The 72,089-nt window shown below is 38.6% G+C and overlaps 1 protein-coding gene and 2 pseudogenes across 1 annotated transcript; 1 reads left to right on the top strand and 2 right to left on the bottom strand.

Moving 5' to 3' along the window:
* Phb1-ps20 (prohibitin 1, pseudogene 20) overlaps positions 1–516 on the bottom strand; it is a 910-nt pseudogene extending 394 nt beyond the window's left edge.
* Positions 517–1,999: 1,483 nt separating this feature from the next.
* Positions 2,000–2,643, bottom strand: LOC134483997 (large ribosomal subunit protein eL24-like; annotated as a pseudogene).
* Positions 2,644–22,936: 20,293 nt separating this feature from the next.
* Positions 22,937–23,573, top strand: Rps9l1 (ribosomal protein S9 like 1). The gene has a single exon (XM_039100139.2). The coding sequence runs from the start codon at positions 22,983–22,985 to the stop codon at positions 23,565–23,567; it is 585 nt and encodes a 194-aa protein (XP_038956067.1). The 5' UTR covers positions 22,937–22,982; the 3' UTR covers positions 23,568–23,573.
* The last annotated feature ends 48,516 nt before the right edge of the window (positions 23,574–72,089 follow it).

The raw sequence follows: 72,089 nt of genomic DNA, 5'->3' as shown, positions 1-72,089 counted from the left end.
CCAGCTCTCGCTGGGTAATCAATTCTCCAGCATCGAATCAAGCCACAACCGACTTGAAGATCTCGTGGTGATAGATGGCAGCACCCGCTCATCATAGTCATCGCCAATGCTGGCATAGATACAAGGAAGCTGGCTGGCCACCGGCCGGAAGAGGATGCGTAGTGTGATGTTGACATTCTGCAAGTCTTTGCTACCGGTGATGACCGGCACATTCCGTGGTCGAGAGCAGCAGTCAAAGATGATTGGCTTCTGTACCTAAGGGATGAGAAAGCGAGTCCCTTCCCCTACCACAATGTCCTGTATGCCACAGAATCGGTCGAAGATGACAGCTGTGTGTCCAGCATCCACGTTATATAAAGCAGAGTTCACCTCGACTCCTGTAACCGCTAACGCCAGGCCGAACTTTCCGATGGACTCACTTTGGCAGCCATGACTCCTTCTGCTGCTTCCACTCACACCTGTTTCCACTCTGACCTCCACATCCAAAAACGTTTTAAAGTTAAAATTAAGATTCATCTATGAGATTCCCATACATGACACTACTCAGGTGGCCAACAAACCGAGACTAGATAGATCATGGGCTTATAAGAAAACCTAATATTACTACTTTGCTAAAAGGACATAGGAATAAAATGACTCCTAATGACATATTGCTGTATCCATCTATCAGGGTCTCACTCAATCCTCATTACAGAAGTTTTGTCTTGCTGTAGATATTAACTAACATCAGTTTGGGAAAGAATGACATCTTCACGTCCAGATTTCTGATCTTCTGAGAAAAGCATAATTCTTGATTTATTTAAATCCTTACTGTCAGCCATGTTTTAGATTTAAGTGTGAAGTCTAATGAATATTGTATCAGCTTTGTCACAAAGAAAGTACTTAATAGTTTATCTTATTGTTAAACATACTTTTATATTTTAAGTTACTACATATGATTGATAACATGTAGACAATCAAGTTTAAAGTATTGGCCGTATATTTTGCATTCTACATGAACTTATTTATGAGCCAGTAGTTTTTCTGTTTGGTGTCATAGAATCTGTGAACAAAAAGAAATTTATTTTGGTCTGGATAGCTTTTTTATAATTTTATTCTTTTTCCATTGCATTGATCAGAATTTCTTGTCTATGTTATCTAATGATGATAACACATTTTCATTTATTTTTCCTTGTCTTAGGGGAAAAATTATTGCCTTCACCATTAATGATAGTATATTTAATGGCTTTTTTTCCATACAACATATTTTGATCACATTCTCTCTTTTTCCACAACAGCTCCAAGATCCTTCCCACATCCCTATCCATCTAACTTCATGTTTTTTCTTTCGCTGTGGGAAAAAAGAGTAAATCAAAACAAATATATATATATATATATATATATATGTATATATATATACATATATATATATATGTATATATATATACTCATTCTCTAAACAACTTTAAACATAGAAAGTATGAAAGATACATGTCCCGCGCTATCGTCCCGCCAGCAGGAACGACACGCGGACACCAGGATCCTTCTGCAGCAAAGCATTTATTACATCTTGAAGAGGAGAAACCCGGGGCCCAGAAAGGCGCTGCTTATAAAACCCTAGCACGGTGCGTCCACGCCTGATTGGTCGCTTACCCATGATCTCACTGGCATGCCCTGGGGTGGGCAAAGACTTGGCGCGAACACACTCTTGCACATGCGCACACAGCTAGCTTCCTGAAAGGAAGTCGGGCTGGCGAAGCGGAAGCCAGCGCCATCTTGTGACGGCGAATGTTATCACGGCTTTCCACAGATACACGAATGGAATTTATTGATCTTGGATAATAATAATAATAATAATAATAATAATAATATCACACACACAAATCAAGAAAGGAAACCCAGGGTTGTGAGAGAACATGGCATGGCTAAGGACTGAAAATAAGAACTGAAAATGGTAAATGACTCAAAAGAGTGCTTGAGAAACCCAAGAAAATCTAAGGATTGCAGCTAATTTTGTTTCATTGGTTGAGGAATTAGTAATTTATTTTGATTTCCTTTTTTTTTAAGAGTCAAAGACAGATCTTTATTTTAAACTCTGATCCACCAAATTAGCGTTTCCTACCAACTCTGGGAGCAGAGACCTTCACAGGCTTCACAATCTTTGGTTTAGGGGCCACCTTTGTGGGGGCCTCAGCAGCCGCCATTGTTGTCTTCTTTGATGCCTGCTTAGCCTTTTTTGCTTCCTTGGCAGCCCTGAGATTTCCTAACTTCTGGTTTCTGAGTCCTCTTGGCCATTATATCAGCCAGAGACGCACCAGTGATGGCTCACTGGAAGTTGACTGCAGGGCGGGTTCTTTTCTTTTAAATCTTTTTTTTTTCCCCGGAGCTGGGGACCGAACCCAGGGCCTTGCGCTTCCTAGGCAAGCGCTCTACCACTGAGCTAAATCCCCAACCCCTCTTTTCTTTTAAATATCTTCCGACTGTCTTGTGTTTTCTTCTGTACAGGACAGTCCAGGTTATCTGCCGAGGATTCCTTTAGGAAAGGAATGCAGACTCAAATTTGGCATCAAAAAACTGAAAAACCTTCCTGTCGGTCCTGGTGACCATAGCGCTGTGTCCCTGGTAGATCTTGTACCCCCTAAAACTGTACAGCTTCACCTTCATATATATATATATATATATATATATATATATATATATATATATATATATATATATATATATATTTACAATGTTTTTGCTTCGCAAATATACTTAGGCCAAATAATATCCTTGCCCTACAAATCTAGTAGTTTATTATTATTACTATTATTGTTGTTTTTGTCGTTGTCATTGTTGTTGTTGTTGTTGTTACACATAAATGTAGACTATTTTCCAAATCTAACTGGGTTTTGTGAGAGAAAATAGTATATGATGACTCCTTTGCCTTAGAATAAGAATCTCTCGATTGAAACTGGAGGCCAAAGTTCCCTTTTATATTTGAGGTGAGATGTTCATAGAGCTGGAAATTCTAGAAAAATCTATGCAAGCATGAGGGCTCCATTCCTGTAATTTTTAGCTATTATTTTGCTCATTTTGTACCTGTTCCTTTTTGCTTCATAAAATTCTATAAGTATATTTGGAAAATGGCTCTGGGCTTTTAACATACCTTACAAAGATGGGAATAAATGCCTTTTTCTGTAATACCATACTGTTCCAAGTTACAACATTTTCTAGCATTATCTAATGAATTCCATTTCTGTCCCTTTCATGCTTTCTATATTTAAAGTTGTTTAGAGAATGAGTGTTCCATTCCATTTTGGAAGACCCACTTTTTTTTTTAATACGTCAAAGTTCATTTCCCCACAGCATTGAAATGAACACTGGCTTAGGGCTAAACTCTTTGAACCTCATTTTACTAATCTGTAAATCCATAAGGCTGAACAATGTTTCCAAAACCACAATCTCTGAAATTTTATTTGTGACATTAAATGACTCTGAAATCATTTACATATTCAGTCAACAAGTATTTGCTGAGCATGTACCACACATCAAACCCTAGACCAAGTAAGGATTTGATAGAGTAGCAGATAAAAGAAAAATGATCTCAGTTTTTACAAATTGTTTTTAGGGCTTCTTTTCGTGCCATAGACCTTCTCTTTAGGGCATGAGATGTAATTGATGAGGTTATTTTGGATGAAGAGCCAGGTCTTATTTGCATTTAGAAAGTCAGTTCTGTTTTGCCAGTAATTAATGAAGAGTATTTGCAGGGTTTTCAAACAGAGTGAGAAGGGTTTGAAGTAAAGAGATGCAGGGACAGATCAAGTATTCATCAAGGTAAAAGAGTGAAATTTGAGGGCCTCTTGAGTGTTTCATATTGTAACCAGTGTAGAGCATGCAAAATATTAGGTTCATCCTCTCCCAGCATAGTTTGAGAAGAGAGTGTATACTTCCTTTAGAAAGGTTCAAACTCATTCACTGTCACCCATAAATTGAGATGAGGAAAACAATGATGTGGAGTTTATTATGATGATTAATTCCTCGATGTGTATGCAAATCACTACAAGATTGAACAAAAGGAAAAAAAGGTTCCTTATCTAAAGTAGTTAATTAAAACTTCACAGAGAGAGCCTGAATTCTGAAATCAAAACATTTACACATATAAAAGAAAAACAAACCAACCCTTTCTTTTTTTTTTATTAATTGAGTATTTCTTATATACATTTCAACTGTTATTCCCTTTCCCGGTTTCCGGGCAAACATCCCCCTCCTCCCTCCCCTTTTTATGGGTGTTCCCCTCCCAAACCTCCCCCCATTGCCGCCCTCCCCCCAACAGTCTAGTTCACTGGGGGTTCAGTCTTAGCAGGACCCAGGGCTTCCCCTTCCACTGGTGCTCTTACTAGGATATTCATGGCTACCTATGAGGTCAGAGTCCAGGGTCAGTCCATGTATAGTCTTTAGGTAGTGGCTTAGTCCCTGGAAGCTCTGGTTGCTTGGCATTGTTGTACATATGGGGTCTCGGGCCCCTTCAAGCTGTTTCAGTTCTTTCTCTGATTACTTCAACGGGGGTCCTATTCTCAGTTCAGTGGTTTGCTGCTGGCATTCGCCTCTGTATTTGCTGTATTCTGGCTGTGTCTCTCAGGAGCGATCTACATCCGGCTCCTGTCGGTCTGCACTTCTTTGCTTCATCCTTCTTGTCTAATTGGGTGGCTGTATATGTATGGGCCACATGTGGGGCAGGCTCTGAATGGGTGTTCCTTCAGTCTCTGTTTTAATCTTTGCCTCTCTATTCCCTGCCAAGGGTATTCTTGTTCCCCTTTTAAAGAAGGAGTGAAGCATTCAAATTTTGATCATCCGTCTTGAGTTTCATTTGTTCTAGGAATCTAGGGTAATTCAAGCATTTGGGCTAATAGCCACTTATCAATGAGTGCATACCATGTATGTCTTTCTGTGATTGGGTTAGCTCACACAGGATGATATTTTCCAGTTCCAACCATTTGCCTACGAATTTCATAAAGTCATTGTTTTTGATAGCTGAGTAATATTCCATTGTGTAGATGTACCACATTTTCTGTATCCATTCCTGTGTTGAAGGGCATCTGGGTTCTTTCCAGCTTCTGGCTATTATAAATAAGGCTGCGATGAACATAGTGGAGCACGTGTCTTTTTTATATGTTGGGGCATCTTTTGGGTATATGCCCAAGAGAAGTATAGCTGGATCCTCAGGCAGTTCAATGTCCAATTTTCTGAGGATCCTCCAGACTGATTTCCAGAATGGTTGTACCAGTCTGCAATACCACCAACAATGGAGGAGTGTTCCTCTTTCTCCACATCCTCGCCAGCATCTACTGTCACCTGAGTTTTTGATCTTAGCCATTCTCACTGGTGTGAGGTGAAATCTCAGGGTTGTTTTGATTTGCATTTCCCTTATGACTAAAGATGTTGAACATTTCTTTAGGTGTTTCTCAGCCATTCGGCATTCCTCAGCTGTGAATTCTTTGTTTAGCTCTGAACCCCATTTTTTAATAGGGTTATTTGTTTCCCTGCGGTCTAACTTCTTGAGTTCTTTGTATATTTTGGATATAAGGCCTCTATCTGTTGTAGGATTGGTAAAGATCTTTCCCCAATCTGTTGGTTGCCGTTTTGTCCTAACCACAGTGTCCTTTGCCTTACAGAAGCTTTGCAGTTTTATGAGATCCCATTTGTCGATTCTTGATCTTAGAGCATAAGCCATTGGTGTTTTGTTCATGAAATTTTTTCCAGTGCCCATGTGTTCCAGATGCTTCCCTAGTTTTTCTTCTATTCGTTTGAGTATGTCTGGTTTGATGTGGAGGTCCTTGATCCACTTGGACTTAAGCTTTGTACAGGGTGATAAGCATGGATCGATCTGCATTCTTCTACATGTTGCCCTCCAGTTGAACCAGCACCATTTGCTGAAAATGCTATCTTTTTTCCATTGGATGGTTTTGGCTCCTTTGTCAAAAATCAAGTGACCATAGGTGTGTGGGTTCATTTCTGGGTCTTCAATTCTATTCCATTGGTCTATCTGTCTGTCTCTGTACCAATGCCATGCAGTTTTTATCACTATTGCTCTGTAATACTGCTTGAGTTCAGGGATAGTGATTCCCCCTGAAGTCCTTTTATTGTTGAGGATAGTTTTAGCTATCCTGGGTTTTTTGTTATTCCAGATGAATTTGCAAATCTTTCTGTCTAACTCTTTGAAGAATTGGATTGGTATTTTGATGGGGATTGCATTGAATCTGTAGATCGCTTTTGGTAAAATGGCCATTTTTACTATATTAATCCTGCCAATCCATGAGCATGGGAGATCTTTCCATCTTCTGAGGTCTTCTTCAATTTCCTTCTTCAGTGTCTTGAAGTTCTTATTGTACAGATCTTTTACTTGCTTTGTTAAAGTCACACCGAGGTACTTTATATTATTTGGGTCTATTATGAAGGGTCTATTCTTTCTCGGCTTGTTTCTCTTTTGTGTAGAGGAAGGCTACTGATTTGAGTTAATTTTATACCCAGCCACTTTGCTGAAGTTGTTTATCAGCTTTAGTAGTTCTCTGGTGGAACTTTTGGGATCACTTAAATATACTATCATATCATCTGCAAATAGTGATATTTTGACTTCTTCTTTTCCGATCTGTATCCCCTTGACCTCCTTTTGTTTTCTGATTGCTCTGGCTAGAACTTCAAGAACTATATTGAATAAGTAGGGAGAGAGTGGGCAGCCTTGTCTAGTCCCTGATTTTAGTGAGATTGCTTCAAGTTTCTCTCCATTTAGTTTAATGTTAGCAACTGGTTTGCTTTATATGGCTTTTACTATGTTTTGGTATGGGCCTTGAATTCCTATTCGTTCCAGGACTTTTATCATGAAGGGGTGTTGAATTTTGTCAAATGCTTTCTCAGCATCTGATGAAATGATCATGTGGTTTTGTTCTTTCAGTTTGTTTATATAATGGATCACGCTGACGGTTTTCCATATATTAAACCGTCCCTGCATGCCTGGGATGAAGCCTACTTGGTCATGGTGGATGATTGTTTTGATGTGCTCTTGGATTCGGTTTGCCAGAATTTTATTGAGTATTTTTGCGTCGATATTCATAAGGGAAATTGGTCTGAAGTTCTCTTTCTTTGTTGGGTCTTTGTGTGGTTTAGGTATAAGGGTAATTGTGGCTTCATAAAGGAATTCGGTAGTGCTCCATCTGTTTCAATTTTGTGGAATAGTTTGGATAATATTGGTATGAGGTCTTCTATGAAGGTCTGATAGAATTCTGCACTAAACCCGTCTAGACCTGGGCTCTTTTTGGTTGGGAGAGCTTTAATGACTGCTTCTATTTCCTTAGGAGTTATGGGGTTGTTTAACTGGTTTATCTGTTCCTGATTTAACTTTGATACCTGGTATCTGTCTAGGAAATTGTCCATTTCCTGAAGATTTTCAAGTTTTGTTGAATATAGGCTTTTATAGTAAGATCTGATGATTTTTTTGAATTTCCTCTGAATCTGTAGTTATGTCTCCCTTTTCATTTCTGATTTTGTTCATTTGGACACACTCTCTGTGTCCTCTCGTTAGTCTGGCTAAGGGTTTATCTATCTTGTTGATTTTCTCAAAGAACCAACTTTTGGTTCTGTTGATTCTTTCTATGGTCCTTTTCGTTTCTACTTGGTTGATTTCAGCTCTGTGTTTGATTATTTCCTGCCTTCTACTCCTCCTGGGTGTATTTGCTTCTTTTTGTTCTAGAGCTTTTAGGTGTGCTGTCAAGCTGCTGACATATGCTCTTTCCTGTTTCTTTCTGCAGGCACTCAGTGCTATGAGTTTTCCTCTTAGCACAGCTTTCATTGTGTCCCATAAGTTTGGGTATATTGTACCTTCATGTTCATTAAATTCTAAAAAGTTTTTAATTTCTTTCTTTATTTCTTCCTTGACCAGGTTATCATTTAGTAGACCATTGTTCAATTTCCACGTACATGTGGGCATTCTTCCCTTATTGTTATTGAAGACCAGTTTTAGGCCGTGGTGGTCCGATAGCACGCATGGGATTATTTCTATCTTTCTGTACCTGTTGAGGCCCGTTTTTTGACCAATTAATTATATGGTCAATTTTGGAGAAAGTACCATGAGGAGCTGAGAAGAAGGTATATCCTTTTGCTTTAGGATAGAATGTTCTATAAATATATGTTAAGTCAATTTGGCTCATGACTTCTCTTAGTCTTTCTACGTCTCTGTTTAATTTCTGTTTCCATGATCTGTCCATTGATGAGAGTGGTGTGTTGAAATCTCCTACTATTATTGTGTGAGGTGCAATGTGTGTTTTGAGCTTTAGTAAGGTTTCTTTTACGTATGTAGGTGCCCTTGTATTTGTTGCATAGATATTTAGGATTGAGAGTTCATCTTGGTGGATTTTTCCTTTGATAAATAGGAAGTGTCCTTCCTTCTCTTTTTTGATGACTTTTAGTTGAAAATTGATTTTATTTGATATTAGAATGGCTACTCCAGCTTGCTTCTTCAGACCATTTGCTTGGAAAGTTGTTTTCCAGCCTTTCACTCTGAGGTAGTGTCTGCTTGTCTCTGAGGTGTGTTTCCTGTAGTCAGCAGAATGCAGGGTCCTCGTTGCGTATCCAGTTTGTTAATCTATGTCTTTTTATTGGGGAGTTGAGCTCATTGATATTGAGGATATTAAGGAATAGTGATTATTGCTTCCTGTTCTATTCATGTTTGGATGTGAGGTTATGTTTGTGTGCTTTTCTTCTCTTTGTTTTGTTGCCAAGATGATTATTTTCTTGCTTCTTCTAGGGTATAGCTTGCTTCCTTATGTTGGGCTTTACCATTTATTTTCTTTGTAGTGCTGGATTTGTAGAAAGATATTGTGTAAATTTGGTTTTGTCATGGAATATCTTGGTTTCTCCATCTATGTTAATTAAGAGTTTTGCAGGATACAGTAACCTGGGCTGGCATTTGTGTTTTCTTAGGGTCTGTATTACATCAGTCCAGGATCTTCTGGCCTTCATAGTTTCTGGCGAAAAGTCTGGTGTGATTCTGATAGTTCTGCCTTCATATGTTACTTGACCTTTTTCCCTTACTGCTTTTAATATTCTTTCTTTATTTTGTGCATTTGGTGTTTTGACAATTATGTGACGGGAGGTGTTTCTTTTCTGGTCCAATCTATTTGCAGTTCTGTAGGCTTCTTGTATGCCTATGGGTATCTCTTTTTTTAGGTTAGGGAAGTTTTCTTCTATGATTTTGTTGAAGATATTTACTGGTCCTTTGAGCTGGGAGTCTTCACTCTCTTCTATACCTATTATCCTTAGGTTTGATCTTTTCCTTGAGTCCTGGATTTCCTGTATGTTTTGGAGCAGTAGCTTTTTCTGCTTTACATTATCTTTGACAGTTGAGTCAATGATTTCTATGGAATCTTCTGCTCCTGAGATTCTCTCTTCCATCTCTTGTATTCTGTTGGTGGAGCTTGTATCTACAGCTCCTTGTCTCTTCTTTTGGTTTTCTATATCCAGGGTTGTTTCCATGTGTTCTTTCTTGATTGCTTCTATTTCCATTTTTAATTCCTTCAACTGTTTGATTGTGTTTTCCTGGAATTCTTTCAGGGATTTTTGCGATTCCTCTCTGTAGGCTTCTACTTGTTTATTAATGTTTTCCTGTGTTTCCCTAAGTGTGTTCATGTCTTTCTTGAAGTCCTCCAGCATCATGATCAAATATGATTTTGAAACTAGATCTTGCTTTTCTGGTGTGTTTGGATATTCCATGTTTGTTTTGATGGGAGAATTGGGCTCCGATGATGCCATGTAGTCTTGGTTTCTGTTGCTTGGGTTCCTGCGCTTGCCTCTCGCCATCAGATTATCTCTAGTGTTACTTTGTTCTGCTATTTCTGACAGTGGCTAGACTGTCCTATAAGCCTGTGTGTCAGGGGTGCTGTAGACCTGTTTTCCTGTTTTCTTTCAGCCTTTTATCGGGACAGAGTGTTCTGCTTTCGGGCGTGTAGTTTTTCCTCTCTACAGGTCTTCAGCTCTTCCTGTGGGCCTGTGTCTTGAGTTCACCAGGCAGGTCACTTGCAGCAGAAAAGTTGGTCTTACCTGTGGTCCCAAGGCTCAAGTTTGCTCTCGGTGTGCTGCCCACGAGCTCTCTGCGGCGGCAGCAACCGGGAAGATCTGCGCCGCTCTTTCTGGGAGCCTCGGTGCACCAGGGTTCCAGATGGCGTTTGGTGTTTTCCTCTGGCGTCTGGATGTGTGCAGAGTGCAGTCTATTCTGTTTTCCCAGGCGTGTCTGCCTCTCTGTAGGTTTAGCTCTCCCTCCCACGGGATTTGGGTGCAGAGAACTGTTTATCCTGTCTGTTTCCTTCAGGTTCCGGCGGTGTCTCAGGCGCAGGGTTCCTGCCGCTCCTGGGCCCTCCCCTACGGGAACCCAGAGGCCTTATACAGTTTCCTCTTGGGCCAGGGATGTGGGCAGGGGTGGGCAGTGTTGGTGGTCTCCTCCGCTCTACAGCCTCAGGAATGCCCACCTGACCAGGCGGTGAGGTCTCTCTCCCACGGGGTCTGGGAGCAGAGAGCTGCTGCGTGCCGGGATCCGCGGGTGTGGGACTCCCGGTAAACACAGGAAGTGCCCGGTCCTAGAGGAATTCTGCCTCTGTGTGTCCTGAGTTCACCAGGCAGGTCTCTTGCAGCAGAAAAGTTGGTCTTACCTGTGGTCCCAAGGCTCAAGTTTGCTCGCTGGGTGCTGCCCCCGAGCTCTCTGCGGCGGCAACAACCAGGAAGATCTCCCAACCCTTTCTTAAAGATCAAGCACCAGCTATTGACTGCCTATGGGAGACTCAATTTTCCTTTAAGAAAACAAAGGTTGATGCAGTAAAGATAGTGACATACAACTGTAATTCCAGCACTCAGGCAACTTACATAGGAGGAACACAGACTCGTGAAATGGCTGGGATATATAGTGAATCCCTGTGTCACCCAAGCCAAGGATAAATAAATGGAATAAAGAAAAAGGAAGAAAGAAAAAACCAGACTGAAAGTATAAGTGAAAAAAATCAAAGAAGGTATTTTATGATAATAAACACTGTAGAAGCAAGGCAACTATACATACAGATTAAAAACAAATGCATTTTAGCTAAAAAATACCTTGCCAAGATCAAGACAGTCCTTATATAAGAAAGCTGTCAATGAAATACGGTATTTATAAACATATATGTATCCAATCACAAAAATACATAAGCGAATATTACAGATGTGAATACAAGCAAATATTGTACTCAGTTGTGGGAAATGCAGTGTTTTTCTTCTTTACATTCTGTTTGTCTCTGCTGTATCATTGAGTTCATTCCCCTAGGTCTATCGCGTACTGACTATTGGAGGTTTTGCAAAGGCTTTCTCACCCTTTAGCACATGGCCTGACCACCCAGGATTTCCCTTGCCATCTTGGTGCAAGCTGACATGACCCCACTCCTCCAAACTATTTTATTCTGTATGCCTCAAAGACCACAATTACATAGATTGTATCAGGTCCAAACTGTACTTGGACTTCTTTAATCCTCAGCTACAGCATTCTCTGCATGTTTCGGTGGCTAAACATGAGAAAATGAAGCCACAAAAAGCAAACTCTGATGAGGTCCTAGTTGTAGAGAGCATCCTGGAGCTCTTTTATGAAACAGTTCTGTTCAAGAATGTCTTTAAAATCAATGTGCAGTTTGGCGCATTGAAACTGTGGTAATGCTGTAGGTGGAAAGATCTTTAATGATCTTAATTGGGGTAATTATTTTCACACATTCATATATGTATATGTATATCTATATCTATATTTATCTATCTATCTATGTCATACTGTGAACTGTAAATGTATACACAGTTTAAAAATATTTTAACCTTATATCAATAAAACTGGAAAAATGTATCATTAAGTGTTTATGCCAAATATACTCTCTCTCTCTCTCTCTCTCTCTATATATATATATATATATATATATATATATATATATATATATCCCTCCAACCCCTTCCAATAAAACTTTTTGCTCTTCCTCAGAAGAGCAGATTACTGGAATGGGCTTTAGTAAATAAATGTAATGGTAATGGGGAAGTTATATTAAAGAAGAGATTTAGGAGGGGGTGTTAATTGGGTTGTTAAAACATATTATGCTTGAAATCCCACCTTATTAATCACTCTCTCCTTCTCTTCTCTTTCTCTTCTCATATTCTTCATGTCCTTCTCCACCTCTATTCTCTTCTCCCCTCCAGCCTGCCTCCTCTCCCTCTACTTTCTTTTCCTTATTGAAACCCTCCCGTTGCTGGTTAAATACCATCCTTATATGTCTGGAACTCCTACTCAATAGGCATGTCTTGCTGGTCTGAGCCACCTAGACTCCTTCCAAGCACCACTGATTTGAGCTACATGTTGGAACTGCCCGAGTCGTAGATTCCACCACCTTTTTGCCTGGCATGAACTACTTGTCTTACTCCACTGCCTTTCCTAGGTTGTCTATTTCCCAAACATTTACACAAACCACTTATCTGCCACTTCTGTCCCATTGCGCCAGCATACAGAAGGCTCTGAAACCACAGTGACTCCTGTAGACTAAGCAGCCATTGCACATAGCCAAGAACTGGAATAGCATTCATAAACCCTGCCCAATTAACTCAGGGTAAGGAAGATTTTCGTCCCTAGGGCAGCCCATGTTTTATTTCCTAGAATGTCATAGCTAATGGCTTCCTTAGAGATTATTGTCGTATGACGAAGTTGCTGCTGAGAATAAGTAGATTTTCCTAGATGTCTCTACTAATTAGTAAAAACTGGGATTAGGTACAGTTTTTAAAGCTCCAGGTCTGCCTTCTTTTCATTATATTAAGCTCTCAAGAGAATATTGTTCTGAACCCTGTTGCTACATCTCAGAAAAAAATTGTTCTCATGTGGCTATTTTTCAGGAAATTGAAGATGTGAAGATAAGGGAGATTTAGAGACCTGTTACAGTGATTAATCAGCTACTGAGAATTACAAAAGAAATAAGAAGTAACACACAAGGCTCACAGAGCACCCAAGAGCACAGTGGCAGTATTTTTACTGAACCTGTTGTATTTATGAAATTCATATTTACTTTTTTTGGTCTGAATGGTCTCAAGAATATATTTAAAACCCATTATTTTTGAAATTAGATTGTAAGTACATTTTTTCCTCTTTCCCCTCCGCTTTGTTTAAGGTGGAGGCCTAGAGAGCTTTACCCATTCTTTGTTAGCAATGGGTGCTGTCCTTGTTCTTTTCCAAACTTAAATTTGAATTGCTAGAGATATAGCATGTACTTACTGAGAACTATGAAATTATACATAGTAGTATAATATTTGAATGCTGTTCAACACATTCGGCTCCTCAAATATTTGTTATTTCTTTATGATGAAAAGTGTCAAATCTTATTAGTTTTTAAAGAACTTCCCAACTTATTATTCTAATTTAATTTCATTACTGTGCAATATTGCACCTGAGTGTCAGATTCCTGTCTAACTATAAATGTAATGAATGTTTTCCTCAAGTCTACTCTCAATGGCCTCTAGTTAGACCTTTTCCTTCCATTGTTTTGTTTCATTTTCTTTGCTTCCTCATTCCCTCCCCTCTACTTCCCTAAAAATGACCCAAAACTGTATCTTAAACATCGTTGGCTTTCTGCTTGTTCTTTTACATTGAAACACTGTATTTGCGTTTAAGCAGGTTGATTGTACATCCCATGTTCTTTCTGAATTAACATTCATTTTATAAGATTTAGTTTTAGACTTCTTGGGGGAATTCCATGCAGATAATCATCTCTGCTTCATAAAGGAAAGTATTTATTTCTTCTGGTAGATAAACCTTTATTTTCTTGCTCTTTTTGCATTGCATACAATTCCATTTATTGCTTAAAGGGCAGTTATTTTTCATCATTTACTGTAATGTTAGCTTCATGCAGTTTCCAAATGTTCTTTATGCTGAGGAAATTCCCTTCTGCTCCTTTTCTCTAAGAGAAATTATCATGAATGAATGTTGAATTTAATCTAATTGCTTTGCTGAATAGGTTGTTATTAGCATGCATTTTTCTTTTGTATGCTGCTAATATGCTGAATGGCACAGATTTTCAGACTTGAATCAGACCTCTTGTGTCTCTAGAGAAAATGCTATTGGTTACGGCGTGTGTGTGTGTGTGTGTGTGTGTGTGTGTGTGTGTGTGTGTGTGTGTTCCATTCTTAGTACTTTGTTAAGGATTTTTGCACCAATGTCTATGAGGTACGCTGTCCACAGCTCTTAATTTTATGCTGTCTTTGGTTTGAGTAACAGGGTAATAGTAGTTTCAGAATTCTCACCACTATTTTCTCCTCAAGAGATTGTGAAGAAGTTAATTGGTCTTTAAATGTTACACTGAATTATCTTGTGAAAACTATTTTGGTCTGGAGCTGTCTTGTGGGAAGCTTAAAACCAGGAAATTGGTGCAAGGAATGGATTCCATCTTTTCAAGTTTTTAGTCAGTGCGGTACCAGTGACCCACTCCTGAACACTATAATCCACTATTATTACTTTCAGTTACCCACCAGAACTAAAGACCCTAGTAAGACCCAGTTGTTGACAGTGCTAATTACTTGAGTCATGGGACATGGAGAAATCAAATTGATACTGACATGGAAGTTTCATTACTACTTGGTAACTTTGCTAGTTCTGGAAGGTTATATGCATGCTGTCAAGGGAGAAAAGTAAGCAGCTCTCTTACTGAGCTATGAACTCTATGGTTTACAGTAATGAACAGGCTGTCAAGATATGTGTACTGGGACAATAGTGGCATAAATGTTATGGAAGTAACCAACCACATTCTGGTCAATGTCTACTCCATAAGACTGAATTCACCTGGTATTCACTGGGCCAAAATGCTGTGTCTGGCTAGGTCATACATAGATTGTAATAAATAATGCTATTTATTATTCTGCTAAATGAATATACTATTAACTATTTCCCTACCTTATTTTTTTATATCTATAGATTTATGCATCTCACAGCCCTCATCTGAGAAGCTTTTTGTTTGTTTTGGTTTTTCAAAAGTTAGAAATTAATACAGAGGGGCTGGGGATTTAGCTCAGTGGTAGAGCGCTTACCTAGGAAGCGTAAGGCCCTGGGTTCGGTCCCCAGCTCCGAAAAAAAGAACCAAAAAAAAAAAAAAAAGAAATTAATACAGAGATCCACTACTGTTGAATATGCAGAGAATAAAACTGTGGATAATAAGTTCCAAAATGAGCCACTCTTAATGCTCAGGGATCATCTCCAAATAGATGGTTGAAAGATTGCAAAACTAGATGTAGGAGACAGCTGCAGCAAAATAATATTTGCAAACATAACAGTGTTGCTGCTCATATGAAATCCCAGAAGCTGTGACTGCATGCAAAAGATCAAGCCAGCCAACATTCCAGCACACACAGAGGAGGGTGCCATCAAGTTCCCCTGACAGTTTAGAAGCTGTAAGGAATTGTTGGTGTCTGGGGGAGGGATAATCAGTGTTATTCAAGGATATGTTCCCTGAAATGGAACATAATACTCCAGTAGATGACTCCATACCCATAGACGTGTGTGTGAGTGTGTGTGTGCGTGTGTGTATGTAGCACTAAGTGCATTCAGTGTGTTTTTTTTAAGTGCATATGAAGTTTGGAGGGAAAGTGATGAAGGAGTTAGGGGAAGAATAGGGGGGGAGAAAATGGGGGCGGGAATTTCAATCTAAATACACTATGTACATGTATGAAGTTCTTAGATCAGAATTTTTTTAAAAACATGTAAAATGTTACATTATGGAAATCTCCATTCCCTATTGACTCATGACAGTTTCCTCTGTTTAGTTACTTTGTGTTTGTCTTGTTTTTCTTTATATGTCACTGATTACATATTTTACTTTATTACAAGTATGCCCTGCTGCATTTTATCTTCGTGGTGTTATTTTAGGTATGTCCTAAATATTTTGGTATGTTTTATCTGCATTTGCATTCAGTACAACATATTTTTTAATTAACTTAATGAGCCATTGATTATAATTTGAGCTGTCCATAGGATTCTGGGTGTTGGACTACCAGATAGAGCATTATCTACCTACCAGGAACCTTAAGGAAAACTGACATGCCTTCCTCCAGAGGCCATCAATTATCCAGTTCTTCACTTATGGGTGGGGGGTAATGAACTCTTTCCTACTCCATGCTAGAATATGAACAGCTTGACCATTTTTAGGCCTTGTGTGGACAGCTACAGCTGTCGAATTCATGAGTGCAGCAGTCCCATCAAGCCCATAAGACATTGCTTTGCTTGGATGCTCCCTGACCTCTGGATCTTAGTCTTCTCGTCTGTCTTCTGTGGTGGTCCCTGAGCCTTGGGATGGACACATGATATAGATATTCCATTTGTGCTCATGTACTTCATGGTCACTTATTTCCTGTACTTTGACGAGTTGTGATTTTCTCTATTAACCCCCATCCCCAGCATAAAAATTGTTCTGCTGAAGCCTGAGTGTTGTGTTATAGTACGAACATAGAAATTTAGAAGGCAGTTTTATACTATTTCCATTTAGCAAAATAATGGGACTATGCTCAGCCCTAAGGTTCCGATTATGGGCTTGTGCCCAGATTGTACTTAGGTATAGGCTTCCTCTTGTTAAGTGGGCCTTAAATCTAACCAGAAAACAGTTGATTGTACCTATAATACATATGCCACCATTGCACCCATGGGCATGCCTTGCCATGACAGTCATTTTTGCATTTTACAGGGTTTGCAACTAAGTAAAACCGATTATAACTCTTTTCCTTCCAACAGCCTCATGGCACCTTCAGCATGTGAGGAGTATTCAGCTGGAGGAAAAGTTCCTTGTCGCTATTGACTTAATTTCTTCATGTCCTGTGACCAGTGTCTGTGGTGTGTGAGCAGTACAACCAAATTCTGCTGGGTAATCAACAGCAGTAGGAATGGAATTTTGTTTGTAGTTTTAAGGATCTCTAGGACACTTGTGACCAACAACTCGAAAGGAAATGTTGCACATCTAGCCCTGAGTATTTTATTTAGCCAACTATGGCTTCTGGGATGGGTATACTGGAGATGTCCCTTGTGTAGGACAACTCCAATTATATGCATATACATATACATATATACAAAATTTTTTTAATTTCATAAATTTCCATTTGTCAACTTTTAGTCTTATCTCCTGGGCTACCAGAATTCTATTCAGAAAGCTCTTAACCAGTAAAAAAAAAAAAGGTGAAGCATATACTCTACTCTTTCTTCTAGAAGTTTCAGCTTCAAATCTAACATTGAGATCTTTGATTCATACGGAGTTGATTTTTGATCAAGGTAGGAAAGGAAGATCAGGTTTCTTTCTACTACACATAGAAGCTCAGTTTTCCAACACCACTTTTTAATAGTGATGCTGTCTTTATTCCAGTGTATGTTTTTTAGCACCTTTGTCAAAAATGAGGTAGCTATAGGTGGAAGGACTTACTTGTTGGCCCATGATTATATTCCATCTAGCAATGTGTCTATGTTTGTGCCAGTACAATATTGTTTTTAATGCTATCTTCTGTAGTAGAACTTGAACCATATATGCTAATTCTTTTAGCAGTTTTTTTTCCAGGATTGTTTTGGCTAACTGGGGTCTTATTGTGCTTTGGTATCATTTTTTCCCTACATTTTTGGGAAGAAAAGCATAAAGTTTTTATTGAATCTGTATACTGCTTTGGGTAGGATGGTCATTTTCAAAATATTAATCCTACCATTCTATGAGAATGGGAAGTCTTTTCATCTTCTGATATCTTCTTCAATTTCTTGCTTCAGTGTTTCTAAGTTTTCATTGTGTAGGTCTTTCCCTTCCTTGGTTAGGTTTATTTTAAGTTATTTCTTTAGGTTACTGTGAAAGGGATTATTTCCTTGATATCGTTTTTCTATGTTTGTTTCTAATATATAGGAAGCTACTGATTTTTTTTATTTTAATTTTGTATCCTGGTGCTTTGATGAATTTATTTATCAGGTCTAAGAATTTTCTGCTGGAACTATTAGGATGTTTTATAGAGAAAATCACATATTATGTAAATAAGGATACTTGATTTCATATATGTATTTCTTTTATTTCCTTCACTTGTCTTACTGTTCTAGCTAAGACTTCAAGCATGATATTGAACGTGGGAAGAGTGAATGAATGTCTTTGCCTCGTTCTTGGTTTTAGTGGAAATGTTTCAAGTTTTTCTCCATTTAGTATCATTATTTCAATATATTTAAAATTTTCTGTTTATATTTTTCCTTGATGCATGATTTAGATGTCATTTAGTTTTCTAATGCTTGAAAATGTCCCTATGCATTTTCTAATTAGAGTTCATTACGACTGAAAAGCACAATCAGCATGGCTTCATTGATTTCAGTTTTGTTAGAGTTTACTATATGGTCACAAATATAGTCTGTTTTGTTTACTTTCTCATAATATTTTTCAGATAATATGAACTTAGAATATATATGTGTGCATAGTTATATGTATCAATATGTATAATTGTATAATATGTATAATTGATTGTATAGTTGAATTCTTCAATAGCTTTTCTAATTTTTGTCTAGTTCTCCAAATTATTGTTGATAAGGATGTTACAATCTCAGTTCATTTTATTTCCATCAAATTTGTATTTAGCATTCTATAACACTATTGTTTAATCCTCATACATTTACAAACCTACGTTTCTCTGATGGGTTGATACTCTTGCTATTATGAATTTTTTTCTATCCTTGGTAAGTTTATAAGTCTGAAGTCTAACCTATATGATATTAACACAACCACTCTTACTTTTCTTATTTAATATTAATATGATGCATGTTATTCCATTCCTCTACTTTTAACTTGCTTTAGTTTGTATGAACATGTTGCTAGCTAGCCTATGATTGGGTTATATTTTTCTTCCAGCCTTCTACTCTTTTAATTTCTATACATAGATTATTTAATGCAATTCTGATTTTGATATATTAGGGCTGCTTTCTGCTTAATTCCCTCTTTGTATTCTCTTTTCTCTACCTCAGTATAGTTTACTTTAGTGTTCATTCAGAGTCACAACAAGAAATTTTATACATTTTTCTTCAAAAATTGAGAATAATAAGAACACTTAATGTGAGTAAAAATAATTATCAATTCTTTTTGCTTTTTTTCTTGTTTTTTTTCCCCCTGAAGTTTAATTATTTCTTTTTTAATTGCTTTTCTGCCATTTAAAAGCATTATTTAGGGAAGAACATTATTCTTTTGGGGGGAATGACTTAAGTTCCCCCACAGGTATGAAGTATGTTTTCACTATGCATAATAATATGGGTTGGCTGTTTTAATTGGTATTTTAAAAACTTTTGTAGTACTAGGTTTGGGACTCTATATTTTATGTGTGTGGAAATGACTGATATTGAATTTGTTTGGACCCAAAACATATGGTGCCATGTCTCATTTTGTTATTACATTTTCAGAAAATTATAATATCACCGTCATCTTGGTGTCATGTACCCATTGTCTTTAACCTAAGTTTGAGATCTTCATAGTTGTAGGTACAACCTGGACATATTGTGTGCACCATATCAGACTCAGATATCTTATTTACAACTTCTATTCTGACTGCTTCTCAAACTGCTTTGAGAAAGGGCATTTCCCTTATTACTTCCAGGTGAGGGTAGAGATCCAATTTTATCATGCACCTTCCTTTGACACTGAAGTTTTGTAAGTTCCTTATTATTCTTTCAGAGGGGTGGGGCGTCTGGTGCCTTTAGTCGTTTACACAGACACTTCCCAGCTGAGAAGGATAAAGCAATATGTTACCTTTTTTCCACATGCCATTGCATCTATTGTAAGTAGTGCAGAGAAAAGACTATGCAGGTATCTGATAGTGGATATAATCTGCCTTGGGGAAAGGGTGATCTTAGCATTGCTGATCTGTGAGGAAAGTACTTACACTTTGCTGTTTCCTGTGAACCCGCCGCAGCAGGCAGGGACGGATACATCATTACTGCAGGATGCTGGTAGAAGTCCAAGTTCCTCATGTAGTCTCCACTGACATGTGGATATTCAAGGAGGTGTCTTTATTTCCAGCTTGCGATGATAAAAATCCCAGTTCCCTACTTGGGCTTCTCTCACAACAGCCTGTTGAAATTTAGCTGCCTGGTTATAGCTCTGCGAGTGTCGAAGGCAGCCTACATGTCCTTTACTGGCATGTGTGGGATGGGGGGTGTCACAGAATTTTTAGTGGTGCTTGGCTAGACTCAAATAATAGTTATTATCTAAAAGTTTTCTGGCTCACTAAGTTGTCCCCCTTTCTTGTCCTTTGGCTAAGGAGTATAGGCATTTATTGGGAACTTTTTGTTTCTACTCATTGGTATTTCTTAGTCAAAGACCTCTTCAGTTTCATGTCTGGGATATATAAGGCAACCAGAAAATACAGAGAACCCACTATTGCATAGGTCCCAAGGTCACCATTTGTCCTCCTCTCTCCTTTCCTTCTGTAGTCTTTCACTTGTTTCATACAGTATTTCTAACCTATAATTAAGTGGAATTAGCAAGGAACAGTGAGTGGTATTCTTTTTTTTTTTCAGGATCAGAAATAATCACTTGTCTTTTAAAGTAGAATTAACGTGTGTATGTATGTGTATTTCACTCGTGTACCTTTTTACCCCCTCAATCAATTTTCTTGCATCTGAGTGTTCCATGTCGACCCTTATTTACTTAAGCCGAGAAAGCACATTACACCGGTGTAAATCTGTCCTGCAGTGGTTAGGAGCACAGGCTCTGGAGATCGTTATCTCGGGACTGAGTCCCAGTTCTGTTGCTCTGAAATTGTTAGAGAGTTACTTAACTCTTCCTGCCTGCCTCGTTTTTTGTTTTAGTCTTGGAGTGGGTATAATGAACGCACTGATCTCAGAAGACAAGACTAAGAATTACATGAGCTAATCTGTACAAAATGCACAGAGCTATATTCAATTTACTTTTGCTTGCACTTTCCACAATTCAGAAGGATATCTTGTTTATGTCTTTTAAGTTAAGTTCTGAATCAGTGCCATCTCTCCAACTACAACACCACTATTCTCCAGTTCCTTATAAACCAGTTACTCTCGATCTTCCGCACTTCCATAAGTTCATAATGCTGTCCTTCAGCGTCCTCCTACACTTTATCTCCCTCATCCTTAACATGTCATAGGTGCCTTTTTTCCGAAGTAAACCAGTGCTTTGTTTTCCTGGAAAACTCTTTTGAGTCACTGTTTTCAGCTTTGAATACAGCAGAGAGTGATCTCTGGTCCCTTTTGGTCATGTCTTAGGGTTTTTTGGCATCTGATAATCCTGCAAGACTAAGGTTGGGATACAGATATTTTGAGAGAGGGTTTTAGACAATATTGGAAGTACAAATGTGTATAGGAATTGTGAGAGCAAAACAAGTTAGCCTGAAAAGCGAAAAAAAATCCTTATTAAATTGGTTCTATAACTTCACTTAAAAATGCAGCTACAAACACAAGACCATGAATAGCCAAGGGGATTCTGAACAACATGAGGAATACTTAAAGTATAACACCTGATTTCAAAGTATAACACAGAGCCATAGTACCTAAAACAACACCTGTCACCAGTCACCTAGATCAGTGGAATAGCATACAGAACACAGAAACAAAGCTATTCATTTACAGCCACCAGATGCTTGGCCAGGATGTCAATAAAAAGATATTGGTGAAAGCATGACCTCTTCCGTAAGTAGTACTGAGGAAACTGGACGTCCGAAGTGATTCCTACAGAATTTGAAAGAACAATTTTCATCTTCATCTAGAAACACATAAAAAAAAAATCAGGATGACTCAAAATGCTCCTGAGTGGTAAAAGTACTGCTGGAGGTGGTGCCATTCCAGCCCTCAAAGTGGACTACAGAACTACAGTAATAAATATGTCATTATATTGGCAAAAAAACAGACATGTTGATTAATGGAATAGAATAGAAGACCCATAGATAAATCGATACGCCCATGGATACCTGATATTTTGATAAAGAAACTGCAAAGACACACTGGGAAAGGGACTGCATCTTCAGCAAGTGGTGCTGGTCAAATTGGATGGCTGCAGGTAGAGGAGTCTAAATAGATCCATACTTATCACCCTGTATAAAACTCCACAGCAGATGGATCAAAGATCTCACCATAAAGCAATGTACACTGAATCTGGTAGAAAAGAATGTGGAGAATAGCTTTGAACTCATTGGCAAAGATGACTTTCCGAACAGAACACTGTTAGCAGACACCAATATTAACAATTAATGAAAGGCATCTCATGAAACTGAAAAGCTTCTGAATAGCAAAGAACACCATCATTCAGATAAAGCAGCAGGCCACAAAATGGGAAAAGAAGTTTTTTTTTTTTTTTTTTTTTTTTTTTTTAGCTACATATCCAATAGAAGGCTAATATCAAAAATACATAAAGAACTCAAAATACTGGACATCAAGAAAACAAATAACCAATTAAAATGGGGTACAGATCTAAATAGAAAATTCTTAAAAGAGGAAACTCAAATGGCTCAGAAACACTTAAAGAAAGGTTCAAGACTTTTAGTCAGCATGGAGATGCAAATGAAAACTACTTTGAGATTTTATCGTCTATCCATCAAAATAGCTAAGACCAATAAAACAAACGACAGCTCATGCTGGTGAGGACAACGGAGTAAGAGGAACACTTGTCCATTGCTGGTAGGAAGGCAAACTTGTAAATCCACTGTGGAAATTAGTGTGACAGTTCTCTAGAAAGGCGAGAATGTACTTGTGTCAAGATCCATCTATATCATTCTTGTGCATATATCCAAACTATGCTGCATCCTACTACAGAAACACTTGTTTAACCATGATTATTGCTGCTTTGTTCATGTCCAGAAGGTGGAAACAACTTAGATGTCTGTCAGTGAATGGATGAATGAAGAAAATTTAGTATATTTACACAATAAATAGTATATTACCTTTGTCACGGGCCTGAGTTCGTAGGCGCAGCGGGCCTAGCCTAGTCAACATGCTGGTCGCCAGAAGCTGGGTTTGTCACAAAACCTATGTGACCCCACGGAGACCCTTCGAGAAATCGCGTCTCGACCAGGAGTTAAAGTTGATTGGAGAGTATGGACTCCGGAACAAACATGAGGTGTGGAGGGTCAAATTTACCCTGGCGAAGATCCGTAAGGCTGCCCGGGAGCTGTTGACGCTGGACGAGAAGGATCCTCGGCGTCTGTTTGAAGGCAACGCTCTGCTGAGACGACTTGTTCGGATTGTGGTGCTGGATGAAGGCAAGATGAAGCTGGATTACATTCTGGGCCTGAAGATTGAGGATTTCTTGGAGAGAAGGCTGCAGACCCAGGTCTTTAAGCTGCGCCTGGCCAAATCTATTCACCATGCCCATGTGCTCATCCGCCAACGTCACATCAGGGTCCGCAAGCAGGTGGTAAACATCCCATCTTTCATTGTTTGTCTGGACTCTCACAAGCACATTGACTTCTCCCTCCGTTCTCCTTATGGTGGTGGCCGCCCAGGCAGAGTGAAGAGGAAGAATGCCAAGAAAGGCCAGGGTGGTGCTGGAGCTGGTGATGATGAGGAAGAGGATTAATTAATACGTTGTCGTGGGGTTGGGGGTTTAGCTCAGTGGTAGAGCGCTTGCCTAGCAAGCACAAGGCCCTGGGTTCGGTCCCCAGCTCCGAAAAAAAGAGAAAAAAAATTTAATACCTTGTTGCACTGGAGGATTGTCTAGTTTTCCAGTTGACAAATAAAACAGAATTGATACTTGGAAACAAAAAAAATAGTATATTACTCAGCCTATAAAAATGAAATTATGAAAACTGCAGGTATGTGGATAGAACTAGAAACAATCCTCCTGATTGAGGCAACTCAGATTCAGAACAACTGTGGTGTGTATGCATTTGCTTATATGTGGGTTTTAACTACTAAGTCATTGAAAAGTAAGCTACAATCTGTATAACCACAGAAGTTAGGATAGTGAGGAGAGATGGATTTCTCTAAGAAGGGGAAATAGAATAATCGTTATAGATAGAATGGGAGGTCTGGAATGGGAGGATCAAATGAGGGGGGATTTGTTTTTCTTATTTATCTTGTTATATTTGTATATATATATGTATATATATATATATATATATATATATATATATATATATCCCTTAGAAGTCTGTTTAATTTCTAAGGAAAGACAGAAAAAGGGTGGCTTTGGATGGAAGAGGGAGTTAGGAGGAACTTGAAGGAGTAGGGGGAGGAGAAAACATAGTCAGAACATATTGTATGAACAAAATCTATTTTCAATAGGAAAAACAGCTCTATATGGAGAAATACATTATTGGCACATAAAGCCTATAAGAGTGAATACATACTAACTTGACATGGTAGTTTTTGAGTTTTCCAACTCTTAGGGGAAATGCTAGAAGAGGCCGTGTGTAGCCTTCAGCTGCAGTTAATCACTGTTGCCTTTTACCTCCCAACTTAGAGATCACGAGTGCCTGGAATCCATTGGGCCTGAAGTCCATTGGGCCCTTTCTGCAGGCTCTTTCCCCACGTTTCTCCTTCTCCTTTAATTATTCTGCCCATTAGTCTACCATTTTGAACTCTTCCATACATATCTCATCTATCTTTCTCTTTTCTCCCATCCCTGTTCAAGGCAAGCTGGTCCTTCTGAGGATTGTGCTGAAGACAGATAAGATATGCACCAACTGTTTGTTATCAAAGTTCGCTGATTTTACCTCCCTTAGTGTGCCCTTGTATTGTGTTGCAATGTAATGTTGTATTCCCACTGAGACTACCCTTAGTCAGGATGCCATTAGCTCACAGTTCCTAGTTATTTTTTAATCTTCCAATAACCACCACCCCTTCAATGCATTCAGAATGCCATTGGCGAAATAAGGTTTCTATAGCACACTTTTTTAAAAAAAGAAGAAGAAAGAAAACATGGCCCTTTATCAGTTTGCCTTCAGGGTAAAAGCCCACAACCTTAATTTTGTTTCCATTCCTCCTGTATTCTGATTCCAGTTCTTTCCCTATTCTAAATCCTGTTGTCTGACCTGAAAAGGATTGTCTAAATATTCTACAGGCTCCCCTATAACCATTCTTGTAATTAGAGTAGGGTCATTTGAACTTGAATAATCAGTAAATGGTGAGCTAAAATAATGTGTATTATTTCCGAACTTCATCCAAGTTTAGAATCAAAATACCCATCAGATTTGACCATTTTCTTACCCTGTCGCATAAACCCTGGAATTAGGGTTGAGTTGGCAGGGTTACAAGATGGAAGGGAAGAGGTCTCTGAGGAATTAGACGGATGAGACCCCTTACCAATCTGCACTAGCCTCTGCAGAAGTTCAAAAATAGTTCTTTGGTATGTATGTTGGTGTTTCCATGTTTGTCTGTGACTTTGGCCAGCATTACTCACCTCAACTTATTCATAATCACTTTTTAGACTGTCACCATACTGAACCATTTGACTTCCAGAAAATGTACCTCTAAACTTTTACTCTCTGATGAAAGCATTCTAATATTCCTCCATTAAAACTTCCTAGCTTCCCCCTGAACTTGTTCTTTAGTATCCTTGAGACATCGGAACATTTGCCATTTTCTAGTCTCAGCCATTCTATCTACATCTTCATGTTCAGTGTGCAGTTCAAGCGCTGTGATCACTTGTTTGGTTTCCCATGTCTCACCTTTCATTCTCAAGCCTAGTAACTCAGCTACCACACCCACACTGCAAATTTCCTATCAACAACAACTGAATGTGAAGATCCATTTTTTTTTTACTTTTAAGTCTAAGATATATGGAACCATTGCCCAAAATGACATAAGCACACTGCTGGGAACCATGTTTTCAAGTTAACTTTCCTCACTTCATATATACTCTCAAAATTAATAATCATTTTTTGTGCTAAGTCACTGCTTTTCTTTTGCTACTAACACCTGTAACAAGAAGGAATGATGCCACGTATGGGAAACCTAGACAATTGCCCAAGGCTAATGATATCATGAATCTTAGAAAAGAATCCACTCTTCTAGACCAGAATAATTCCTAGCTGCATTCTAAATATTTATACTTATAGTTACAGAGATGTCTAGCTCTCCCTCCTCATCAAAAGAACTTCAGTTTGCAGCATATGAAGACAATTACAGGAAACCACAATTAATCCAGATGCAGGGTACCCAGCCCCAGTGGGTATGTCTACAATACAACTTCTATACCTAAGGCTCAGAGAAAAATCTGAGAAAGGAGGTCAGAGTCAGAGGAACTGGTAGTCTGTTGTGAAAGTTTCCTACAGATTCTAGGAAAGCCATTCCCATGATACCAGAACAATATGGCTACCTAAACAAGACCTGCAATATGAGGACAGCAATTTGCATGCTAATGTGGAGAGGAGAAATCTCATTGTCTTCCTTGGGAATGAGCCTATGAGCCTCCTAAGCAGTTACCTGTTACCAAGACGATCACAGTTTTGTTGTTGTTGTTGTTTGTTTGTTTGTTTGTTTTGTTTTGTTTTTTTGTAAATAAGAACTCACAACTAACCTTTTTATACTTGCTGCTTTTGCTCTTAAAAAAGGGGCTTTTATTTTTCCAGGAAAAAACATCTCACTTATGATTCACCTCCACAGTAATTTTCCATCAATGATCCTTTATCTAGCTATGTGCTTTAATTTTTCCTTTTACAGTGGATGTACTTTGCTTAGAAGCATATACTAAAATCCTCTATGTTGCACAAATCACCTGCCTTAAACATTGTACCTCCTACTGTACCTTTAATGCTCTTTACAGCTAAACTTAAAAGAGCATATGGCAGTCAGTGGCTCTGTCTTTTTCTCTGAGTTACTCTTCAATTCTCTGCAGTGTATGTCTGCTCTTATCTCTGCTGAAACCTGTCTTACTGGATGTACTGATTAAACTAGGTTCAAACAAACAAAACAAAGCCTCTTTTCTTCCAGTCAGAAAAACCTATTTGGCATCTCCACAGTGTGTACCTCCATTCCATACCGAATCTTTCACAGCCTCTATAAGTCCACTCTCTCCTAGCTCTGTGGCCGATTCTGTTTCTCTACTTAGCATTACATGTTGCTGTTCTCGATCCTTTTCTCCTGCTACTGCTTCTTATGTGAATGTACGCATTTAAACATTCTCCATGCATGTGCTTGCTTCTTCTCAACCACTCTGTGGGAGCTGCTATCTGTAGTTGATTTCTCATTTTTCGTTCTGACTGGATGCGTCACAGCGTCTTAAAATTGAGGATGCTCAGCTCTGTGTCCCCCGGATGGTATTTGTTTTAGCATTCCCAGTCACAGTAGTTGTAGTGGTTTGAAAATGCTTGACCCATGGGAAGTGGCACTCTTAGGAGGTGACTCCTTGTCACTGTGGAGGCCAGCATTGAGTGCTCCTAGAGCTCAAACTCCACCCAGGGCAGAAGAGGTAGTTTTCTGGTTGACTTCAAACTGGGATGTAGAACTCTTGGATCCTCTGGCATATGTCTGCCTGTAAGCTGTCATTCTTCCAGCCATGATGATGATGGACTGGACTTCTGAAACTGTAGTAAGCCTCAGTTAAATGTTTCCCTTTGTAAGAGATACAGTGGTCATACTGTCTCTTCACAGCAATGGAGACTCTAAGACAGTAGTCGCCTGTTTGCTCACAGCAGAAGCGTAAAAACCGTTCTGCTCCTTTATCATACGTAGGCTCCCTCTTCCTAGACTCTCTAAAATCCTAGCACAAAATCGTGAGTTCTGTTTGAAATTTACAGATTTGAGACTTGGGAGGTAGATCAATGAATAAACTATGTGCCATTCTAGTATGAGGGGCAGAATTCAAATCCCCAGAATCCAAGGAAGTTCCCAGCTGGTGTAGTCCTCTGGCTCATTTGAAAGGCCTCCCATTTGGGAGGCAGATGCAAGGAATCCCTGGAGCAAGCTGGCTAGTAAACTACCTGAATTGGTAAGCTGTGGATTTGAGAGATATTGTACCTGGATATTCTCGCATATGAACCCCCACACACATGTAAATACCAAACATATGGAAATATGCACGCACACAAGTATGTACAGATATACAGGCACACACCCAAGAAAGATAAAGTTTTACAAATTTGCCATCAGTTTTGGTTTGTTTATCTTTGGGCCTGTAATTTACTTACATTACTTTCCTCTCCATCCTCCAGATCCTCCTATAGATCTATATGCATCTATCTCTATCTCCATCTATCTTATCTATATCTATCATATATCTATCATATATATATATAACATATATATATATATATATATCAGATTGTATAATGTTACTTGCATATACGTTTTCAGAGACGACCATTTGGTATTAGGCAACCAATTGGTGTGGTCTTGTTTTACTCACTGCAAAGGCTTTCCTGTTCCATTTCCTTCTACAAAACCCTCACTGAGTATCTCTTTAACACTGCAATCAATTACCTATAATAATCCACATTTACTTTTGAAGGCACCACTTATCACATCAAACACTCCACAATTTTACGCAGTTGTTCATTGTTCCCACCATAGCTTTCACTCTCTTGGCACAGCATGGAAGGTCTTTCTTTGAACACTTTACTCTCACTATAATTTTATTACTAACACACTCTGTGGTCTAACCACGTTGAGTTATTGCCATTTTCATAACATCTCATACTTATAAGAACTCTGTCATTTGCTTACACATCCCCCTGATATGATTATCTTTGAATTCTCTGTTTATTCTGCTTCTGCTTGAAAGGTCATGCTGGCTATATCTTTAGGTGTCTTGGCTTTCTTCTGAAGATTTTGTGTCATTCTTGGATAATGAACTTTTTAGATAGACTTTTTCTTTCATAATTTCATTGTTTTTATTATTTATTTCTTCTTAATATTTTTATTTACTTTCTCCTTTTGCTCATCTGTTACTTTTAATATTTGAGCATATTTATACCTGTTTTGCCTCTCTTAATTTATCTCATCTCTTCTGGAATTTTGAGTCTGTTCCTATGGGGTTATTTTTCTGATATGTATGGGTCATATTTTCCCATTGATATGAATGTCTAATTTTGCTTTTATTTGAGGTTTCAATTGTAACTACCATGCGGTTGAGCATGGGATAGTCTTTTCTTCCTTTAAGCACTATTGAATGTTTCTCTAGAAGATTGTTGACTTGTTTGTTATATGTCATCTTAACCCTTCTAGGGCTTTAAATATGTGAGATGGTCTTTTATTTTTAATCTTTGTCAATGAGTGACTAACAAATAAGAATGTTTTAATATTATTATACAATATGCAGTTATTGTCACTATCAAATTAACCAATATACCCACCATTATTTTGTGATGAGAATTTTTAAGATTTACTTTTGTTAGTAGCACCCACAAATATACTAGTATATTATATATCATATATAATATAGAATACACGCATTGAATGTATATAACTTACTGCATATAATATCTGTAGAACTTAATTGTGTTAAAACATTGAAGGTTTTATGTTTTAACCAATTTGTATAGCATCTACAACTTCTGGTAAACAGCATTCTATAGTTCTACCTTTTCCTTTCCATGTAGAAGTTAGGTAATGCAATACATGGTTTTTTGTGCCTAGCTCCTTTCACTCGGCAAAATGTCTTTCAGGTTCATCCATGTTGTCATGAATGGGTAGATTTCATTCTTCTTATTGCTATTATCACTATTGATTTCAAACACAAAATCTGGCTATATAGCCCAGAATAGTGTGACGCTTTCTGTTTCCTTGCCTCTGCTATCCAAATGCTGGAATTACAAGTGTGTTACCATGGCAATGTGATTTGTTTTAAAATGTTGAATATTATGCCATTGCACATGTATGTGAATATATATGAATATGAAAACATGCGTGTGTGATTTTTTGTGTCCACCATCAGACATTAATGGATTCGTTCCATATCTCCTTTATTATGAATAATGTTGGAATGAACACGGTAGTACAGAGATGTCTTTGAATCAGTAGCCTCACTCTCTATATATAGTGATGAGATTGAGAGATTATACATTGGTTTTGTCTTAATTTTCTGAGGACATTCTGCATACTCTGTAATTGCTACACTAGTTTATATGCTCAACAACATTGTCCAGGTAGATGTTCACTATGTGCCACATCACTGGCAAAACATTTTTGGATGTCTCATAACAGTGATGACTTGATAAAATAAGTTCAGAAGTGTATCCTTTTTTTTAATCTTTGGAAGAGCTTGAGAGGGATTGATATTTACTCTTTTTAAAAGTTTTTGTAGGATTTACCAGTGAGGCAATCAGGTCCTAGGCTTTCTTTTAAGAACATAGTTTTTATCATTTACTTACTATAAATATCTTTTCACTTTGCCAGACTGCTGACATTTTCTATTTTATAAACTGACCTTGGTACATGGTATGTGTCTTGTAATCAACACATTTCTTCCATTTATCCAATTTGCATATAAGTGGACACAAGAGTTTCTTATGACCATTTTATTTTTGTAATACCAGTTGCAAATATCTCCCTTTGCATTTCTTATCTATTGATGCAAAACACAGCTCTCATTTCAGGGAAAAAGCTTATTAAGAATCAAACATACATGGCTATACAGCAGAAGCCTGGATTCAGTTTGCCAGAAATAACATGTCCATTGTAGACACAAAATAAAATCATAATTCAAAGCATTTACCAAATACAATGCTGGTGGCTGGTGGTTTGTAGCTAAGTGAGTAAAACGCTGTTATGGGATTTAAATGTTATCTGATGACATTCTCAGCTCTGGGGCTGGTAAGAATTAGTGGTTGGCTAACAATACATTCCAAATGTTTTACCTGATTGCTAAAAAATGTTAGGTCAACATAATCTACCATTTTGCTGTATATATATAAAATATATGTATATATGTATATATATTATTTATATATGTAATTATATATGTTATATGAGATATACAATAAAATAGACATAAAATATTACATGTGTAGCATAATATATTTATGTGTATGATATATAACATATATGTATAGTATATTATGCATGTAATGTAATATCACATATATATGTACACATGTTTATAAAACATACTTGTGTCTAAGTTTTCTATGCAATATAATGCAATCTACAATGAATACATACAGTGAAATTTTTAAATTTAATTTTTAAAAATGATGTTAGGTCTGATACAGGATCAAAGATAGACTAATATAATTTTGTCTCTTTATCTGCAACATTCTCATTTTCCAAGGTTGTAAAAGGCCAATCAGTCTATTAGCCTTATACAATCCTCATCAGAGACACAGCCTTTTTTCCTGGGAACTTCCGTTTACATGTAATTTAGTTCAACTAGCGAAAGACTTGATGATTTTGTTACTCTTAACCCCACTCTTACCCCAAACATTGTGGGGTTTTTTTCCTACTTTTCCTGTTTGTTTCTCTCATCTGTTTTACTAGTACTCTGTTTTTTGTTATTCACTTCCTCTGTTAACTTTAAGACTGGTTATGTTCTTTTCTTTCCCAACTAGCTCATGAGAAGGCTTACTGAGTCCACAGAACAGAAAAGTCTTGTCCTGTGTCTTCTTATCTTAGCCCCATGCAAACCCTGAACCACGCCAATCACCTGAATATTCTAGGTAGAATGGGATAAATGGGTTTCCTTGACAGCATCCTGAATCAATTCAGTAGCCAGTCGCTCATTCACTGTGCTCTTGGTTTTTCAATGAAAGAGTGCACAGACTGTATAGGTCTCATCTGGTACTGAGCTGTATGGCCATGAAGATAGTTGACATAGGCAATGAAAATAATAATAATTGATGATGATGATGATGATGATGATGATGATGATAGTTTTCTTTTGCTTTTTCGTGTATTGGTTTTCCAGAATTATTTGTTCCAAAGGTGTTGGAATTTCTCTGTGAGACTCTTGAAGTTGCATAAAAATACTCTCACCTGGTGGTGGTTGTCAAAGTCAGTGTACCTATGGGAAACATTGTTGGACACTTCCATCACCTTGCTGATGTCACTCCTAAAGCAGTCTGTATTCTTGCCTTATTTAGTCCTTGTCAGCAAGCTCCGTGATGTACCATGGAGTGGTCTAGGTGCTAAGGCTTCTTCACTTGGCTGGTAGAAGATAATGTATTCCAGTCTCCTGTGCATTCTGAGAATTATTTAACTATATCATTCTGGCTATGCAGCAGCACTGATCTATAAGCACAGACTAGAGGGGGACAAGCACTTTTTCTGGGTAGCACTCACCTTACAGTCTATGTCAACAAAATGGATACTTCTCTGTGTCTTCAGTCTGTCCAAGCACTGCAGTTGTGCTTGGATTTTACAATCACTGCACTATGGCCCAGAAAGTAGCTTAAGGTAGAAAGTCAGGGTTTATTTCACCAGTTTCTTTCTATTTAGACCCAAATCACAGTGCTTCATGTCGTTCCCTGTCTGAAAAGAAGTTCCTATTAATTTTCACGCTTTAATCTTTGAGAAAACAGACTTTTATAGTTCAGTTATTGGATGTACTTTTCAACAAGGTCAGGAGTAATCCATGCTGCTTGATTCCCATCTCTTTGAATTTCAAAAAAAATCAACATTGAAGTACTAGCTATGTAGATCTTATAACGTCTTTTTCCTGATATGAAAAGTTTCTAAAGTTCAGGGACTTCAGCAGTGATATACCTGTACTAATGTTTCCTGCTATATGTTTGCAGCACAGCATTTTTAGTCTACTCATTTAGAAAAGTTACAGAAAAGGGTGTGCATGCGCGCGCGCGCGCACGCACACACACACACACACAGAGACAGAGATGGGCAGAGACAGAGACAGAGACAGGAGTGGGAGGGATAGAGGAAGGATGGTAGAAAAGGACACGAGAGAAAGAACTTTGTTTCCCTTTAACAATAACTTTATCAGTAATCAGTATTTAATTCCTATCATCCTTCCCAGATCCAATTAGATGATGCTCATTGAGATGTATTCTCCCTCCCCAGTAATTGCTTGAAAAAGAAAATAAGGTCAAGTAACAGCTTTTGCCATGGGTGATCCTGGTTTGATTTCTGTTGGTCGACTATTTTCCATCATTCAGTGATCATGAGACACACCTAAGTAAAAAGGATTTGGGGGTATGTGCTATGGTTGAGATAATCTATGCAGTAACATGTCATATGGGCTGTAACAGAACTCACCGAGAAACATGTGCTGGCTTGTGTGTGATATCGCTCATCAACAACTGAGCCTTCCTCTTGCTAGCCTGACATTGTGCTTCAGTTGATAATGAGACTGCTCACCAACAAATTTTACAAGTGGCACTTGGCATGGTGCTGTTATATTGAGTGATCGTATGCCCATGGAATTCTAGAGAAGTCTGCAGACACACCAGTTCATTTCCTTCTAATAAGTTAGCCATGGAGAAACTGAAAGTTTTCCTCTTGACATTGGGTGCTGATTTAAAATGAGCATGTAAGGTAAATCCTCTGCTTACAGCACAGTTTCCATCAGGAAATCACAGGTGACTACCCATCGCTTCCATCATTCCATTTTCCATTTTCACTTCAATCTTTTCTCAGGCCTGGACTTTACCTTCAGCCCTTTAAGTAACGGCAGTCAGAAAGAGTTGTGGAATGTTTAGTCTTGAAATTAACTGAACTTTCATCAAGTTGATGGATGACAGAGCCAGGAAACAGAATCATGGATGCCTTAGCTTGAAGGGGTAGAAAAACATACTCATCATTTGTCTTGATTTGGCAGGTGAAGTAAGTACCAAAAAAAGAGAAAACCCCAATGGAGACGTTCCTGTCACCCACTTAATACCTATCCACTTCTGTTGGCTTCCTATAAAGTTCCAAAACGTGTTTCACTAAAAGGAAAATGACAAGCAAGCAACCAGACAATGAAATATACAAACTCATAAGACAAATTAAATATAAACTTAAATCAGAGTAGCCATACAAACACCCTCTACATAATTCTGATAGTGAAACTTTAAAAGAGATCACTTTATCTGCACCAACCAGACGTGCTCCCTTTTCCTAACACAGCTAGCTTTTCTTTTCGTTTTAGTAATGAATGATGTGTCTTGTGTTTTGTGAATTCTGACAACAGGGAATCATAGATTATGTAGTTTAAGCTAGAGAAATGTTTTATTATGTTTAAAATTACAGTTCTTTTGATATTTTATTCTGTCAATTATCCTGCAAAGCAATGTACCTCCAAAATGAGATTCATATTAAGAGAAATGTCTTAACTCAAAATGTTTTTTTATTTTGATTAAAATTAATTCAACATGTCAAATTCAAAATGTTTTATTCAAGTAATTGATTGGTAAGTACCACTGTTGTGATTTATTAGACAAAAGTGACTTTCTGCTGTAAGTCATTTATTTACTGGGCAGAGTGCTATGCTCTTCCACAGTCTCAATTTCCTGGGTTGAAACTTCCATTCCTTTTTCATTATTAGTTACTTAATTAATATCCCAAACACTGCTCCCTGTCCTGTTCACTCCCTCACAGAGTTTTTCCCCCTCACCCCACTTCCCTTCTCTTTTGAGGGGATAGGGTCCCCTTGGGTATCTTCCCATTTTGGCATTTCATCATCATCATCATCACAATCATCACAATCATCATCATCATCATCATCATCATCATCATCATCATCATCATCATCATCACCATCATGACCACCACCACCTATTCTCAGCCTGATTACCCTCCCACTCAGGCCAGACAAGGCAGCCATGAAGACCAAGCTGCCTGACTGCTACAAATGTACTGGGGGTCTCGTTCCATCCAGGGTATGTCCTTAAGTTGGTGGCTCAGAATCTGAGAGCTCCCAGGGTTTGAGGTTTGATGATTCTTTTGGTCTTCCTGTGCAGTTCCCATCTACTTCAGGCCCAGTCTCTACCCTCCATTTAATGTTTGGCTATGTGTGTTTGCATCTATTTGTGTCCACTAGAAAGTATCATCCTGAGTAAGGTAACCCAGACCCAAAAGAACAGGCATGATATGTACTCACTAATCAGTGGATATTAGACAAAAATTACAGAATGCCCATGATACACCTCATAGACCCAAAGAAGCTAAACAAGAAGGAAGGCCCAAGTGCAGATGCTTCAACACCACTTAGAAGGGTGATCTAGATAGTCATGGGAGACAGGGAGGGAAATGGGTAACAGAGGGGGGAGGGAGGTGGGGAGGGGATTGAGGAGGCAGGATCAGGAGAGGTTGGGGGGGCAGTCCAGAAGGCCAGTAGAATGAATGGAAATCTGCATCTCTAGGTGGGGGGTGGGGTGGGGGATGGAGTGTCTCTAGAAAGTCCCAAAGACCTGGGATAGGGGAGGCTCCCAGGAGTCAATGTGGGTGACTGTAGTTGAGTGGCCTCCGTTTCTATTAACCGCTGTCTCTGAGTAGTAGCTCCAAATGTTAATCTATTCAGAAGTCTCCAAGACCTCTGGTATTCAAAATATTTTTGTCACAACAAAATAATTATAGCACTTAATTTAATTAATGAACTTCTTCACACCAACTTTTTAAAGTCTCTTCCTTTAAACCAGTATACTAATACCCTTGATGTGTGTAGATAAGTATACTTACACATATTAATTCATAATTTCATTTGCCAGGTTTTCCTCCACTTCCATGTCATATCACTTAGAGCCATTTCTCTTAATAGGAATCACATCTTTGGGAGCATTTGCTTTGCAAGATAATTGACAAAATAAAATAAAATATCATAATACTTTTCCTCAATCATCTCAAGACTTAAGGAGAACTGTGTCAAAAACAGCGAGTGTCTCACCAAATTCCATTTTTGTTCCTGTAATGTTCAAGTGTGCCCTAAAGACAGCCTTTTGGCAAGGACTTCCTACATCTAAGTGTTTGTAGCTATATTAAGTCGTTTTAGTTAAAATTATAAATCAAAGTGATAAGCCCATTTCTAAACTACTTTATTTCCTTTCTATTGAGTATATATTCAAATATATAACCCTTTTCTTTCCTGATAAAAATTCTTTTTTCATAATTTATTCTTATTCACATTACATCCCAATCACAGCTCCCTCGCTCCTTTCCTTCCCATCCCACTATTTAAAAATCCCTTCCCCTATTACCCCTCCCCTTCTCCTCAGAGATGGAGAACCCTAACCCCTTGAGTTCCACATCACCCTGGGACATCTACTCTCAGCAAGACTAAGTACCTCCTTTCCCACTGAGGCCCAACCAGGCAGGGGAACTATGCAATGTCAGACAAGAGAGCCAGTGACAGCCCCTACTCCAATTGTTAGGTGACCCACATGAAGACCAAGCTTACTCTCTACTACAAATGTGTGGGAAGCCTAGACATTTCTTTCTAATAAGACAAAACTGGAGAAACTGAAAATTCTAGTCTTGACATTAGGTGCTGGTTTAAAATTAGCATGTGAGATAAATCCGCTGCCTACAATGCTGGTTTTATCAAGACAACATAGATGACAAACTACCTATCTGTATTTGATCTCTATCTCGTTATCAACTCAAGCCCAACCCTTTCTTAATAGACAAAGTCTATTTTTTAAAGGTGGCCTTCAAATCATACCAATGTAGTAGTGTCCCAAAATATTACACCAGGATCTCCATGGAAGGAACATAGAAACAATCTCATTCATTAGTAGGAATTTCAATACAGTAAAGATACACTTCATTGATTCCAATTTATAACCACTTGCAGATGAAAATTTCATTTCCTCCAAAGGTGGTCACACTTGGGAAACAAAGTACTCTTGAAGAGCAGGCTACATGACCAGAACTAGATGGACAATAGAAGACAAACCCAATGGCATCCTTAGTGGGTCATTGTCTATGAATGTTGTGTCAGGGATTTTACTGATCTTTTTTAAAACAATTGTTTTAATTTTAGTTTTTAAAAAATTTATTATATATACACACACCTTTCTGTCCTATGGGTTTTTATGTATATAATTTTCAATTTAGTTGTTTTATGGGATCCTTGAATGCAAATAAATAGGTTTTGTTTCTTGTGCCCTCTCTTAAAATTTTTCCTTTTGCATGTTTTGTCCAATTCTGTTATATTAGTTTTATCTTGTTATATTTTATTATTATTCCTACAAGTCTGTTCTCTTCTAATTAGAGACTGAAAGGGAATGGATCCAAATAGGAAGGGATATGGGGAGAAACTAGAAATATATTATGTGAGAAGAAAATCTGTTTTCAATAAAAACAAAATATTTTTAAAACACTAAAGTGATAAAATTTATGGGGTAATAGCAATGAAATAACAGATTAAGATGCAATAATAACTGTTCTATCTCTATGAAAAATAATGAATGAAGAAATAAATATTAGTGAAAATAACTTCTGAGAGAATTCCTGAATCCAAAATATGCTGGAGAAAAATCTATGAAGCACAGAACCCAAGGGCGGGCCATATAGAAAACAGTGAAATCATTTACTTGTGTCATTCTCCTGCCTAGTCTTAAGTAGTTTATAGCTCCAGCATGGATCCCCCTGGGGGAAATTTCCGTCCAGTGAAAACAGAAGAAAGGCCACAGTGATTTTGGCAACCACTGTGTGTCCCTGAGACTCATATAATTTCATTGACACTAAACCCAGTTGATAGGGAAATTCAAATTATATAACAATATAACAGAGAAGTATCAACCACCATGATCCCATGAAAAGCTACCATTGTAGTCTCAACAAAGAAAAAGCCATCACTTTGCCCTTCCTTCTTAGCTCCATGCTTAGCTGTACCTTCTTCTGTGGCCTGAGTCATCACTGTGACCCAGTGTTCTAGTTAAAGGTCTGGCTGTGTGCCCAGTTTCCATGTGAAGAGGCACACATACCACCATGTACTCATTCAGTTCCAAAACCACTCAACAAATACCCATGCCTTGTACCCTGGTGCAACATGACAGTCCAGGTGCCCATCTACCACATCTGGTGCCAGCAGAGGTTTTCTTAGCTATGCCTTCCATCTGTAGATGAAAATAAGAATAGAATGACTCCAGCACCATTAACACCAAAAGCTCTGGATGCTGATACAGGTATCCTTGGCTGCCAAGGATGCTGACAATCTTCAGTGATGCTGATTTTATCTTACACAATGCCATAAATATTATTCTGTTACAAGCTCTCCAAAGCTGGAACTTCTGGTGTGCATTTTTTTCCTGAAGCTGAAACTGTCACAATTCACTCAGCCAGGAACCATAAGTTCACTCACAGGGGAAGATTTCATTTCCTAATGAAAGCAAGTCCTTAAAATAGGGAAGGGATGACTGCTCGCTTAAATGTGAAGAATGTGAAGGCGCCATTGCAAGACTAAAAGAAATATGCAGGGGGTGGGCAAAAACATGATTTCCCAAGAGGAACATGAATTTTTCAGTATCTGACCCTAGAGAAGCAAAGACCCATTGTCTGACAAACACTTTAAAACTCACTTTGAATACGCCACAAGAGAAGACAGATGAACAATTCAGTGATATTAGAAAAACACTTCAGGAATAAAAGAAAAGGCTCAAAAAGAAGCGACCTGGGTGAATTAAATAGAGATTTGAGAGGGGAAAAAAGCAATATATGAAGCTCAAATGAAGTGAAATTTTAACTGTACAAATAATTAAGCGTGGAAGAAAAATCTATTCATTTTAAGACAGATAATGGTTTGATTTGCAATGTATTTTATTTATTTTGCAATGTGACAGCGAAAGGTAGTCAGCAGAAAATGTAATCTAAATTTTAGATGTATATTTTTTCCCCAAGCAAGACATATGTGGTATGATTTTATCCCATGGTGCTGAGCAGTAGCAGTGAGCCTTAATAACCAATCAACCACAGACTGTAAGGGCAAACATGATACTCCACAGTGCACTGGGTTAACCTATGATACTTGGAGACTTTAAATAGTAAACAGATTTTTAATTCATGACATTTTTCAACATATATTAAGTTTGTTAGGAAAAATCATTTGGTAACTCTAAAGGAATAGGCATCTATGCAGAAGAGAAAAAACTGTAATGAGACACAGGGAAGAAAATCTATAGCATTTCTAGTGTTCCATAAAGCCAAAGAAGCACAGCTTGTGACATTCCTATAAAGAACCAAGAGGACGTGCAAAAACATTTATTTATGAGATAATGATGCCAGGTCCAGAGGCAAACACCTGCAATTCCAGCACTCACAAACATGAAACAGGAAGAAATCACAAGTTTGAGGCCATCTTAAAATCCTTTACTGTATATAAAGTTTGAGACCAACATGGATTCCAAAGCCATATCCCCTTCTCAAAAACCAGCTAACCAACCAAGCAACAACATTTCCTTATAATAATGGCAATGGCTAACATCTCCTGAAGACAGTAAAGTTGCAATCCAGACTCATGAAGCTGAACCAGATGCTGGGCACATGCTTGAAATCTAAGCACCCAGAAAATAGAGGCAGAAAGATCAGGAGTTCAAGGTTAAGCTCACCTACATTGCAAGGTTGAAACCCAAATAGATTTGACCCATAATACTATCAAATAAAACAAAACAGAACAAAACAAAACAAAGTACAAATTCATGTAGCTGGAAAGCCCTCAAATGATAGCATACCCCTATAAAGCTCATGAAGACGTTTGAATTGGCCAAAAGTTAACTTAAAAAAAAAACTTGAGGCCGCTGCAGAGAGCCCGTGGGCAGCACCCCACGAGCGAACTTGAGCCTCGGGACCACAGGTAAGACCAACTTTTCTGCTGCAAGAAAGCTGCCTGGTGAGCTTGGGACACACGGAAGCAGAATTCCTCTAGGACTGGGCACGTTCTGTGTTTACCGGAAGTCCCACACCCGCGGATCCCGGCTCGCAGCAGCTCTCTGCTCCCAGACACCGTGAGAAAGAGACCCAACCGCCTGGTCAGGTGGGCACTCCTGAGGCTGCAGAGCTGAAGAGTCCACCAACACTGCTCACCCCTGTCCACATCCCTGGCCCAAGAGGAAACTGTATAAGGCCTCTGGGCTCCCGTGGGGGAGGGCCCAGGAGCAGCAGGACACCTGCCTGAGACACCACCGGAACCTGAGGGAAACAGACCGGATAAACAGTTCTCTGCACCCAAATCCCGTGGGAGGGAGAGCTGAACCTTCAGAGAGGCAGACAAGCCTGGGAAACCAGAAGAGACTGCTCCCTGCACACACATCTCGGACGCCAGAGGAAAAAGCCAAGGACCATCTGGAACCCTGGTGCACTGAAGCTCCCGGAAGGGGCGGCACAGGTCTTCCTGGTTGCTGCCGCTGCAGAGAGCCCCTGGGCAGCACCCCACGAGCGAACCTGAACCTCGGGACCACAGGTAAGACCAAATTTTCTGCTGCAAGAAAGCTGCCTGGTGAACTCAAGACACAGGCCCACAGGAACAGCTGAAGACCTGTAGAGAGGAAAAATTACACGCCCGAAAGCAGAACACTCTGTCCCCATAACTGAATGAAAGAGAGGAAAACAGGTCTACAGAACTCCTGACACACAGGCTTATAGGACAGTCTAGCCACTGTCAGAAATAGCAGAACAAAGTAACACTAGAGATAATCTGATGGCGAGAGGCAAGCGCAGGAACCCAAGCAACAGAAACCAAGACTACATGGCACCATCGGAGCCCAATTCTCCCATCAAAACAAACATGGAGTATCCAAATACACGAGAAAAGCAAAATCTAGTTTCAAAATCATTTTTGATCATGATGCTGGAGGACTTCAAGAAAGACGTGAAGAACTCCCTTAGAGAACAAGTAGAAGCCTACAGAGAGGAATCGCAAAAATCCCTGAAAGAATTCCAGGAAAACACAATCAAACAGTTGAAGGAATTAAAAATGGAAATAGAAGCAATCAAGAAAGAACACATGGAAACAAACCTGGATATAGAAAACCAAAAGAAGAGACAAGGAGCTGTAGATACAAGCTTCACCAACAGAATACAAGAGATGGAAGAGAGAATCTCAGGAGTAGAAGATTCCATAGAAATCATTGACTCAACTGTCAAAGATAATGTAAAGCGGAAAAAGCTACTGGTCCAAAACATACAGGAAATCCAGGACTCAATGAGAAGATCAAACCTAAGGATAATAGGTATAGAAGAGAGTGAAGACTCCCAGCTCAAAGGACCAGTAAATATCTTCAACAAAATCATAGAAGAAAACTTCCCTAACATAAAAAAAGAGATACCCATAGACATACAAGAAGCCTACAGAACTCCAAATAGATTGGACCAGAAAAGAAACACCTCCCGTCACATAATAGTCAAAACACCAAACGCACAAAATAAAGAAAGAATATTAAAAGCAGTAAGGGAAAAAGGTCACGTAACATATAAAGGGAGACCTATCAGAATCACACCAGACTTCTCGCCAGAAACTATGAAGGCCAGAAGATCCTGGACTGATGTCATACAGACCCTAAGAGAACACAAATGCCAGCCCAGGTTACTGTATCCAGCAAAACACTCAATTAACATTGATGGAGAAACCAAGATATTCCATGACAAAACCAAATTTACACAATATCTTTCTACAAATCCAGCACTGCAAAGGATAATAAATGGTAAAGCCCAACATAAGGAGGCAAGCTATACCCTAGAAGAAGCAAGAAACTAATCGTCTTGGCAACAAAACAAAGAGAATGAAAGCACACAAACATAACCTCACATCCAATTATGAATATAAAGGGAAACAATAATCACTATTCCTTAATATCTCTCAATATCAATGGCCTCAACTCCCCAATAAAAAGACATAGATTAACAAAATGGATACGCAACGAGGACCCTGCATTCTGCTGCCTACAGGAAACACACCTCAGAGACAAAGACAGACACTACCTCAGAGTGAAAGGCTGGAAAACAACTTTCCAAGCAAATGGTCAGAAGAAGCAAGCTGGAGTAGCCATTCTAATATCAAATAAAATCAATTTCCAACTAAAAGTCATCAAAAAAGATAAGGAAGGACTCTTCATATTCATTAAAGGAAAAATCCACCAAGATGAACTCTCAATCCTAAATATCTATGCCCCAAATACAAGGGCACCTACATACGTAAAAGAAACCTTACTAAAGCTCAAAACACACATTGCATCTCACACAATAATAGTGGGAGATTTCAACACCCCACTCTCATCAATGGACAGATCATGGAAACAGAAATTAAACAGTGATGTCGACAGACTAAGAGAAGTCATGAGCCAAATGGACTTAACGGATATTTGTAGAACATTCTATCCTAAAGCAAAAGGATATTCTTCTCAGCTCCTCATGGTACTTTCTCCAAAATTGACCATATAATTGGTCAAAAAACGGGCCTCAACAGGTACAGAAAGATAGAAATAATCCCATGCTTGCTATCGGACCACCAGGGCCTAAAACTGGTCTTCAATAACAATAAGGGAAGAATGCCCACATATACTTGGAAATTGAACAATGCTCTACTCAATGATAACCTGGTCAAGGAAGAAATAAAGAAAGAAATTAGAAACTTTTTAGAATTTAATGAAAATGAAGGTACAACATACCGAAACTTATGGGACACAATGAAAGCTGTGCTAAGAGGAAAACTCATAGCGCTGAGTGCCTGCAGAAAGAAACAGGAAAGAGCATATGTCAGCAGCTTGACAGCACACCTAAAAGCTCTAGAACAAAAAGAAGCAAATACACCCAGGAGGAGTAGAAGGCAGGAAATAATCAAACTCAGAGCTGAAATCAACCAAGTAGAAACAAAAAGGACCATAGAAAGAATCAACAGAACCAAAAGTTGGTTCTTTGAGAAAATCAACAAGATAGATAAACCCTTAGCCAGACTAACGAGAGGACACAGAGAGTGCATCCAAATTAACAAAATCAGAAATGAAAAGGGAGACATAACTACAGATTCAGAGGAAATTCAAAAAATCATCAGATCTTACTATAAAAACCTATATTCAACAAAATTTGAAAATCTTCAGGAAATGGACAATTTCCTAGACAGATACCAGGTATCGAAGTTAAATCAGGAACAGATAAACCAGTTAAACAACCCCATAACTCCTAAGGAAATAGAAGCAGTCATTAAAGGTCTCCCAACCAAAAGGAGCCCAGGTCCAGACGGGTTTAGTGCAGAATTCTATCAAACCTTCATAGAAGACCTCATACCAATATTATCCAAACTATTCCACAAAATTGAAACAGATGGAGCCCTACCGAATTCCTTCTACGAAGCCACAATTACTCTTATACCTAAACCACACAAAGACACAACAAAGAAAGAGAACTTCAGACCAATTTCCCTTATGAATATCGACGCAAAAATACTCAACAAAATTCTGGCAAACCGAATTCAAGAGCACATCAAAACAATCATCCACCATGATCAAGTAGGCTTCATCCCAGGCATGCAGGGATGGTTTAATATACGGAAAACCATCAACGTGATCCATTATATAAACAAACTGAAAGAACAGAACCACATGATCATTTCATTAGATGCTGAGAAAGCATTTGACAAAATTCAACACCCCTTCATGATAAAAGTCCTGGAAAGAATAGGAATTCAAGGCCCATACCTAAACATAGTAAAAGCCATATACAGCAAACCAGTTGCTAACATTAAACTAAATGGAGAGAAACTTGAAGCAATCCCACTAAAATCAGGGACTAGACAAGGCTGCCCACTCTCTCCCTACTTATTCAATATAGTCCTTGAAGTTCTAGCCAGAGCAATCAGACAACAAAAGGAGATCAAAGGGATACAGATCGGAAAAGAAGAGGTCAAAATATCACTATTTGCAGATGACATGATAGTATATTCAAGTGATCCCAAAAGCTCCACCAGAGAACTACTAAAGCTGATAAACAACTTCAGTAAAGTGGCTGGGTATAAAATTAACTCAAATAAATCAGTTGCCTTCCTCTATTCAAAAGAGAAACAAGCCGAGGAAGAAATTAGGGAAACGACACCCTTCATAATAGACCCAATTAATATAAAGTACCCCGGTGTGACTTTAACCAAGCAAGTAAAAGATCTGTACAATAAGAACTTCAAGACACTGAGGAAAGAAATTGAAGAAGACCTCAGAAGATGGAAAGATCTCCCATGCTCATGGATTGGCAGGATTAATATAGTAAAAATGGCCATTTTACCAAAAGCAATCTACAGATTCAATGCAATCCCCATCAAAATACCAATCCAATTCTTCAAAGAGTTAGACAGAACAATTTGCAAATTCATCTGGAATAACAAAAAACCCAGGATAGCTAAAGCTATCCTCAACAATAAAAGGACTTCAGGGGGAATCACTATCCCTGAACTCAAGCAGTATTACAGAGCAATAGTGATAAAAACTGCATGGTATTGGTACAGAGACAGACAGATAGACCAATGGAATAGAATTGAAGACCCAGAAATGAACCCACACACCTATGGTCACTTGATTTTTGACAAAGGAGCCAAAACCATCCAATGGAAAAAAGATAGCATTTTCAGCAAATGGTGCTGGTTCAACTGGAGGGCAACATGTAGAAGAATGCAAATCGATCCATGCTTATCACCCTGTACAAAGCTTAAGTCCAAGTGGAGCAAGGACCTCCACATCAAACCAGACACACTCAAACTAATAGAAGAAAAACTAGGGAAGCATCTGGAACACATGGGCACTGGAAAAAATTTCCTGAACAAAACACCAATGGCTTATGCTCTAAGATCAAGAATCGACAAATGGGATCTCATAAAACTGCAAAGCTTCTGCAAGGCAAAGGACACTGTGGTTAGGACAAAACGGCAACCAACAGATTGGGAAAAGATCTTTACCAATCCTACAACAGATAGAGGCCTTTTATCCAAAATATACAAAGAACTCAAGAAGTTAGACCGCAGGGAAACAAATAACCCTATTAAAAAATGGGGTTCAGAGCTAAACAAAGAATTCACAGCTGAGGAATGCCGAATGGCTGAGAAACACCTAAAGAAATGTTCAACATCTTTAGTCATAAGGGAAATGCAAATCAAAACAACCCTGAGATTTCACCTCACACCAGTGAGAATGGCTAAGATCAAAAACTCAGGTGACAGCAGATGCTGGCGAGGATGCGGAGAAAGAGGAACACTCCTCCATTGTTGGTGGGATTGCAGACTGGTAAAACCATTCTGGAAATCAGTCTGGAGGTTCCTCAGAAAATTGGACATTGAACTGCCTGAGGATCCAGCTATACCTCTCTTGGGCATATACCCAAAAGATGCCTCAACATATAAAAGAGACACGTGCTCCACTATGTTCATCGCAGCCTTATTTATAATAGCCAGAAACTGGAAAGAACCCAGATGCCCTTCAACAGAGGAATGGATACAGAAAATGTGGTACATCTACACAATGGAATATTACTCAGCTATCAAAAACAACGAGTTTATGAAATGCGTAGGCAAATGGTTGGAACTGGAAAATATCATCCTGAGTGAGCTAACCCAATCACAGAAAGACATACATGGTATGCACTCATTGATAAGTGGCTATTAGCCCAAATGCTTGAATTACCCTAGATGCCTAGAACAAATGAAACTCAAGACGGATGATCAAAATGTGAATGCTTCACTCCTTCTTTAAATGAGGAAAAAGAATACCCTTGGCAGGGAAGGGAGAGGCAAAGATTAAATCAGAGACTTAAGGAACACCCATTCAGAGTCTGCCCCACATGTGGCCCATACATATACAGCCACCCAATTAGACAAGATGGATGAAGCAAAGAAGTGCAGACCGACAGGAGCCGGATGTAGATCGCTCCTGAGAGACACAGCCAGAATACAGCAAATACAGAGGCGAATGCCAGCAGCAAACCACTGAACTGAGAATAGGTCCCCTATTGAAGGAATCAGAGAAAGAACTGAAAGAGCTTGAAGGGGCTCGAGACCCCAAAAGTACAACAATGCCAAGCAACCAGAGCTTCCAGGGACTAAGCCACTACCTAAAGACTATACATGGACTGACCCTGGACTCTGACCCCATAGGTAGCAATGAATATACTAGTAAGAGCACCAGTGGAAGGGGAAGCCCTGGGTCCTGCTAAGTCTGAACCCCCAGTGAACTAGTCTATGGGGGGAGGGCGGCAATGGGGGGAGGGTTGGGAGGGGAACACCCATAAGGAAGGGGAGGGGGGAGGGGGATGTTTGCCCGGAAACCGGGAAAGGGAATAACACTCGAAATGTATATAAGAAATACTCAAGTTAATAAAAAAAAAAAAGAAATGTATATAAGAAATACTCAAGTAAATAAAAAAAAAAAGAAAAAAAAACTTGAAAGAAACAGGAGAAAAGCAACCATGACAGGTTATTCATGCTCTATGGATTCATGTCAATTTGACACAAGCTATGGGGTCTTGTCTTGGTTATTTTCTATTTCTGTGATAAAATGCCATGATTAACATGACTTATAGAAGAAGGAGTTTTTTTTAGGGGCTTACAGTTTCAGACGGATAGAATCTATGGCCATCATGATAGAGAAGGTGGCAGCAGACAGGCAGGCATGGTACTGGAGCAGCAACTGAAAGTAAATCTTCAGTCACAATCAATCAAAAGGCAGCAAGACACACACTGTGCATTGTCAGGGTCCTTTGAAACCTAGTAGCACACCTCCTCCAAAACAAGGCCACGTCTTCCAATCCTTCCAAAACAGTCCCACCAATTGGGGACAAAACATCTGAGCCTATGTGGAGAGGGATTCTAATCAGTTATCTGAGACGATAGAACCTGTATTGTGAAGATGCCTCTATCAGATTGATCTGTAGGTAATTCTGTGGAAAGGTTTCTTAATTAATGATTAATATAAGAGGATCCACACACCACTGTGGCTGGTGTTACACAAGGACAGATGGTCCTGAGAGGTATTAAACAAAAGGTAGATGAACATGCGCATGGAGAACAAGTCAGTAAGCAGTATGGCATCTGCTAAAGTTCCGGCCTCCAAGTTTCTGTCTTCAATTACTGCTTTTGGTTTCTCTCAATGATAGTGACTGGGGGTCTATAAATAAACCTCTTCCTCTCCAAGCTGTTCTTGGCCAGTATTTTTAATCACAACAACAGAAACAAATTAGGACATCACTAAACACACATTAGATGAATACCAGAGTTCACTGCAGAAAACTACAAAAGAAGGTAGGAGGACGTATTCCAAATCTCAAAAATAAATAAATAAACAAACAAACAAATAAATAAAATCCATTTGTGAACACTATACCTGTTACAATTGTTCTTTAAAAATCAAAGTAAAAGAAAAACATCTTTTCAAGGGAAACGAAAACTGAGTGTATTCATCGGTGGTAGACCTGACTCATAAGATATGTCTAAGGGAGTTCTTTCAAATTAAAATGAAAATGCAAGGAAGAACAGTGCGAAGGCACAGAAGAATAAATCTCACAGGGAAGAGTAAGCACATAGACACACAGACTATTGAAACACTGTAAAGGTCACAACTAAATTACTTTTGCTCTAATATAAAAGTCAGGAAATAAAATTTGCTGTTGCAGACTGACTACACACACTTCAAATGGAATCATACTGAAAAGGAGACTGACAAGCGGTGAACAGGGGAGTAAAATTAAAATGATTTTTTAAAACGCAATTGAAGGCACACTAATTTAAAAGAGAAGATTGTAACTGTAAGATAGTTTAGAGATCTGGAGCCAACCACAAACAAAACTCTTATAAGGATACATAAAAAAGGGAACCAAAACAAAGAAAATTAGTACAAAATGCAAATAACAAGGAAAGAAAGCCAAAAAAGGAAAGAAAGAAGAACTACATGATAATCAGGAAAATGTTCTAAAATGGCAATCTTAGGGTTTTGTTTATCAACAATGAATTTAAATATTAATGGACTATATTGGCCAATCAAAATGACTGGATGGAATATGTGTACATGTGTGTGTGCATGTGTGCGTGTGTGTGTCTGTGTGTGTGTGTGTCTGTCTGTCTGTCTATGTGCGTACATATGCGCACGCCCACACTTCATCATAATGTTGTCTACAAAGTGTACATGTTTGAATTAAAGACACACATTGGATGAAAGTTAAGTAAAGGAGTGGGAAAAATAATTGATGTAAATGGCAACAAAAAAAAAAAACAGGAGGCTCTACCAGGTAAGATGCACTTCAGAGGAAAGCCTTTTGTGAGACAAAGATCATTATAGAGTAACAAAAGGAACAATTTAATAGGACTATGTAGCAGTTATAAATATATGCACTTACCGAGAACAACCAAACATACAAAGCAAATTTTGTCAGTTCCGAAGTTAGAAATTGACAACAACATAATAATACTAGGTGATTTCAAAAGGACACTTATTTGCTTAAAACACCTATGAACAGTTTTCTGTTTTACTCCATTGCTCTACATGTCTGTTTTAGTCCCAGTGCCATATGGGTTTTATCTCTGTCTACACACACACACACACACACACACACACACACACACACACCCCACAACATTTGCACTTTTGCACTTTTTGTTAAGGTTTGTTTTGGCTCTCCAGGGACTTTTCTGATTTCATGTGAATTTCATAATAGTTTTTTTTTTAATTTCTGTGTAGAATGAGATGAATATTTTGATTGGGATTGCACTGAATCTGTGGCTTTTGGTTAAATGGTTATTTTTTTACAATATTAATTAATATTAATTCTGCCAATCTATGATTTTTCTCTATCCCTTTCTTCATGGATTTTAAGATTTAGGAGTCTTTCATTGCCTTGGTTAGTTCATTCTTAGATTTTTTTCTTTGAAGTTATTATGAATGAAACATGTCCATGTTCTCTTTCTCTGTATGTTTGCTGATGATACACAGGAAAGCCATTAGGTTTTAGAAGATCAGTCTATATCCTGATGCTTTGAAGCCCAAAGTTACCAAAGCCACTTTTTTATTTCTATTCATATGATTATTTTCATTTCCATAATAAGGGATGATATATAGTATCTGTCTTTTAGTGTCTGAATTGTTTTACTTAGTATAATGTTCATGTACGTTCTCCTCCTCTTATGTGACAAATAACCTGTGGTGTACATGTATATTTCTGTTACCATTCACAGAATGAGACACTTTTGTTTCCTATGTCTTGGCTATTGTGAACAGGACTGAAATGTGAATGGAGGTATAAATATCTCATTGAGAGCCATATTTCCCTTTCTTTCCATTCTCAGGAGTAGGATGGTTAGATCATAGAATTCTGTTTAATGCTGTGAGGAAACTCCGTGCTCTTTTACAAAATGGTTATGCCAATGAATAATCCCATCTTCATTTTTCTTTACATCTTTGTCAATGTTTATCCTTTTTTTCCCTGATAATGCCATTCTGCCAGGTTTCAGATGATATTCAATCCTACTTTCAATTTTCCTATTTTCGATGACTTGATAAGTAGAGCAGCTTTCCACATACCCTGGATGTCTGCACATCTTCTTTTTCTTTTCTTTGTCAAGATCTCGGACAATTTTATCAGATTCTAAAAGAGAAACCAAGGGCAGGCAAGTTGTAAATCATAGCAGTGGTCTGGAGGAGGAAAATGGATAATAAAAGGAGGGAAAAAAGAGCCATGCTATTTCTTTGAGTTAAGTTAGAATGGAGGTCGGTCACATGGGAGAGGGGACTTTAGAAAATAAGGACCTCTAAAGCACCAGGGAAACCTAGTTTCTAGTTAGCATACAAAAGAAGGAAATGGAAAAAAGGTAAAGGAAAAGTTGCACCTTCCTGAGTCAGAAAGGTGGGCAGGAAGGAAACGTACACTATCACATTAAAGGACTAGTTGCTCCTCCTATGAATTTAGCACAACAGGTTAAACCTGACTTCCTGGGGGTGGTTCCTTTTCCAGGTCACTGACTCTGTCCAAATAAAATGTTACTTACGTCTCCAGCCAGGTCACAGATATTATTTTCTTTGTCAGAATGGACTATATTCCCTCAAAGGGTCTTTACTGTTCTGTATCATTCTCCCTTTTGAAGACGGGATCCTAAAATCCTTTAGGAGATGGGTTGAAATTGTGGAATAGATAGAACCTTTCACTATGAAAATCTAGGGATCTTAGTTCTAAGTAGTATTCCAGAAGGAATAATAATGTTTGGCCTAGAGTTTTGGTTCAACTGTTAAGTATAACCTCTAGGCAGTGATGATTATTTAAGAGGAGATAAGAAACTAGAGCTTTCTCCCGGTCTTCCCAGCTACAGAACCCAGGACATTTCTGGAACTGCTGCTTGTGGAGTCCCAGCCCTGGGGTGCCTATCCAGTTTCTACCTTTTATTACCATAATTCCACTCCTCAAAGAAGTAACACTAACTGCCATAAGAAACTAAGCCAATGGTTTCTGACAGATAAATGGGAACATTGGGTGTGACAATTGGGGTACTTTTCCAGGGGGACCCTCTGAAAGAGTCTGAAAGTGCCACGGTGGCTTTATTTATATAACTCCCAAATGCAGGGTGGAAAGGAGGCTCTTGACTGGCATCTGGAAAGAGATGTGAGGGAAAGTAAAGGCAGGGGTTATTAGCATCACATACTCTAGACAGGGAGCCAAAAGAAGCCATAATGGAGGAGGAAATTGTTCAAATCAAAGTTCATTAGAATATCTTGATGGGTTCACAAGACCATTTCATTCCTCCTGAGGGATTTTCTTTTCCTTTGGGATGTAACAGTGATGAATCAAGGACTTCCAGGTATTTGGATAAATGTTGAAGTGGCTAGAGTTGCTATGCAAGGGACCTCTCATATGGCTTCTAGAGATGGAGAGAGAAAAGAAAGCTAAGATCATTCTGTTAGCAGATTACAACTCAACTGCCTTGGAGGCAGGTGAGTACTGGGTGCAATGTTGAAAACTGAACTCAGTTTTGCATTCCTATATCTGGGTAACATCTTTTTTTAAGAAGAAAATCATCAGCAAAAAATTAGTTGTCTAAACAACATTGCATAAAGAATATTAACGTTAACCCTACACAAGTAACTAGAAGCAACTGAGACTGAAAGTGGAAACGTAAGTCTTCTCCAACCCCCATTATGAAGATTGTCTTTCTATTCTTCTGATTCTCCTTTGTGTCTTAGAGGGTGTTAAGTCTGGTAAAATCCTGCTTGGCTACTTTTGCTTTTGTTGCCTCTAGCTAAGGATTTCAAGGAATTATAAAATAAGCCTAAAATTAAAGGTAGGAAGGAAATAGAAAAGAGTAAAACAGTATATCAGTTATTCACACATGTCAAGAATAGGCAAAAAAGGATTATTGGTGTCATAAAAAATAAACAAAATCAAGATTCTGACATAGAGCAAGAAAAAGAGAAAAGTCTCAAGTATATAAAATCATAAATAAAAAAACAAATATTACAATAAATACTTCAAAATAAAGGAAGTCATGAAAGATTTTCATCAAGAAGTTTAGTAACTAGGAAGTGTGGTAACCTAGAATAAGTAGAAGAATTCCTAGAATCAGTCTTGAGCAGTGAGTTAAGAATAAGTAGAAAGCCTGAAGTGTATACTAACAAATAAGAAATTAGTAATTAATGGAAACCCTAGGACAAGTTGCTGTATGGGAACATTCCACAAAATAAGCAAAGAGCAATTAATTTCACTTTTTCTTAAACTCTTGCAAATAAATGAACACACGCAGTAAGCTCCCATATTCCTCATTTTTTTTTCTGAGAGAGGGTACCAAGTAGTTAGTCCATGAAGGCCTCAAACTCTCTATGTGGTTGAGGACTAGCTTGCAGTTCTGATTCTCTTTGTTCCCACCTCCCAGCTACTGGGATGACAAGTTATATGCGATATTTTAGAGGGAAACAATGGCGTTGTGCAGAGTAAGCAGGCACTCTACCGACTGAACATCATCTCCAGCTCCCTAACTCATCAGGTAAGTCACTATTACCTGTAGATGAAAGCTAGACAGGGGCACCATTAAAAAAGGAAATTATAGCCCAATATTCTAAATGAATATTCATGTAAAACTCTTCAAGAAAATGCTAGCAAACCAAATTCAACAGCGCATTAAAAGGATTATATACCACTGTCTGTGAGTGTTATAGTGTCATAAAATGTCCCCAACAGGCTCCTGTACTGAATGTTAGTTCTCCAGCTGAAAGTCATACTTTGCAAGACTCTAGAAACTCGATGAAGGAAGTGGGTCAACAGGGATATGTTCTGAGAAGGTATGCCTTGTCTGTGGCCTGTTCCCATCTTTTCTCCTTCTTGGCCGTTGACTTCATTCAAAGCTTCTGTCCTGAATGCACAATTGTCTGCCTTTTGTCTGAGCCAAAATCATAAATCCTTGGACCACAATCAGTGGAAAAAGAGATATGCCACAGTAAATTGTTCTTACTTTAAACTGTTTCAGCTATCTGTCATAGAGACAGGAAGTCTGCCTAACAAAAGATTGGTTCAACATACACACATTGGAGAATGTGATAAACCACATTAACAGAAAGAAAAAGTTCCACACACGATCATCTCTTTAAAGAAAAACAAAGCCTTTGGGAAAATTGAACGACTAGCAACTATAAAAGCACTCAACAAACTCAGTATATAAAGAACTGTCCTTGATTCAATAAAAGAGAGATATGAAGTTTCACAGCTAAAATATACTCAACAATATCAAGTTATCACATGAGAATACACAATCCACAGCTAAAGTATACTCAGTGAAGAGATCTAATGCCTTTATTAGTTATAAACCTATAACAAGGTAAGGCTGCACATAACCATAACACTATGTAACACAGTGCCTGAAGTCCAAATCAGAGTAACAATCAAGAAAAATAAAATGCTGGACACGATGGCACACACCTTTAATCCCAGCATTTCATAGGCAAAGACAGGTATCTCTATGTAAATTCAAGGCCAGCCTGGTCTACATAATGAATTATAGGACATCTGAGGCTACATAGAAAGACACCTGTCTTAAAAAGCAAATAAACAATCAAAAAAAGAAAAAGAGAAGAACCACAAATATATAGCATCCAATGGGAAAGAAAGAGTTAATTATATGTATGCAGATGACATGATCTTATGTATAAAAATTCTTAAAGCTTCAACAACCAATAACTGTCCTTAAACCAATTCAGTAAGTTTGCAGTATATTAAAATCAATAGCCCAAGTTCAGTGTAGTTCCTAAATCACAGTGAACAATTCAAAACAGAAAAAGGAAGAAAATGAAGAACACTATGTGATATCAACCAGAAGAATAAAAGACATAGGTATAAAGCTAGCCAAATAGTGAAAGAGTTTTATAGTAAATTTATATACATTTTTTAATTGTCAAATATTCTTGCAACAAAAAGGGGGCAAAAGTCATACAGACATGGTGGCACACACATGTAATCCTAGGAGGTCATGCATTGAGGACAGCCTGGACAACCTAATATGTTCCAGGGTGGTCTGGAATAGTAAGACTTTTACATAAATAAATCAACCAACAAATGTATCCAAATAGATATTCACAATTAATATGAAAAAAATAATAAAAAAATCTATAGGGTTTTCTATATAAATTTCAAAAACATTTAAATTTCTCTATGGAAATGCATAAATACTATTGCAGTCATAGCAAGTGTGGGAAAGAATAGGAAAACAAAGTTAGGGCACTGTAATATCAGATTTCAAAGTTTTCATGATTTACTATAATAATTACGGCGTAACAGTGACAATGATCTACTTATAAATCAATGAAAATATATCACAGAAAAGGACCCATATATTTTGTTGGTTGATTTTCATTCAATGTGATAAGGAAGTTTGATGATGAGATATTATGCTGGAGAAGAGGCATCCAAATGGAAGTAACGAACCCTGATCCTTACCTCTCATCTCACACGAAGATTAACAAAGTTGGGTTATAAAACAAAACACAAAGTCAGGACTATAGTATTTCTAAAAGTATAGTATAAAATCTTTACAAATCAGAAAAGAGGCAAAGTTTTGTTAGACATAAAGGGTAACCATGGAAAACAATTTTAGGATCTCTTTGAAATATAAACTTCTGGTGTCTGAGGACGTAGGGGATTAAAGTGCCTGCAATGCAAGTGTGAGGACCAGGGTGCAGGTCCTCAGAACTCACATAAATAATGGGTTTTCATGGCAGGCTCCTTCCAGCAACTCTAGAATGTGGAAGGAAGACACAAGGGATGCCAAGAGAAAGCTGGCTAGCCAGAGTAGCAGTGTGGCTGAGCACTGTGTAACTTCGAGACATGTGTAAATGATCAAGGAAGACTTCCAGTATAAACCTCTTGTCTCCATACACATGCATGCACATGTCCTCGACATCCCACAACTACATACACTCATCCTACACATGGACACACACACACACACACACAAACACACACACACACGCACAAGAAAAATATGTTCAGTGTCACTGTCAATAGGCAAATGAAAGTGAAACACCAATGAAATACTAGTACATGATTAAAAGTTTACACTTGATCATTTCCAAATGTTGGTGGGGGTTTAGAGCTGCCATAGCTCTCCTATGTTACTAGTGGGATTACAAAATGGTACGACTGTGTACATGGTTTTTCCCACCAATATTTAACGTCAGGGTTAAGACGCAGGGGCCTGTTTGGCAGTGGAGCCCTAAGGAATGCTATAATGCTATTAATGAACGTGCTATCAATGTCGCAAGATTTGGGTCAGTTATCACATGGGAAAATAAGGCTTCCCCTCATGTTTCACATCTTACACATGCATTCATTGGTTTGTCTCCTTTCTCCTATGAATGGAAACAATATTAGGTCCTTATTAGATAGGTTATGAATTTTCTAGGCTCAGAACCAATGTTCTAATTTTTTTTAAAAATTTTGGGTATCTTGTTATAGTATGCACATTGGTATAATAATGGCATGGATAGTGTGGAAATAACCAAGCATTTTTTATTGGATTTAAGGCCCATCCCCTAAAATGGAACCCACACCAGGCACTGCTGAAGTGAAGAACCTGACTAGATAAGTCATGGGCCTAGGGGAAAACCTACTACTATTATTCTGCTAAGTGAACTCTGCAACAGAGTGACTCCTCATGCCATGCCACTGTAGCTATAGATGAGGGCCTCACTCAACTTCCTCAGAGAAGCTTTGACTTGCAGTCAATGAACACAAAGACTCACAACTGAGACTCAGCCATGCCTGGGACGTCTCGATTATCACTCCTATCAAGGTTCAGGGATCAATGTGGAAGAGGGGGGCACAAATATTATTATAAGAGTCAGAGGCTTTAGACAATTTTCCAGACACAAAAGGGCTGAAGCACATATGAACTTCCAGACACTATGATAGCACACACAAGACTGCCCAGACTCAAGTTGGTCAGAATTCTCAACACGAAGGAGGGGAAGTGGGCACAAAGTCCCATTCCTAACTAAGAAGCTATGTGCAGTTGATAACTGCTGGGAGAGAGAAAAATAAGTTTTAGCTAATGGACATTATGTATCAACCACCTGACAGTACAGACCCTATGTTCAGAAGGCAATGGCCAACATACAGGAGTGCATGTTTTGGTCTGCTTTTTTATTGGTTTCACTTGGTGGGTGATTTCTTTTGTTGTTTGTTTTGAGAGATAAAAAACAAGAAGTTGTATGGAGTAGCAGAAGGAATATAATCCATAGATATTTTATATTTCATATTTTATGAAAAACCCTTTTCTCTTGAGATTGTATTCACTATTTAAGGATTGTGGAGCTTAGTATGTGGCACAGACATACCGACTCAGAAGCTGCAAGAGAAGGATTATATTTTCATAGTCAGTTTGAGCATGTCAGTGGCATCCAGTCTCAGGATAAACGTGGAAGAGCTGAGGAGGCAGCTTATTGTTACAGCTCTCTACTAGCATATCCAAGGCCCCAGGTTCCATCCGAAGCTCTGGTGGAGCGGAGACGTAAAATGAAGGCAAATATCAAGTATACAGTGTGAAACAGAGAAGTAAATATTTGTCTTGTTTCCAAAGGCAAGATGATCAGATCTGAAAATAAAAACTCACCGGGAATAGTGACATAGACAATGAGAGCGGCCCACTAAGTGCAGGGCTTCGGAGACTTGACAAGAGATAAAAGGTCGAACGTCTCAGCCATGTCACAAAAAGGTTTAATAACACTGTATAGAAAAGGAGCCCCAAATGGTTCTGTGTCTCTATAAAACTTAGTAAAGCACCACAAAGGATATTATCAACCTTTTGCTATTATACCTACCAGACCGTGCCTGCACGTAACTCGGTTTGATACTAGCCCCAACTTCGAGCGTGAGGATTTTGTCCTTAATGTTGAGCCTAGATAGTGAGAAGTTAAGAAGTCAGATCCCTTCCCAGATCTGGCAGTTAACACAACACAAAACTGTGACTCTAATGGCACGTTACCTTTTTTTCAGATGCACTGTGCCTTGAGCCACCTTTTATCTCCTTTCTCCTCATGCCTTCCTACTCTCCATTGTGAAAGAAAAAGCCCTTGGCAGGAATGCTGAGAGCCAGACAGTATGAAGCTCTGTCCCAGACACATCAGAATCAAGTGCCCTGTGAAAGCAGAGGATGTGGTCCCTTTACCAACCTCCCCCCTCGGCCCCATTCAGAGCTCAATGTTCCTCACACCTGGCCCTGCTCGTTCTTTCTTCGTCCATTTTCAGCCTCAACACCCAGGCCCCTCTGCAATCCATCGTAGGCTTTTCTTCCTTGTCTCCAGGCCACCCAACTCTCATCCTTTTTCTTTTCTTTGAGTCCTAACCAGTCCCGCCCCCTCCCTGCCCTCTGTCATCATCCTGTGATGCCTCCACCCCCCCTTCTTTTACTCCTTCTGCTCTCTGTGTTCCTTTCTCTCCTGCTCAGCTTTCAAGGCCCCATTAGGGCCTCACGGATTGACTCAGCCCTTACAAAGGCTCAGTGGTTTTGAGATGAAGTAAAACGTCACTAATTTGTTCTAATTGGGGGGAAAGGTCAGTCTGTCTTAAGCGAAAAGTATGAGGGATAGGATATTGGAAGGGGGGGGGGACTCAATCTCATTACTTTCAAGTACATAAAGTAATCCCAATGATGGAGACAAGAGGATAAAAGGCAAAACTATATGTTTCGAAGATCTGTAAGTGGTCCGACAAATAGGCACAGTTCATTTATAATTAGGACATTCCCTTTCGGGCTATATAAATTTGGTGCTGAGGTCTTTGCACTGAAGAAGGCTAATATTTCTCCTGTTTACACAATTAGTTTGCAAAGAGAGCTCTTTCATCATAGATACAGGTACAACCCCGCTAGAGAGGTGCACCATTTCAGAGACCTACTTTCTCGGGCTACGTGGCCCACAAGCAAAGTGCGTGTTGTTGTTGTTGTTGTTGTTGCTGTTGTTGCTGTTGTTGCTGTTGTTGTTGAGCCAATTTTGAAAAGGAGGAATGGCGTTCAACAGTAGCAACAGGGATATTTTCCCGATTCACTTCATTGCAAGAGTTATTATCAATGAAATAAATACCCTGTTGAGGTCACATTATTTGGGGGAAGGAACACAGAGGTGGAAGGAGGAGTGTCTGAATGGACAAAACCGAGGCAGTCCTCGGCTAAGCAGCATGCCCTCAAATGTCCTTCGTTTGAAGTCTATTAACTTAGAAGCCAATTTGTTGAGCTAATTGCAATGGTAAACACATATTTTCCTGCAAGGATGTGTAAAAATAAAATTATTTAAACTTTACATGCATTATATAATACTTTAAAGTGTTTTCTTCACCTTTGTGTAATTATTAAACTAATTAGCTAACCTGATACCAATTTCTGAAAGTGGTTACCTAGAGAAGTCGTATTTGGGATGCCTTCTCTAGACTATTTTGCATTATAATGTATGAAAAAGAAATCAAATCCATTTCCTTTTCAAATTGCTTGTAATTAAGGTTTCCTACCTGCTAGCCTCCCCTTCTCATAGATCAAGAGTGTTTCTTCTCTGTACAGCTAGACAAGAAGAAGCATGGATAGGAGGCTGAATTCTATCGAGCAACATCTTTCTGAATTAGTGGGACATCAGAATTCCTGCATTTGTATGCATCCCAGACACCGTCACTGACAATGTGGTGACATGTATATAACTGGAAGAAAGGAACATCCCAGGATACTAACTTGCAGTATTAGAGTCACTCAGAAGTGAGATATTTCTTGCTGTAGGGATGTAGTACAAATTTGTGGCCATATTGCTTCAGTGATTGGGGATATATTGGTATAAAATAGCTTTCCCCCAAAACTATATAAACTATATAAACTAGAGAGCACTTCCAATTATACGATCTTTAGCTTTGACATCAAGAAGTCGTTAGAGGTTTCCTTGAAATTCTTCAGCCCCCCAAACTTAGGAAGATTAAGGGAGCAGCATTTGTTTATTATTACAACAGAAAGGATTGGCTTTGAAAGCCACCAGAAATGGTGAAAGAGATCATGGGGCCACAATTCTGAGATTAATACTTTCTCTGCATCAGAAGGGAGCAAAAAGGGTTCTTCATTAGTATTGTCTACTGAATAAGACATGGTAATTAGAGTCAAGAGCATGGACCCATACTTGGCAATTCTGAGGGCAAGTTCAGGAAAGTCATTGCTTCAGATTGGAGAGAAAAGGGGATGCTAGAATGATTTCTAGGCTGGAATTTAGTAAGATAAAAATGCTTGAGTGGCCTCTTCTAGTCTCCTAAATTCTACATTAAGGGTGGTAAGGGTAGTATTTAGTTTTATATGATAGGCATAAACCAATATTATTTAGAAAACTATTCGCCCTGATATTCTGTGCTTTATAGGAAAATAAGGCCACACCCTCAGTATTTTTGTTCTTGTTTTCATTGTGGGCTTCTATATATGCTTTTGACACTGAAAGATAAGAAAACAGGAATATGGAATTTTCTTTATACACCCCTGCCACAAGCCCACAAGAATAAACCTGTCAAATTATCAAGATACTTTTCAAAACATACACCCCCAAATCGTCAAACGCACATATTTTGGAAGTGCAGCTAACAAAACCATCATAGCATCCTTGGCAGTATATGTGTCTTTAAGTTAAGCACACAGAACTTTTGGAGCTAGTTTTCCTAGAGTCTTCCCAGGGCATCCCACTTAGGGTCAGGGGTATTCTGAATAAAGAAGGAAACTTTGAAGATTCCCCAATCTGACACTTCATTTTCCAAATGTATTGTGTTTAAATGTCTTCAAACTGCTCCTCCAATAACAACATAAGTAACCATCCAGGGACCTGGGGACTCTTCCATTCCCTTGCCACTCCTTCTCACAATTTTAGACTGAGAACGCTGACATCTAAGTATCTAATGAGATAAATCACTAAAAAGAACATGATAGCACAGTGGCAACTTTGGCTGTGTGTGGGCTTCCTCAAACCTCACTCATAGCAATCCCTTATCTGTCCAATATTTAAAGCAATCTCCATTTTCTTTAGAGAGCGGCTTCAGAAGAAACAAAACACATCAGCAACATCAGAAATGAGCGTTTAGAACATTTTGATATAGAGAGTTGGACAAGCAGAATGAGAGTTAAAGGGGCTCCTACTCTTCCTTAAAAAGCCCCCATTCTACTTCTTTCTGAATAAGTTCAATGTCCCAGAATACTTGGCTTTGTTTTCTCTATGTCTGGGAGACAGGCCTAAGAATATGTGTTTGTGTGAATAAATGTGGTGTGAGAGACAGACAGGGACCCGCACAGAAAGAAATACATATACAAAGACGCAAACAGTGACACAGAGAAACTCAGCAACAAAGGCACAAAGACATACAGAATGTCACAAAGAAGCACACGTACATAGATATGCATGTTCACACACAGCAACAAAGCAGGGAGCTGGAGTAGTGATAGCAGAATGAACAACATTGAAGGGCACGTAAACAGGGAGAGCATTAAATCAAGATTGGTAATACAGACAGAAATAAATGTGGACAGCAAAATGGAATGAGGGTGGAAATACTCACAAAGACCAGGAGAGGATGATGCAATAGAAAAGAAAACAGTGGCTGGGGCTGAGAATGATAGAGAAAAACCAAGACAGAAAGAGGAAATCCACAGTGGCAAAGGGAGACATCATGCTTGTTCTTTTTGATTCTCTTGTAGAATCCTCCAAAGTCTTGTTTCCTATATCAGTTAAGGAAATTAAGTAGCACTACCTCTTATCCATGGTCAACTACTCAGAGGCATTTTTTAAAAAATCTGACCATTGCTAATGTGTTTTCTTTGTTTTATATTCACCACCTTTAATTGTGAGCGAGTCACAATTAGGGGAATATAGGAGCCAAAGTGAAAGTAAGGGGTGACAGGGGCTAACATGGGGAATCCATCAGTGTCTTCTCTAGACTTGCAGTGGGAGACTTCCATATCCTTCTATACGTTGGCACTGTTGGGTGCTTTTGGTGTAATGCTCTATGTAAAATAGATACAGTGGCTATATGAGACCCATTTACAACATGCCTGTGTACCTGGTGCCCATTGGCACTCTTTTGACCCTTTTACATGATCATGGAATCAGGGGCGGTGCCTATCCCAGCAAAGAAGTTTTCATCTTATCTCTTCTTCCAGGAACCTTAGCTGCATTGTATAACACTGGTCAGTTCCATGGGAGGAATTTATAAGCCACATGTGGTGGGTAAGGCCTGTGAATCCAGCACTCTGGAAACTGAGAGAAGTAGAAGGAGCTGTGAGTTCTAGGTCAGCCTGAGGGGCATAGTGATTACCAGTGTAACCCAAAAGAAAAATGATAAAAGTGCTGAGAATGCTTTTGTTTTGTGTTTTTAGTTTTATTTTGAAACAGACCATGTTTTGCTTACAAAACTACATGTTTTGCCATATAGTCCAGACTGGCCTAAACTGTTAAGCTTCCTGCCTCTGCCTTCTTGGTGTTGGGATTACAGACATGTGTTATCACTTGAAGTTATCGCTATATTAAGTCTGTTTATAAATCCGGGCTCAGAAAATTATGGCCTGAGACAAAATTAGACTATCCATTATTTTTTTGTTGCCTTGGGACTAAGGGTGATTTTTTAAAATATATTTTAAGTGGTTGAAAACAAAATAATGATATTTCGTGATACATGAAATTCAAAATCCAAATGTCCCGAAGTAAATCCATATTGTGACACAGCCACACTTCTAGTTGGTAGCTCCTCTCATGGTACAATAGCAAAGTTGAGTAGCCTGATAGACCCATATGGCTTGCAAATCCCATAATATTTTAATTGCTGGCTTTTACATACAAAGTCTGGCGATCCTGGAGCTAAGAGGTAGTTCTGTAGTTATGGACATTTAGAAAAAGCCACAGAGGTGTGCGTTCATGTTTGCCTGCGAATTTTTTTTCAAAGTACAAATAAAGGACGTTTAACTAGAACTCTTTCTCAGAAGCTTGCTTCATATCAGGCATGGAAAAAATTCTGAATCAAGTCCCCTCTTAATGATGAACAGCACTTCTTTACAGACTTTTTCAAGCAGGGTCTTACAGGAGCGCTCATTAGAAACAGCTGATATAAATTAATCTATGCTTACTGTTCTTTCATACCATGAAATGCAAAATGACGTCTTGCAAGTAAAAAATAAACATGATTAGTACGTAATTTCCTAGTCCCCTTTCAGAGGAAGAACAAAATGGTAAATTGCAAACTACTTTATCACTACAAGAACGCCTAAGTCTCATTGGTGGTCTGTGTCTGAGTCATGCGTTAAATCACTGTTAAAGGTCATCATGACTTCTCTGAACAGGCATTGGTATTATTAACTAAAGCTCTGCTAGAATAAAAATCCCCATGCTACTCTTTCTTGGGAAAATTTCTGTCACTACCAGGAGGCCAGTGTAAGCCAAATGACAGTTGATAAATGCACTATAAACATTTCTTGTGGGAAGCTTGTAACGATGCAATTTCTTTACATTGTCAAATTTGTTCCTAACTTTAGTTTCGTATTTTGCTGTTTCCAATACTTATAAATTGCAATGTATGTCAAGGAGAACATTCCAGGGTAGAAAAGAACAGTAGAGCTGGAAAAAATCTATCTACAATATGGCTTCAGGGTGGGAAATGCATTTGTTATTGAAAGCCAGCGTGCAAGTTTGAAATCACAGGCTGGCACTCAAGACAAGCCAATGACAGCCTTTTCATTATACGGTAGCTAAATTACATGGTCCTGTTGTTGTCACTACTGCTGTTGCTTCAACTACAATTGCCAACCAAACAATATGAGAGTGATTAAATCTTTTGCTTCCTATTAAAGACACTTGACGCCTATCTTGCAATTTGCATTCAGCCTTAAGGTATTCTAATCAAGCAAATTTCACCTGTGTTGACATAGCTGGCTGCTTTGAAAGTGGAATTGCTGGATACCTTCAATGTGCCTCCAGGTCCTTTCTTATGAACTCTGATTACTTGCAGTCTTGAGAGGGTTGCCTGCAATTTGAAGGCGGCCCGGTAAACAAAAGAAATTCGTTTTTACATGGGAAAGAATTCTAGCATGGAGTGTTGCAGGGTTAAATGAGACAAGGGATGTAGAACTCCAGGAGCACCACAGCTCAGCAGTGCAATGACTGATGCTGATGCACCGTTGTAAGACTCGGACTGCCAGGATAGGCACAGAGTGCTTACCTAAAAAGTGCAAAGCTCTGAGTTCAGTCCCCAGCCCCACAAGGAAGCAAGAAAACAAATGGGTTCCAAACAAAATTTTCCTTTTTATTAACAGTTGCTAAATGTATGATACCTATATTTTCATTACCTATAAATTAATGATTATAATTACGATGGCAAACCAAACCGTTACGTGTGCAAAGCCTTATGATCACAAGAAAAGTCAGAGGTTATTTTCAAGTTTTGTCTTGGAGCTGGAGAGATGGTTCAGGGGTTCAGAGAGCTTCTTGTCCTTCCAGAGGGCATGAGTTTAGTTCCCAGGATTCACAAGTGACTCACAGTTGCCTATAACTGTAACTCCAGAGGATCTGCTGTCCTTGTCTTGTCTCCTTGGCACCTGCATGCACATACCTGTACACAGACACACCAGGCACATCACATGCACAAGGAAATTCATGCTTAGTTAAAGAGCTGTGTTCATATTCGAATAAAACACACACACACACACACACACACACACATACACACACACAAGAGAAGGAGAGAGGCAGAGGCAGAGAGACAGAGACACAGAGAGAATATACACCATTTGCATTTGGAAAGAAAGTGATCTATTTGACATTTACAGCAAATTTGGTAGTAGATAAATCTAGAGTCAGTAGAGAAGCAGTATCTGTATTGACTTACAATAGCTATCTACCTTAATGGAATATTCCTTTATCTGTGTTCAGTTCAATAGTCATTTAGTGCTTATTGAGAAAACCTAAGATCCTCTTGTCTCAGCTTCCTGAACACTGGGATGATAAGCTAGGAATACAGGTATGTGCCATTATTCTTGGTTTGGGAGCTGAATGTGAGCCCATGTTCATTTGTTAATTTAAATAAACGATGAATGTCCATGCGTCTAGTGATTCCTCTACTGGACAGAGCAGTCTTTGAGAGAGTAAGTTTGCCTTGCTGAAGTAGTTTTGTATTAATTGTTCTTGTCTTTCTTTGTGCCATGGTTTCCTTGGGAGTCTGCATGATTTCTTTTAAAAAATTCCTCTTAAAGTAAGACATTATTGAGGACATTATATCACTCATCTTTTCCTTAAATCATGAGGTTCAACAGTTTTCAGAACACATTCACAAATAACTTCCACTATCATCAAAATCAATTAAAATTTTATTTTTATCAGCCCAAGATGAAACCTCATTTCCTTTGCCTAATCCAAGACCAAGGACATCTATCCTTCGTTTTTCTTCTAGGATTTTACAGTATTTACTCTCCTATTTAATTCTGTGAGTTAAATTCTGAATATGGTGCATAGTAGGCATGTATGTTCATCAGTGTTGCATGTGCAAATGCAATTGTTCCAGCACCACTTCTCGAATAAAATATCTTTTCAAAAATAAATAGTCTTGATACCCTTGCCAAAGCAAAATAGAACAGAACAAAATCCCAAATTAGTTAGCCATCAATGTTTCAGTGTCTAGACTCTGGAGCCTTTTCTACTGATTTATATTTCTATCCTTATATCAAGGTGACTTGAATAATGATTACAATATCAGGAAGTGCAAGTCTGTCCACCTTATCCTTCATCAGGTAAGTTTTGGTAGCTCTAGGTCCATTCTCAAATTTTGGTATCACATTAGTTTCGATAAAGAATTAATCTGAGATTACAATCCAAATTGAATTGAATATGTGAGACATGGTATATTTTTCCATTTATTTAGATGTTCTATAATACTAAGAAAAACATTTCAAAATTTAGTAATTTTCAGTGTGTATAAACAGGGCATTGTATTTGTTAAATTTATTGCAAAATTTTTATTCTATTTGATATTACAAACTAAATTGTTTTATTCATTCAGTGTTTAGATCACCCATTACAAATATACAAATATATAGAAACGCAGCTGATTTTCTGTATTAACCTGGTTTCTTGAAAGCACTCTAACTCAATTCATTATTTCTAATAGTCTCTTAGTAGGTTCTTTAGGAATTTCTATAAAAACAGTATGCCATTTGCAAACATACTTTACTTATCCCTATCCAATTTAAAGGTCAGGTTTTTCTTTTGTTCTTGCCAATTTACCCTAGGTAGAACCTCTGATATTATATTAATATAAGTGGCAAATGTGGCCATCCTTGCCTTTATACAGTTATTAGGGTGAAAGAGTCCATTTTCTCACCGTTTAAGTATGTTAGCTGTGGACTTTTGTAAATGAACTTTCCAGGTAAAGAAATTTCCCACACATTAATATATTAACAAAATGACAGGAAAGGTGGTTCAAGGTTCAATTAAGAATATGTAGCAATGTAGTGGGAGCAGGGGAAATCTGGAGGAAGTTTCCTTCTATTCCTCGTCTGTTGACAGATGACAACAGGATATTAGATTTTAAAGTGTTTTTCTGTGTCTATTGAACTAATGTTATATTTAATCTACATTCCACATTTTTAGTACTTTTTATTTGTATCTGTATATATGTAATTCATTTTGCTTGTTGATTTTTGGATGTTAGAGCAAACTTGTGTACCTGGAATATTTTCCCATTGGTTTTTGCCTATAATCCGTTTTTTTTTTTAAAAAATGTTGATACTAGATTTTAGAATTCAGTAATTTACACATGGCAGCCCCAAATTCAATACTTGATTTTTCTTTCATTATACTTTTCAAGTCTATGCAACAGAGGCAATCTATGAAGTTTAGCTATCATATGGTCTATCTATATCAATAAATACCCCATCTCTCCAACACTGGTACCACAACCCTCCCATTGTAATGGGTCTGTGTCTGACTATGATGTTGCTCTGTCATGGTTGTACCACTTGAGAGGTTAAATGGGTTCCATGAGATGGTCCAGCTCCAATTAGATATACTAGAAGCTTCAGGTTGACGGGTTGGAGATTCTCTGTTCTTAGGTTCCATGATCCATTAGCAGTGCCTACCTCAACAAACATAAGGCCTTATTGAGGGCAAGAACTGAAATCAGTCAACAAACAGAAGTCAAGGCCTTTGTTCTATTCCTGAGTCTTATCCTGCTACCCAGGCCATATGATCTCATGGCCTAGATAGCTAAAAGGCAGTTGTAAGGCCATAGAACTGCCAGTGGCTTCCCTGGACCATGACTGGAACAGTGTACTAAGCCCCAAGCTGGAGAGAGCCTCTCACGGAGAGTCTGGTGATGGTCTGCAAGTTGCGGTCCCCATCTGTGTAAGCACCTGATTCTCTAGTCAGTTATGTCAATCAGGTGAAAATGGTTGGCCAGCCTCAGATAAGACTCCTTGTATACATGACATAGATGCAGAAATCACTTCAAACTTTGCATAAATCCAGAACTTTCTAGGTCAATCTAAAAAGGACTACATTTTAGTGCTACTCAGGAACAAAGATGGGGTAAAAAAAAAGAATATTCTTCATTCAAAATTCAGAATGTGAGGACAGAGTTTCAAACAAAACCAACATGATACAACATAGGAGGGCTTATGCAGAACAGTGTTTCTAGAAACATACCAAAGAGATCAGAAGAAATCTCTCCATCTCCCTGACAACAGGAGCTCAAAGTGTACTTGACCTGGTCGACACTGGGAATGTCCTAACATTCACTATGTAAGTGTGCCTGGCTATTTGATAAAGTCCTCCATTTTCTGCTTGGATGCTGTCTCTAGGACCCTTTCCATTTGCTGTTCCTTCATCTTCTTGACCTTTGCCCGGGTCTGTTTCCTCTAGTCCAGCCAGTGCCATTACTCCTGGATCCATTTTGCACATTCCCATGTGTTTTAGTTACTTTCCTTGGTGCTGTGACAAAAGACTTGACAAAAAGGTATTTAAAGAAGAAAGGGCTACTGTTCATAGTGTGAAGGTACATCCGTCCGTCATGACAAGGGAGACATGGAGGCAGGATGCATTCGTCCTATTGCATCTAGAGTCAAAAGGCGGAGAGTGATGAATGGTTTTGTCCTTTTTACTCAGCCTGGCACAGTAGCCCATGGGATGGTGCCATCTATATTCAAGGTGCTTCTTCTCTCTTCATGTAAACTTTCTGGAAATACTGTTGTGGGCACACACAGTAGCTTATCTCTAAGTGATTCAGGCCAATCAAACTGGCCTGAACACTAACACTACACATCATCTTTTCCAAAAGATTTTGGCTTATTGTGTTACTTCCTCTCCAAGGACACCTTTAACTTCCGAGGACCCTTTTGGGTTCATTCACGGGCTTCCATGGCACCTCCTGAAGTTCAGTGAATACTTTATTCTTTCAAAAGATCTTGAAAGTTTTGGATTGTTATTTTATTTTTCAAGGATATTTGTGTCCGTGTTCATAAGATAATTTAGGTGGTTAGGCTTTCCTGTGATGCCTTTTTTTTCCCCTTGGAGTCAGGGTATTACAAGATTTGTTGAAGTTATTTAGGGAAATTTTCCTCCTCTTCTATTTTTGAAGGAGTTTGTGAATTGTTAGTATTGGAGCAAAAGGATGTGGAGCAAGAGAAACACTTCTCCATTGCTGGTAGGAGTACTAACTTGTATAATCACTTTGGAAATCAATTTGGCTGTTCTCCAGAAAACTGGAAATATTTCTACCTCAAGACTAGCTATACCTCTTCTGGGCATATAATGCAAAGATGCTTCAACCTCCCACAAAGAAACTTGGTCAACTATGTTCATAGCAGCTTTATTCGTAATAACCAGAAACTGGAAGCAACCAGATGTCCCTCAACTGAAAAATGGATACAGAGAATTTGCTTCATTTACACAGTCGTACTCAGCTATTAAAAACAAGGGCATAAGGAAATTTTCAGGCAAAATGATGGAACTTGAGAATATCATCCTGAATGAGGTATCCCAGTCCCAAAAGGACATGCATGGTATGTACTCATAATAAGTGGATATTAGCCATAAAATATAGGATATACATGTCACACTCAACAGACCTAAAGAAGCTAAACAAGAAGGAAGGCACAAGTGAGGGTGTTTGAATATCACTCAGAAGGGGGAATAAAATAGACATAGGAGGCAGATGGAGGGAGGGAACGGGGTGGCACAGGAGATAGGGAGGGGAATGGGGAGTTTGGGAACAGGTGTGGGGAGGAACTGGAGAAATGGCTAGATGGCCATGAAAATGGATGGAAACCTGCAACTTACAGGGGTGGAGGGAGAGGTAGGGGCATCTCTTGGACAAGAGAGGTACCCAAGAATCAATGGTGGTGACCTTAGTTGTGACTCACAACATTAGGTTTATGGAATCTGAAGAGGCCACCACCTACAGCCAAGTAGGAACCTCAGTGAAAGGATAGGAACACCAACCCACACACGAAACTTTCAACCCCAGATTTATCCTGTATATAAGAAATGCAGTCATGGGAGATGGAGGGAATGGCCAACCAATAATTGGCCCAACTTCAAACACATCTCATGGGCAAACACCAACCCCTAATACTATTAATGATCCTCTGTTATGCTTCAGACAAGAGTCTAGCATGGCTGTCTTCTGAGAGGCTCCAGCCAGTAGTTCACTCAGAGAGATGCAGAAACCCACAGCCAAACAGTGGGTGGAGCTTGAGGAGTCATAGAAAAATAGGAGGAAAGATTGTGGGCCCTGGAGGGGATAAGAACTCCACCAGAAGACCAACAGAGTCAACTAATCTGGACCCTTGGATCTCTCAGAGACAGAACCACCCAAAGAAGAAACATGGGCTGGACCTAGCCTTCCTCACACATATGTAGCAGATCTGCTGCTTCGTCTTCATGTGGGTCTAAACAACTAGAGTGGAGGCAGGGGGCTATCCCAAAAGTTATTGCCGTTCTAAGGGATATGTTCTTCTACCTAGGCTGTCTTGTCTGGTCTCATGGGAGACGAAGCGCCTAGTCTCAGATGTGCCAAAGTGAGGGGGATACCCAGGTGAGGGCTGTCACCCTCTCAGAGGAGAAACAGATGGAGAGGATTGTGGACAGGTGTGATGGGGGAGGGGCAGTGAGCAAGATGTAAAGTGAATAAAAAAATCCTTTGAATTTCTGGTACAATTTAACAAATTCCATCTAGCTCTGTCTTTTTCTTCGTGGGAAGTTTTCTTTGTTTGTATGTTTGTTTTGTGTGTGTGTGTGCGTGTGCGTGTGTGTGTGTGTGTGTGTGTGTGTGTGTGTGTATGTGTGTTGCTGCTGCTGCTGCTGTTGTTGTTGTTTTGAGAAAATTGTCTTCCTACTTAATCCACAGTGCCATTCAGTGTGAGCACCAGAACTCTCCTAGTGCTCAGAATCAAAGCCAATGACATTGTCTGTTCTCTCTGGGCACACTTTTGATCCAGTCTCATCTGTAGCTAGAGACGTACTCAGATTTTCTACCCTTTTCACATTAGGGTCAGTACTTTAGGTCACTCTAGAAATTTTTCCTTTTCTTTTGAGTTGTTCAAGATATTGAAATAAAAGAGCTCCTGGTATTCCTTTATATAATCCATTTTATTTTTATAAATTTTTCTAAAAATTTGACCCTTCTTTTTAGTTTTTCTTGATAAAGCCAGCTCAAAGTTTTATCAATCGTGCTGAACTTTTCAAGAAACAAAGTCCCAGTTTGATTTAATGTTTTATTAATTTAGGTTCCAATCTGTGTGTTTCTTTTCTCCTGCTTGCTTGAGATGTGCTCCCCCTCCCCGTTTACTCACTATTGTGTACTTCCTACTTCATTTTCTCACCATATTCCTTTTAAAATGACTGAAATTCTTCTGCTAGAATTCTCCATTCTTGTTACCATGACCACCTTATGCATCCCCTCTGCAGACCTCTTCACTGAGTCCCAAATTGCTTGCTATCAAGAATGGAACCTTATTATCCTTATCTGAGAAATTCACTGTCACATCAGTTTTAACATCGTCTCCCATTTCTTCTCTTTCCACAAAGGTTGGTCCAAAATGTGACATAATCATTCCAGGGCTGTGAGTTGAAGATGCTTGTTAGCTCTTCCCCACACCCACCTCCTCACCTCCGTAAGAAACCATAGCACTGTTATCCCAATGCAAACTGGTTTTGTTATATACTCAAAAAGAAGTCACTCTGTACAAACATTTCTGGTCTCTGTGCTTACTTTAAGATGTCACTGCTATTTGGGTGACCTTTATTCTGATCTTTTGCATAACTGCTATACATTTATTTGATTTGTTTCTTCTTTCAAATATGTTTTAAAATGTTTGTTTTTTTTAAATTACGGTCTCTCTTTTACTTTTGGAGAAAATCAGTGACTAACTCATAAATCCAGCTGTCACCACCTATGCCCAGAATATTTTCCTAGTACATTCTTGTGCAACAGGAAATTTCAACATATAGGAGTGCACCCTGGTCCTTCAGAAAAAAGCAAACTAAATAGAAGTCTATATAAATGTATTGCTTCCTTAGCCTTTTTGAGTACATACCATTCTCTTAGCCTTATACTTTTAGGTTTTGGCCAAGCTTTGTGTCAGTATTATATAGAAGACTGTCTGCAAATAGGAAAGTCAATAGGCACTGGTAATCAACTGGAGAAAATAATGCATGCTTTCCTTTCGTTTTCAATAAGTAATGTTATCTTTTATTTTGCTAAGTAAAACTTACTACAGGTAAAATGCTTCTTTTGGGAATTGTTCAGTATAACAGAATAACTTCCAAGCCTAGGAAGTTGGTCTATTTTATTATTACTTAGTTTCTTTTTTCATATTTACATTTCCTACAAGTATTACTCCACACACAAAGAGACTCCTTGCCAAACACTAGAATCTATCTTAGTCTGTTTCTACAACAGACATCTCTGACTCTGTGATGTTTTCACTGTCTTCAGAAGACAGGCATCACACTGTACTGAGGTAGATTCTTTAGTATTCCTTGTATCTACTACAAAGTGGAAATCTCAGACCAATAAACCTTAGCATTCTTAAGGCATTTCTCAATCATCATTTACCTCTTAGAAATCTTTTCTCTCCTCTCTCTCTCTCTCTCTCTCTCTCTCTCTCTCTCTCTCTCTCTCCCTCTCTTTCTCCCTCTCTCACATCACATCACATCACATCACACACACACCCCAACACACACCCTTAAGCCTAGATTCTCAAACAAGTGAAATAAAATCAAACAAAAGTAAAGTCAATGTTATAAGAAAAACTTTGTCTTTTGGCTTAAAAGTAATAATTTATACCTGGTAACTCAGTATATGAAGAAGCTTTTATGTATGGTTTCCTCTGGCTAGCGAAGCACAAACTTTAATAAAGCAGAAGTCTCTTCTCACAAACTAGTTGGAGATTTTCTGAAGTCAATAGAAAGTAAAATCAGTGGGTAGAAAGAGGGAAAGAGAACATATGAGACTGCTAATTTCTTCTTGGAAAATATTGAGCTTTCAGCCTGGCTGAATATTGCAGAGATGTCAAGCAGAATGTTAAAAATTCAAGTGTATTTACCAATACCCTTCACCAATTTTATGTTTCATCCAAAATCCTAAGGTCATATGTTTAGATATCTTCAGTGTTCACCAGAGTAGAAAGTTTCAATTGTCTGAAGTATTGGAAATAAAATGAGAAGATAATAAACAAATAGACTTAGTATTACATATGTGCTTAGCGATTTACACTTGGTTCACTTTTTGACCCTTAAGACACACGCTTCTGAAGTAGCTGGCTCTAAAGGACTTTTTGTCTCCATTTGGTGTAACATAATAAAATATTTACATATACTTAATTATGACACCAGAGAGGTGTTCCATTTTGCCCTCTATTTTCCAGAAGCAACAATAAGTGTCTCCATCCTTTTCCTCATCTAAATATCTCCTGTGAGCTCTAGAGCTCACCTACCTTTCCAGGAAGTTGAACTATGAAGCTTGACCTCTGACAAATAAAAGAGAAGAGTGTTTAATCATCTTTGAAAACTAAGGAAAACTTTTTTTCTGACACTAGCAAAGTCAATAAAATTGTATAATCTAACAGTCTCTGTCTCCCCCAAAGAAATGACCTTACTACCCTTTTAACATATCTCCATTACGTAGGTAATTTAGGCAAAAAGCTTCTGCATTTACATGAATTTCTTTAGATTGTCATCTGCTTATTTCCAGCCAGAATTGTCTAGATTGATTCAGTGTGGGTTCATAAAAGAAAAGAAGGCTACCTTGAAATAGATGTGGAAGTGAATTTTTATGCATTAGATGCAAGCCATTCATCACTACTGCCTTTGATGTTTGCAAAGAATACCTTTTGTGGAAAGCACAGAAGACATGGTACATAGAAGCACTTAGGAATCTTTACGCCCAAATCTAAATGACAATAATGGGATGCAGGTTACTTTACAAAGCTTTGATGAAGTACATACCTCAGACAAAATATTGTAGTGATCCTACCTGCACTCCTGCGCTGGCTGCTTTCTGGAAACATATTGGACATCTTTTCAAAAGATGTTATGGAAACTAAGTACAAAATTTATTTCCCAAGTGGATTAAAAAGAATAATCTGATATTCCAAATACTGCGCCACTCTACACCATCTTGAAACAGGGAAGCTTTAAATGAGTGGTTAAGTAACCATGAAAAGTTCTAGACAGAGACCAAGAGCTACAATATGCAGCATCTAGTGGAAGAAAAGCCACGAAGACTTTGGAATACTTTGAAAATTGCAGTATCTAAACCAAGA

Source organism: Rattus norvegicus, chromosome X (assembly GCF_036323735.1).
Source record: "Rattus norvegicus strain BN/NHsdMcwi chromosome X, GRCr8, whole genome shotgun sequence".
Classification (NCBI taxonomy): Eukaryota; Metazoa; Chordata; class Mammalia; order Rodentia; family Muridae; genus Rattus; species Rattus norvegicus.
Note: the sequence above shows the minus strand (reverse complement) of the source record. Positions and strands in the feature narration are given on the sequence as shown.

Bases quoted from the DNA above. Each gene is read 5' to 3' on its own strand.
- Rps9l1 (XM_039100139.2), top strand. From the start codon at position 22,983: ATGCTGGTCGCCAGAAGCTGGGTTTGTCACAAAACCTATGTGACCCCA.